The sequence below is a fragment of the Triturus cristatus genome, chromosome 5_1 (assembly GCF_964204655.1).
Source record: "Triturus cristatus chromosome 5_1, aTriCri1.1, whole genome shotgun sequence".
NCBI lineage: Eukaryota > Metazoa > Chordata > Amphibia > Caudata > Salamandridae > Triturus > Triturus cristatus.
Genome location: NC_140587.1, coordinates 978,220,560 through 978,292,648, shown reverse-complemented (window position 1 = coordinate 978,292,648; position 72,089 = coordinate 978,220,560).

Genomic DNA, 72,089 nt, shown 5'->3' with positions numbered 1-72,089 from the left:
AAAACCTCAGATTTAATGAAGGAATCAATACTCTAATTTCTTGAAGAGAAGGAAGCAGATTTAACTATAGCCAGAATCAACAGATTCCCCTTTCAAGAACCCAAAGATGGTACACCACCTCATACAATCAAGTGTTCACCAACGAACACACAACCACCAAAACTAACTTCCACAGCGGAATGAAGGCTGTTGCCACCTGGAGAGAAGACAGCTGCCTCAAGCTCAACTCAGCGAAGACCAAAATACACATCCTTGGCCCCACCCCTTCAACATGGCACAACTCCTTGTGGTGAGCCGCTCTGGGACCCCTTTGCACCCTTATGGACCGCGTGCCCACCCTTGGCATCTGGACTCATCGCTCACAATCAACCGCCAACTCAACGCAGTTTCCTCAGCCTGCTTCTCCACAGAATCAAGTAAGACAGTCACCCATGCTCTCATCACCAGCAGACTCATATACAGCAATGCACTCTACGCCAGCGTCACCTAGAAACAGCTCAAGAAACTACAGAATGTTCAAAACACTGCTTCCAGACTGGTCGTCAACATCACTCGCTGCAGCCATATCACGCAACACCTCTGACAACTCCATTGGCTCCTGGTCAACAAGAGAATCACATTCAAGCTCCTCACACATGCCTACAAAGCTCTCTGCAACTTAGGACCAGAGTACCCTGAACGACCTCTTCACATGCCACGTACCCTCTAGACAAGAAATGCTGCAAACGGTGGTTTTGGGCTTTAGGTAAAGGCGCTACAGGGAAAATTTGCATATAGTTATATGTGCTGAACTTATTAGTTAACGGTGCTACAAGGTGAGAAGTACCACCTGACTTCCCAGAATTATGAGCCTTTGCCTAGTACAATTCGAAAAACAATCCTTAGCACACGTACTTATTTATACAGAATAAAGATGTAACGTGTTTTCACAGTGCAATTCAATTCAGTATACAAAAGAAAAAAATGTAGTCTTTTGCTTCTTGATGGTTCTTTTATTGATTGCCAGTCTTCTTAGTGGTTCGTAACATCCAGCCAACACGTGTTTCGTCGCTACAAGGGAATGTAGTCCCGCGACTTTTTCAAGGCTGTGTTTGCAAAAAAGATTAAAAGAACTAAAGTGTCTATCTTACAGAAAAACATGTTGTACTTAATGCCAATATCACAGCAGCACGGTAGTGGAACTCAAAAACCCAACGGACTGTGGGTGAAAATAAGATCCAATTGGAAAGACAACTTGTACGTTCAAAGTCAATGTCACCATAAATTGTGAATTCATAACATGAGTAGAAATCTATGACTCTAATCACGATGGAGAGAGCTATTTAAGTGCATTTAGTGAAGACGTTCTTTAAAACCTATGCTAGTCCTAATTGTGAACAATACACCCGCGTAGTGAGTCTCCGAAAAAATGAGGTGGGTGTGGTTTAGTGTATACAAGTTCTAGGGAGTGTTAATTAGCGCATATTCATGCGTGTAAAAATTTGTGCTGTGTCTTGGTGCCAGTATTGTGAACAGGTATATATAATACAGTGCATTTGATCATAGCTACCTATTCTTGGCTTGGTATTTACATCTGGAAGGTAAAGTAATATCTATATCACACGGATGTCAAAGCGAAAGTAATCAAATGAATAGAGAAATATATGAAAAAATATATATCAAAAGTGAAAGACCTACTTATTAGGTGGTGATAATTCCAAACCACCTATGGTTTCTGGGGTAAAGGCGTCACTTGTATTTGTGGAATACTGAAATCCTGTTTCCCTTCAGTACTGTGAAAACAAGTTGAGTCCTAATTAACCTATAGTCATGGTCTCCAACCAGTTATGCTATGATGTTTAATAAGTAATGTGATATGTGGTTATAATCTAGTGGAGCATGATATCTATGCAATGATATTATGACATAGTCCCATTATAACAAACTGGGTGGTCGCGTAACAGTATATTACGGGACTAAGCTTGTGACGATATAGAGGCGCCAATGAACATATCGCGTGCGTGAAGTCTGAATCCAAATATCCCCGATTTTAGAGCAGTCTGGTCCTGATCTCAATATGCAATCCCCAAAATACGTGGATCTTAATGTCATAAACGCTAGAGTGACTATGTCTCTACTATGGATATTAGATCCATTCAGAATCACAGGCTACTAAAATATAAAATAATACGGAACTATCGACAAGTAAACTCATTTCCAGGACCTCCCCTATGTTCTGTGCCATTCTGCAAGTCTCCAACTCTATCTGACTAATGGCATAGTCTTGAAATAATCATCATAATTAGTTCTGTATAATGGGAAACTGTCAATATGTAGTACTGAGTTTTGTTAGAAAAAACGGGGACGTGGTTCTCACTCTGTAAAAAATGTAGCCGGCGAAGTAACCTATTACTATCTCTCGTTTGTGCATTCTATACTGTGAACGGCACCGCTTTCGGTAAGGCTTACCTTATTCAACTGAAAAGAGAATCTGACGTGACGCCCGTCCCTGGTATCCCGGTCTCGAGTGCGTACATGCAAGAGGTTTCCCTTCCCTATATTCAAAGTTTAGAAAGCTGGGAAGTGTATTCACGTGTGTGGCTCGGTCTCATCCAAAATCCCGTAACGTGAAAAAAAGAAGGACTAAAGATGTCAGGCTAATACGGCGGCCATTTTAAAACATGTTTGTTTGTGCGTAATTATATGGGTCCCAACATATAGGATGGAAATGGAAATAGTGCAACAACAAACAGGGGGGTGTTATTCTTCTGTCAGGTTACTACTGAGCGCACTATTGATCACGTTATTGTATGAGCCTGAATAAATCTGAAACGGTGCCACAGAAGAGGGAAAATTTACCCCTAAAACCCTCTAATGGAGGACCAAAAGCCCACTCGTACAAACAAAATACAAGCTGTGCACACGTTTAGTGAGTGTATGATGCGTATTAGCATAATAAATCGACAAACATTCAATGAACAGAGTAATTGCAAGAGCGATGGACCACAGTGTGAGAAGTTGGCCTGGTATATGATGTTCACTAGTTAAAGTGACCACCTTGTACCATGCCAAGCAACCCTTATGGTGTGGTTGTAAGTCAACCTTTTCGGACTAGCTGCCCTAGTGGTAGCGTAGGCTAAGCAGTCTTTGAGGCTAAACTCGTGAAACGTGTTAAGCAGGCTGTTTTACCAAATGTAACCCCCTTTTATACCAATGAAAGGACACCACACAGATATATATTCAAAATTTATATGTATTTATTTCTCAAAGTAACCCCTAGTCTCTTTATGAGCACAGGAGCACAAATCGTCAAACAAGATTACATTAGAATACACAGAAGTTGCACTTTATATGGATAGGGCCTGGTGGCCGCTCAAACCATATACTAAAATAGTGGTATAAGTACCACGAACAGAAAAGGGAAAAGGCCTAGGGCCTCTAGAGTCGCTGGGCCTACAAGGAGCTAACTTCAGTTAGTGACCAGGAGGTCCACGGGTTGCGTGTGCAGAGCAAATAGTCACACGCGTGCTCCCATAGGTTTTCAATGGGTGCGTAAAAAGTACAAAGTTACTGCAAAAAGGATCTTCCGGATGAACTAGGAACTCAAGATTGGAAACACAGACACTAGAGATGATACTCTACACTTAGGCACCGGAGTGCCAGCTTTACCTCACCCACAGGAAGCGGGTGCATAGGTCTCGAAGTGCGTCGGGTTTCTTCTATCTGTTCAATGGAGCCTGACGACAAAGATGCTGCAGGCGATCGGTCCGGAAGAGATGCGGTGGATCCAAGAGGGGATCAGTGTTGTAGAAGACCTGTAAGCAGAGGGGACAGTGTTCACAGTCACTAGCCAGTGACCAGCGTGGCACCAGGTGGGTACCAGGTGATGTCGGGTGCAAACAGGAAGAAAGGTGTAGCTTTTCTCTGCAGCCACGTAGTCCCTGAAGGTCGACGACGTCCAGGAGTCAGTTCACGAGCTGTCCCACGCAGGCTCTCGCTGTCGGCGGTGTCGGCGACTTGATCGAAGCAAACAAGCCTTGGCAAAAGCAATTGTTGTGGAAAACAAAATAAGCTGATGGTTCTGACCAGCAAGGTCAGAGGGATTGCTCCCTTGAAGGGGAGCAAGGGCCAGTCTGGAGCAACCAGACCAGTGGTGTAGTTCTTGAAGTTCGTCGCCAAGATGGCCACTAGCCAGCGGGCCAGCAACCGGTTAGGCGCGTCGAGTGGCAAAATGCAGAAGGGCCCCACGCAGATCGTGGAGATGCTGGAGGGCTCACCTTTGGTGCAGATGCTGCTCGGATGTTGGGCTTCTCAGATCCCAAAGCACAACTTGGAGGGAGCCTCGGTTGTTGCGCTTGCAGCTTGTCGTGGTCTTTTCAAGATGGCTGGCTCCACGTGTCTCGGTGCCTCCACGGGTTCCTTCTTTTCAGGGACTGTGGATCGGGCGGTGAGGTCTGGAGGTCCAGGTCTTGTCAGTCTCTGGGCTCGGGCTCCGGCGGGAGGCGGCGGCAAAGCAGACGTTGATTCGCTGGATGGTGCTTGCGTTAGCAAGGTGGTCACTCCCTGACCACAGGGGAGATTGGCTTCAGTCCTCTGTGCGGCAGAGCGTCGAAGTTCCCGTCTTCTTCTTGTAGTTAAGTTGATTCCAGGATGTCTGAAGTCTTAGGACACAGCTCCTACCTTTAAGCGGATTCTAGGGGCCGGACTACCTGCTAGGTCCCTCCCTAAGGGTGGGACCAGGAAGGGGGGTGGTTACACCCCCAATCGTTTGTCCAGCTCGCCCCAGGCCCGGGACTGGTGTGCCCCAGGACCGGTTTGGACTGGCATATGCACCGAGGCTCCTTGTGAGCCTCAGGCATGTCTGGTTTCTTTCAAGCCCTACCTGACCAATACACAAAATCCTGTCTGGGGTGGTGCACGCACCTCCCCTGGCAGGAAACCCTTTGTCCACACCTCCCAAGCTGGAAGGACTCCCAGCAGCAGGAGGGCAGACTTGTGTCTGTGGTGGCAGCATCCATTTTGTGGAGCTGAGGCTATGTCTGATTTTACCCGGGTTTCAGGTACTGTACATGTCGTGTCCCTCTAGAAGGGTGGAATGCTAACCCCGTCGCCAGAATTGGCGAGGGGTTAGTATTCCAATTCGTATGACACCTTACTTGACATGTTTTGATAAAGCCAAACCAAAGATAGCATTTAACCGCGAGGTTCATAATGCACTTAAGAGTATATGGTATGACGATATCTGGAAACAGTAGAAGGAAGGGGTTCCGACCACTGCAGACAGGCTCAGCTCATGCCAGAGCACCATCTCACATGGAACCAAGCACTCTGCCTTCAGGATTGTCAAGGCCTGCTATAGGAGTGACTTATAGGTTAACATGTGTCCCATTTAAGGTTAGGTATAGGTATACTACACCTAAGTAAGAGGTGGTTACACCAACTTACCCCAGCTGAGCGATCAGCCAGTTGTGTCACATTTGTTAGGCCAGTCCAGGGGTGGCATAATACATGCTTCAGCCCCTGGTAGGCCTTAGATACACCAATGCCCTGGGTACCTAGTGTACACTGGTACAGGGGCTCACAGGGTGATCCACTTCCACTTGGTTATGCACCTAGGGTGCATAGTGTGAATTTAATAGAGAGAACAGCAGGCTGGGGGTCTGATTGGCAGGCCCACAGCCTCAATATGTCAAAAACCAGTGAAGCAAAAAGCAAAAATTTGGGGTGACCATAGGATAGCAGACCCTACTCTCCTACACAACCCCCCCCCCCAAACGCAGGGACATTAAACTAGCCTTGACCAGTCTCGTCTTCATGTCCTAAGTGGAAGTACCTGGAGAGACCATCTGCATTCCCATGGTCAGTACCTGGCCGGTGCTCCACTGTAAAGTCCATCCCCTGTAGAGAAATGGACCACCTAAGCAGTTTGGGGTTTTCACCCTTCATCTGATTTAGCCACAAGAGGGGCTTATGGTCGGTCTGAATCTTGAAGTGAGTGCCAAACAAGTATGGCCTCAGCTTCTTCAGGGCCCACACCACAGCAAAGGCCTCCCTTTCAATAGCTGACCACTTCTTCTCTCTGGGGGTCAACCTTCTGCTAATAAAAGCAATGGGTTGGTCTTGACCATCTACATTAAGTTGTGACAGCACAGCTCCCACACCCAACTCAGAAGCATCTGTTTGGACAATAAACTCTTTGGAGTAGTCAGGACTTTTCAGGATAGGTGCAGAGCACATGGCCTCCTTCAGGTCATCAAATGCCTTTTGACAGCTTACTGTCCACTGAACCTTTTTGGGCATCTTCTTGGATGTCAGATCATTAAGAGGAGTCACAATGGACCCATAGTTCTTAACAAACTTCCTGTAGTACCCAGTCAAGCCCAAGAAAGCTCGAACTTGAGTCTGGGTGGTTGGAGGAGACCAGTCCTTGATGGATTGTATCTTACTCTCCAGTGGTTGAACTTGGCCTCCACCTACAAGGTGGCCCAAATACACAACCTTACTCTGCCCTATCTGGCACTTAGTAGCCTTGATAGTGAGGCCTGCCCTTTGCAGAGCCTCAAGAGCCTTCTTCAGGTGGATCAGGTGATCCTCCCAGGTGGAGCTAAAGACAGCAATGTCATCAAGATATGCTGCACAAAAGTCATCCAACCCAGTAAGGTCTTGATTCACCAACCTTTGGAAGGTGGCAGGTGCATTCTTCAGACCAAAGGGCATCACCACAAATTGATAATGCCCACCTGGGGTTGAGAATGCTGTTTTGGCCTTAGACTCCTCAGCTAATCTGATTTGCCAATAGCCAGCTGTCAAGTCAAATGTGCTCAAAAACTTAGCAGAAGCTAGTTTGTCTATGAGCTCATCTGCCCTTGGAATAGGGTGTGCATCTGTCCTGGTGACAGCATTGAGTCCTCTGTAATCCACACAGAACCTCATCTCTCTCTTGCCATCTTTGGTGTGAGGTTTGAGGACCAGAACCACTGGGCTAGCCCAGGGGCTCTCCGAGGGTTCAATGACACCTAATTCCAGCATTTTGTGTACCTCAGCCTTTATACAGTCCCTGACGTGGTCAGGTTGTCTGTAAAGCTTGTTCTTTACAGGCAGACTGTCACCAGTGTCCACCACATGGGTACACCAGTCAGTTTGGCTAGGTAGTAGGGAAAACAGATGTTGAAATGATTGTAGAACTTGTCTACATTCAGTCTGCTGATGGGCAGTGAGGTTGCCTCCAAGGGTCACTCCTTCAACTGAGCCATCTTCAGGGTTCTGAGACAACAGGTCTGGGAGAGGGTCACTCTCTTCCTCCTGTCCCTCATCTGTAGCCATGAGCAAGCCCATGTCTGTCCTGTCAACATATGCTTTTAACCTGTTAACATGGAGTACCCTGTGGGGACTCCTGGGAGTTCCTAGGTCCACCAAGTAGGTGACCTCTCCCTTCTTTTTCAGGATTGTATGGGGTCCAGACCATTTGTCTTGGAGTGCTGCTGGGGCCACTGGCTCCAACACCCATACCTACTGTCCTGGCTGAAACTCAACCAAGACAGCCTTTTGGTCATGCCAAGCTTTCTGTAAGGCCTGGCTTGCCTCAAGGTTTTTGGATGCCTTCTCCATATACTCAGCCATCCTGGAGCGGAGACCAAGTACATAGTCCACTATGTCTTGTTTAGGCTTTTTGAGAGGTAACTCCCATCCTTCCTTCACTAAACACAGTGGGCCTCTCACAGGGTGCCCAAACAACAATTCAAAGGGGCTGTAGCCAACCCCCTTTTGTGGGACCTCTCTGTAAGCAAACAGAAGGCAGGGTAGAAAAATGTCCCATCTTCGCCTGAGCTTTTCAGGTAATCCTTTGATCATACCCTTTAGGGTCTTGTTGAATCTCTCAACAAGCCCATTGCATTGTGGGTGATAAGGGGTGGTGAACTTGTAGTTGACACCACATTCCTTCCACATAGCTGTCAGGTATCCTGACATGAAGTTGGTACCTCTGTCAGAAACCACCTCCTTAGGAAACCCCACTCTGGAGAATACTCCCAGCAGGGCCCTGGCCACAACAGGTGCTGTAGTGGTCCTAAGGGGAATTGCCTCTGGATACCTGGTGGCATGATCCACTACCACCAGTATAAATATGTGCCCAGATGCAGTGGGAGGATCCATGGGACCCACTATATCTATTCCCACTCTTTCAAAGGGGACCCCCACCACAGGTAGTGGTATTAGGGGGGCCTTTGTTGTGCCACCTGATTTGCCACTGGCTTGGCAGGTTACACAGGAGCGACAAAACCCCTTGGTATCTTCATTCATGTGAGGCCAGTGAAAGTGAGGGACAAGCCTGTCCCAAGTCTTGTTCTGGCCTAAGTGTCCTGCTAAAGGAATATCATGGGCCAAGGTAAGAAGGAAGCCCCTAAATTGCAGAGGTATAACCAACCTCCTGGTGGCACCAGGCTTGGGGTCTCTAGCCTCTGAATAAAGGAGCCCTTCATCCCAATACACTTTATGGGTACCTTGAGCATTCCCAGCAGCCCCAGCAGCAGCCAGCTGTCTGAGGGGTTCAAGAGAGGGACAGGATAACTGAGCCTGCCTCAAGTCAGCCCTTGAAGGTCCCCCTGTCCCCAGAAACTCAACCTGATCAGGTTCAAGCTCTTCAGGGACAGTTCCTTCAGGGTTCTCTAGATCAGCTTCCTGGGAAGGTTGATCATCACTCTGAGGCAGGGGGGAAGGCACAGCCTTGACCCTCCTGTTCTTCTTCTTGGTAGGTGCTTGGTCCATTATTCCAGGATCCAAGACCTGAGGTTAAGTAAGGCACTTTTTGGCCTGTGACCTGGTCACATCAAGGACATGTGGTGATATACCTAACATCTCTGCATGTGTCCTGTACTCCACTTCAGACCATAGAGAACTCTCTAGGTCATTGCCCACCAAACATTCTACTGGGAGGTCTGCACTAACCACAACCCTTTTGAGGCCAGTTACCCCTCCCCATGAGAAGTTAACAACTGCCACACTATGTGAAGTAGTGGCATTGCTGGCATTGGTCACCAGGTAATTCTCACCTGGTATGTACTGTCCAGGGTCCACAAAGCCTGGTGTCACCACCATGGTGACACTGGCACATGTGTCCCTGTAGGCTTGAGCCACTTTTTCATTAATTAAAGGAGTCTGTCTGTACTTGCCCAGGTTACTGGGGCTCACAGTCAGGGACAAATCTATGTCCCCATCACAGATCAGGACTGCCTGTGTCAGGGTTCTGTCTAAGTCAGAATCTCCTTCAGTTCCCATAGTGATTCCCACTACACCCTTTGTCTGGGGACCAACACTGCTAACAGTAGTACTGGGAGCAGGTGCCTTAGGGGCAACAGTGTTGGGGGCTCCACCCTTTTTACAATCACTAGTGCAGTGAGTTGTATTCTTGCAAGAGTTGCACCAGGGTTTCTTTTGACCTTCTTTCTTCTTCCCTTTAGGCTGGGACCCACCCTCTTTAGTACTAGTTTGGGGCCCTGTTGAAGACTTCTGGTCTTTAGATTTCTGATCTCCACCCTTTTGGTCTGTTTTCTTCTGATCACCCCCTTGGCCCTGGTTCTGGTTCTTTTGCTTAACCCTGGTTCTGACCCATTTGTCTGCCTTCTTTCCCAATTCTTGGGGAGAGGTCAGATCAGAGTCAACCAAGTGTTGATGCAGTTGCTGGTTTTGACAGTTATTTAAAATCTGTTCTCTCATCATCAAATTGTACAATCCTGTATAATCAGATACCTTACTTCCCAGCAACCAACCCTCCAAAGCCTTAGTGGCACATTCAATGTATTCAGACCAGTCCTGAGTCTGTGTCTTTTGGGTGTCTCTGAACATTATCCTGTACTGTTCAGTGGTTAAGCCTAACCCATCAACTAGGACACTCTTCAGGACTCTGTAATTTCTGACATCCTCTTCTCTAGTAGTGAGGAGTCTGTCTCTGCCTCTTCCTTCAAAGGAGAGCCAGAGGATTGCTGCCCACTGGTCTTCAGGAACCTGCTGCACTTTGCAGGCTCTCTCAAGAGCAGTCATCAATTTGTGGATGTAATCCCCACTTTTGTAGGGGGGCACAACCTTAGACAGGTTCCTATTATCAAAGACCCTATCTTTGTCCTTAGGGACAATGCTGCCACCAGTGGGTATAGACCCACTCTCTTTATGCTGCCTAGCCTTGCTCAGTTTCTCTTCCATCAGAGCTACTTCTAGCTCCTGCTTCCTGATCCTCAGCTGGGCTTCTTGCATTCTGGCCTCCCTCCTCTGAGGGGTGGTCATCCTTCTCCTGGAGTGACCTTGAGAGCCTCTAGAGCCATGAGAAGCATTAGATTCACCTGAGTGATTCCTTTGCCTCCCAAGCCCTGTGTTAATTCCACTGGGGAGATCCAATGGGATGATCCCATTGTCAGTCCCCAATAGCCTTAGGTTAGCTGGGCCACGTATAACACTTGGCACTAGGCTAGTTCTGTATCCCCACCACTTTCCTCCTCTGTAGTATGATTCTCATCTAAGGGATGACCATTGGAAAGGGGTACTTCAGTAGCATCTTCAGAAGGGGGGCCTCCTGTTCCTGTCCCTAAGGGGCCTTACTGGGAGGCTTTCGTGAGAGCTTTCTGATCTTCATCAGCCTGTAAAAGCTCTCTGAGTTCAGCAGAAGTAGGATTCTTGGGCTGTTTAAGGCCCCTGATATTTGCCAACTGCCTGAGCTCATTTTGATTAAGGGTAGCAAAGATGGATGGTGCCCTCTGGGGGTCACTCTCAACAGAGATGGGTACAGTGGACCCCTCTGCCCCAGCCATTGCTCTTAAGTGTGGGTGGATGTGTTGCAATCTACCTACACTTGGGTTTACCTACTAAACCTATCTAGTAGTTGTAGTCAGGGTGTGCTACTCCCTTTGCTCTACAACAACTAAGTTCAGTAGAACTTAAGTATATCTATATTGTTTTATATGTACCTACAGGTACCTATGTGATCTTTCAATTGGTAACCAAGAGATTACAATGGTAAAACACAGCAAGCTCAAATCCAACCGCTGCCCACCAATGTGAGAAGTTGGCCTGGTATATGATGTTCACTAGTTAAAGTGACCACCTTGTACCATGCCAAGCAACCCTTATGGTGTGGTTGTAAGTCAACCTTTTCGGACTAGCTGCCCTAGTGGTAGCGTAGGCTAAGCAGTCTTTGAGGCTAAACTCGTGAAACGTGTTAAGCAGGCTGTTTTACCAAATGTAACCCCCTTTTATACCAATGAAAGGACACCACACAGATACATATTCAAAATATATATGTATTTATTTCTCAAAGTAACCCCTAGTCTCTTTATGAGCACAGGAGCACAAATCGTCAAACAAGATTACATTAGAATACACAGAAGTTGCACTTTATATGGATAGGCCCTGGTGGCCGCTCAAACCATATACTAAAATAGTGGTATAAGTACCACGAACAGAAAAGGGAAAAGGCCTAGGGCCTCTAGAATCGCTGGGCCTACAAGGAGCTAACTTCAGTTAGTGACCAGGAGGTCCACAGGTTGCGTGTGCAGAGCAAATAGTCACACGCGTGCTCCCATAGGTTTTCAATGGGTGCGTAAAAAGTACAAAGTTACTGCAAAAAGGATCTTCCGGATGAACTAGGAACTCAAGATTGGAAACACAGACACTAGAGATGATACTCTACACTTAGGCACCGGAGTGCCAGCTTTACCTCACCCACAGGAAGCGGGTGCATAGGTCTCGAAGTGCGTCGGGTTTCTTCTATCTGTTCAATGGAGCCTGACGACAAAGATGCTGCAGGCGATCGGTCCGGAAGAGATGCGGTGGATCCAAGAGGGGATCAGTGTTGTAGAAGACCTGTAAGCAGAGGGGACAGTGTTCACAGTCACTAGCCAGTGACCAGCGTGGCACCAGGTGGGTACCAGGTGATGTCGGGTGCAAACAGGAAGAAAGGTGTAGCTTTTCTCTGCAGCCACGTAGTCCCTGAAGGTCGACGACGTCCAGGAGTCAGTTCACGAGCTGTCCCACGCAGGCTCTCGCTGTCGGCGGTGTCGGCGACTTGATCGAAGCAAACAAGCCTTGGCAAAAGCAATTGTTGTGGAAAACGAAAAAGGCTGATGGTTCTGACCAGCAAGGTCAGAGGGATTGCTCCCTTGGAGGGGAGCAAGGGCCAGTCTGGAGCAACCAGACCAGTGGTGTAGTTCTTGAAGTTCGTCACCAAGATGGCCACTAGCCAGCGGGCCAGCAACCGGTTAGGCGCGTCGAGTGGCAAAATGCAGAAGGGCCCCACGCAGATCGTGGAGAAGCTGGAGGGCTCACCTTTGGTGCAGATGCTGCTCGGATGTTGGGCTTCTCAGATCCCAAAGCACAACTTGGAGGGAGCCTCGGTTGTTGCGCTTGCAGCTTGTCGTGGTCTTTTCAAGATGGCTGGCTCCACGTGTCTCGGTGCCTCCACGGGTTCCTTCTTTTCAGGAACTGTGGATCGGGCGGTAAGAGGTCTGGAGGTCCAGGTCTTGTCAGTCTCTGGGCTCGGGCTCCGGCGGGAGGCGGCGGCAAAGCAGACGTTGATTCGCTGGATGGTGCTTGCGTTAGCAAGGTGGTCACTCCCTGACCACAGGGGAGATTGGCTTCAGTCCTCTGTGCGGCAGAGCGTCGAAGTTCCCGTCTTCTTCTTGTAGTTAAGTTGATTCCAGGATGTCTGAAGTCTTAGGACACAGCTCCTACCTTTAAGCGGATTCTAGGGGCCGGACTACCTGCTAGGTCCCTCCCTAAGGGTGGGACCAGGAAGGGGGGTGGTTACACCCCCAATCGTTTGTCCAGCTCGCCCCAGGCCCGGGACTGGTGTGCCCCAGGACCGGTTTGGACTGGCATATGCACCGAGGCTCCTTGTGAGCCTCAGGCATGTCTGGTTTCTTTCAAGCCCTACCTGACCAATACACAAAATCCTGTCTGGGGTGGTGCACGCACCTCCCCTGGCAGGAAACCCTTTGTCCACACCTCCCAAGCTGGAAGGACTCCCAGCAGCAGGAGGGCAGACTTGTGTCTGTGGTGGCAGCATCCATTTTGTGGAGCTGAGGCTATGTCTGATTTTACCCGGGTTTCAGGTACTGTACATGTCGTGTCCCTCTAGAAGGGTGGAATGCTAACCCCGTCGCCAGAATTGGCGAGGGGTTAGTATTCCAATTCGTATGACACCTTACTCGACATGTTTTGATAAAGCCAAACCAAAGATAGCATTTAACCGCGAGGTTCATAATGCACTTAAGAGTATATGGTATGACGATATCTGGAAACAGTAGAAGGAAGGGGTTCCGACCACTGCAGACAGGCTCAGCTCATGCCAGAGCACCATCTCACATGGAACCAAGCACTCTGCCTTCAGGATTGTCAAGGCCTGCTATAGGAGTGACTTATAGGTTAACATGTGTCCCATTTAAGGTTAGGTATAGGTATACTACACCTAAGTAAGAGGTGGTTACACCAACTTACCCCAGCTGAGCGATCAGCCAGTTGTGTCACATTTGTTAGGCCAGTCCAGGGGTGGCATAATACATGCTTCAGCCCCTGGTAGGCCTTAGATACACCAATGCCCTGGGTACCTAGTGTACACTGGTACAGGGGCTCACAGGGTGATCCACTTCCACTTGGTTATGCACCTAGGGTGCATAGTGTGAATTTAATAGAGAGAACAGCAGGCTGGGGGTCTGATTGGCAGGCCCACAGCCTCAATATGTCAAAAACCAGTGAAGCAAAAAGCAAAAATTTGGGGTGACCATAGGATAGCAGACCCTACTCTCCTACACACAGGAAACAGGATTGTATTCAGTCTCTCTGTTTATGTAGAGTTAGGAGATCCAACCAGCCAACACGTGTTTCGTCAAGGGGCCACAAAACCCCAGACTTCTTCAGGGCTGGTGAAAAAACATACATAAAGTACGTATCACAACACAAATTCTTTATATAACATTTCAGACATGCCCACTCTTAAATATCCATTTATGGATGATAGGAAAAGGCACCTGTCAAAAAGTGATTGCATCCTGTTAGGGAATCAAAAGTAGTGGGTTGAAGTAAAACCCAGTGAATAGGCACAAAGTGTCTTAGGATAAGATTCGATTCACTTATAAAGGATATCAAGAAACCCGATCTGTGAGCAACAGTATTAAGGTTAGCGTCTGAAAAGCTTGACAAAAGACCGAGAGAGTGTATAGAAATTGACATGCATAAAGTTGCAAAGTTTCAAAATACTATTAAGTGACGGTGTGACAATCAGCAAACAAATATCACGATATGTACGTAAATCCATTGTGAGTCAATTGTGTGTTTAAAAGTAAAACGACAACACCCCATAACAATGTGCATCAGCTGTGTCTATTGAAGTCACGAGATTTGGGGGTACTTATAATGCCCCACATATAAGAGAAAACATGCGAACGGTTTATTAAACCCCTACCTTCTATAAGTGTTGCGGGTGTATCAGACCTATTAGTCAGGAAGAAAATCAATTACCATGAGGGAACTTATAACCTTAAATGTCCCCAAAATGTTGAGTGTGAGACGCATATCTATATCACCTGAAGATAAAACCACAATAAGGCTTACCTCAAAACTGGTGATAATTCCGACCCGGTGGGTCTTAACAAAATATGTGGACCGTCTGCGTCCTCAGAAAAGTAAAAGGCCGTCCAAGTGTTGCCAATTAAAGCGCTTCGAATCTGTGAGGAGCATATAAATATAATAAACCATTCTATTGTGAACTTCGTTCTTGAATTGTATCTATCCAAAATAATGAACAGATCAGTGAAGGCTCCCCCTTACCTAAGACGAGTACATCCCGAACTATCAGCCTACCTATTCTTGGCTTGGTATTTACATCTGGAAGGTAAAGTAATATCTATATCACACGGATGTCAAAGCGAAAGTAATCAAATGAATAGAGAAATATATGAAAAAATATATACCAAAAGTGAAAGACCTACTTATTAGGTGGTGATAATTCCAAACCACCTATGGTTTCTGGGGTAAAGGCGTCACTTGTATTTGTGGAATACTGCAATCCTTGGCGAAATCCTGTTTCCCTTCAGTACTGTGAAAACAAGTTGAGTCCTAATTAACCTATAGTCATGGTCTCCAACCAGTTATGCTATGATGTTTAATAAGTAATATGATATGTGGTTATAATCTAGTGGAGCATGATATCTATGCAATGATATTATGACATAGTCCCATTATAACAAACTGGGTGGTCGCGTAACAGTATATTACGGGACTAAGCTCGTGACGATATAGAGGCGCCAATGAACATATCGCGTGCGTGAAGTCAGAATCCAAATATCCCCGATTTTAGAGCAGTCTGGTCCTGATCTCAATATGCAATCCCCAAAATACGTGGATCTTAATGTCATAAACGCTAGAGTGACTAATAGGCACATGCATCATCATAGGGTTTTGCGATTCCTTAATAGCGATTATTAAGGAATCGCAATTAAGGAATAGCAAAACCCTATGCATGTAGGAATCGCTAAAGAATTAGCGATTCCCACAAATTCCTTAATTGCGATTAGCAAATTGCGATTCGCAATTAAGGAATGTCTTCCCATTCATTCCTATGGGCCTCCAGGCCCATAGGAATGAATTAGAGATTGCGGGAGCAATTTGCGAGTACCAGTAGGTACTCGCAAATTGCTCCCGCAATTTCGATGGTGCAAGGGTGTCAAAATGACACCCTATTGCACCCATGTATGTTCACTCTGCACAAATGTTGCATACACACATGCTCTAAGGGCATGTGTGTGGGCAACATGTAACTTAGAAAAATGCAAAGAAGTGCATTTTTCTAAGTTTTCGCAAATTACCATGAGGGCCAGCCTCATGGTAATTTGCTCACGCTATTAGCGAAATCGCTATTTTTTAAAGTGTAATGCATTGCATTTAAGGAATCTCAATTAGGGATTCCTTAAATGCAATCGCTATTTAAGGAATCCCAATTTAGAGATTCCTTAAATAGCGATTTCTGCATTTGGGATGATGCATCCCAAATGCAAAAATACCGGGAGCAAAGGGTCAGATTCTGAGAATCTGCCCGTTTGCGACCGGTATTTTGCTTGATGCATGTGCCTGTAAGTCTCTACTATGGATATTAGATCCATTCAGAATCACAGGCTACTAAAATATAAAATAATACGGAACTATTGACAAGTAAACTAATTTCCAGGACCTCCCCTATGTTCTGTGCCATTCTGCAAGTCTCCAACTCTATCTGACTAATGGCATAGTCTTGAAATAATCATCATAATTAGTGCTGTATAATGGGAAACTGTCAATATGTAGTACTGAGTTTTGTTAGAAAAAACGGGGACGTGGTTCTCACTCTGTAAAAAATGTAGCCGGAGAAGTAACCTATTACTATCTCTCGTTTGTGCATTCTATACTGTGAAGGGCACCGCGTTCGGTAAGGCTTACCTTATTCAACTGAAAAGAGAATCTGACGTGGCGCCCGTCCCTGGTATCCCGGTCTCGAGTGCGTACATGCAAGAGGTTTCCCTTCCCTATATTCAAAGTTTAGAAAGCCGGGAAGTATATTCACGTGTGTGGCTCGGTCTCATCCAAAATCCCGTAACGTGAAAAAAAAAAGGACTAAAGATGTCAGGCTAATACGGCGGCCATTTTAAAACATGTTTGTTTGTGCGTAATTATATGGGTCCCAACATATAGGGTGGAAATGTAAATAGTGCACCTATCTCGTGCTTGGTGTATATCATCGAATCTTTAAGAGTCTATTGTTCTCTCCATCTATTAGACTCAGTACATATCTTTTCAACGGTGTAACGTGAAATTCAAAAACCAATATTTCTTTGGTGAAGAATAAAAGAAAAACAGAACAAATGTCACACATGTACAAATTACAAAACCACGTATTAAACAACTGAGAATTGAGACGAAGGTTGCTCATTGGAAAGACGGTCATATCTAATGAATTCATTGGCGTAAAGCCTATTCGAATCTATCATTGGTATTTACCACAATTAAATTATTTTAATAAGAATTTACATGAAGTAATGTTATGCTCGGTATGTATAATTCATTTTAGCCCTCTGTCAGAATGGAAATGGACAATAAAGAACTTGCATATTAATCAATCTGATAAAGTCCCACAAAACTGACAGTGGGGGTCTTAATTGCCCAGAAAGTAGTGTAATTCGTGATCAATATTAAGACCCTGTTCCACACTGTGCATTCTTAAAATCCAGTGTGCCTCTTTTTGTCTTAGTGTGAGTTCCCTGTTACCCCCCCTTGGATTTCTTGGGACATGTTCAATTCCGTAAAATTTAAACGTGCGATTGGGTGACTGGGCAGGGCAGATTGACATATGTGCTGCCAACGGGTATCTCATGTCCCCCTGTTTAACTGCCCTGGTGTGTTCTCCTATGCGTTCACGCAATGGTCTAATTGTGCTACCAATGTATTGTTTTTTACATTTGCACTCAATTATGTACACCACAAATTTTGTTAGGCAGTTGATGTTAGAGTATATTTTGTATCTTCTGTCTCCTGGTCCTGCGAAGTCTGTCTTGCGGTCATCAGCCCATTTGCAAGAACTGCAGTGACCACATATGTAAAAGCCCTGTGAGTGTTGGCTTAGCCAATTTGTTATGGTTAATGGTTTTGGGTAGCTTGGACTGAGTAGGTTCCTCAGTGAGACCCCCCTCCTGAATGTGATGTTAGGTTTGTCTGTAATAAACTCACTGAGAGTATTATCTGCCTTGAGTAGATGCCAGTGCCTGTTAAGGCTCTTTCTCAGGATTACTGCCCAGTTGTTATAGCCAGTGATAAGTCTGATGTTTTGGTCTTGTTCTTTATGCTTGGGTTTGTCCCTTAGGGTTTCACTCTGGGTAACTTTGTCTATTCTCTCTTCAGCTCTGGTCAATAAAGACTTGCTGTAACCTCTCTTTTTAAATCTGGTCAATACTCCTTTTTTGTGAGTCCGAAATTCATCATCCCTGCTGCAGTTGCGTCTAGTTCTAATTAGCTCTCCAAATGGAATTGAGCGTATTTGGTGAAAGGGATGTGCACTACTTGCATGCAACAGAGAATTGCATGCTGTTGCCTTGCGGTACAGTCTACTTTCTATTTTGTTGTTGTGTATGTAGAGTTCTACGTCTAGAAATGAGATGTTAGTTTTGCTGTGTTCCATGGTAAATCTGATGTTGCATTCGTTATCATTGAGAAATTCGAAAAAGCTTAAAAGTTTCGAATGGGTGCCTGTCCAAATCATGATGCAATCATCTATGTATCGACCCCAAAACAGTATTGAGTCGTTCCATTTGGCGCCAAGTGAGCCCCAGATTCTCATCTCCTCGAACCAACCCATAAACAGGTTGGCATACGAGGGAGAAAATCTGGAGCCCATTGCTACTCCCTGTGTTTGTCTATACCACTGTTCCTTGAAAAGGAACACATTATTGTCAAGTATTAGTTCTACCATCTCAATTAACATCTCTGTGTGGTTCCAGGAGCTGGCAGCCCTTCTGTTTAGCATCTGCTTCACTGCTCTTATACCAATGTCCCTTTTGATACTGGTATAGAGAGCTGTTACATCCAATGTGACCATAGTCATGTTGTCATCCCAGTTTAAATCAGCTACAGTACTCAGAATGTGTTTCGTGTCCCTTATATATGAAGCTAGGTTGGTTACTAGTGGCTTCAAAAAGATATCCACATATTCTGATATCCTTTCTGTGGGACCACCTATCCCGGATATGATAGGCCTACCAGGCGGAAAGGTAAAGTTTTTATGTACCTTTGGTACGGTGTAAATGCAGGGATATCTCGGTCGATCTACCTTCAGATAGGTGACCTCATTTTCATCAAGTAGTCCCTGTTCCTGCCATCGTTTGAGTTGGACGTTAATATATTTAGTCAGTGTCCAGATTGGGTTGCCTGTTATGATCTCGCACGTTTAAATTCTACGGAATTGAACATGTCCCAAGAAATCCAAGGGGGGGTAACAGGGAACTCACACTAAGACAAAAAGAGGCACACTGGATTTTAAGAATGCACAGTGTGGAACAGGGTCTTAATATTGATCACGAATTACACTACTTTCTGGGCAATTAAGACCCCCACTGTCAGTTTTGTGGGACTTTATCAGATTGATTAATATGCAAGTTCTTTATTGTCCATTTCCATTCTGACAGAGGGCTAAAATGAATTATACATACCGAGCATAACATTACTTCATGTAAATTCTTATTAAAAGAATTTAATTGTGGTAAATACCAATGATAGATTCGAATAGGCTTTACGCCAATGAATTCATTAGATATGACCGTCTTTCCAATGAGCAACCTTCGTCTCAATTCTCAGTTGTTTAATACGTGGTTTTGTAATTTGTACATGTGTGACATTTGTTCTGTTTTTCTTTTATTCTTCACCAAAGAAATATTGGTTTTTGAATTTCACGTTACACCGTTGAAAAGATATGTACTGAGTCTAATAGATGGAGAGAACAATAGACTCTTAAAGATTCGATGATATACACCAAGCACGAGATAGGTGCACTATTTCCATTTCCACCCTATATGTTGGGACCCATATAATTACGCACAAACAAACATGTTTTAAAATGGCCGCCATATTAGCCTGACATCTTTAGTCCTTCTTTTTTTCACGTTACGGGATTTTGGATGAGACCGAGCCACACACGTGAATACACTTCCCGGCTTTCTAAAATTTGAATATAGGGAAGGGAAACCTCTTGCATGTACGCACTCGAGACCGGGATACCAGGGACGGGCGTCACGTCAGATTCTCTTTTCAGTTGAATAAGGTAAGCCTTACCGAACGCGGTGCCGTTCACAGTATAGAATGCACAAACGAGAGATAGTAATAGGTTACTTCGCCGGCTACATTTTTTACAGAGTGAGAACCACGTCCCCGTTTTTTCTAACAAAACTCAGTACTACATATTGACAGTTTCCCATTATACAGCACTAATTATGATGATTATTTCAAGACTATGCCATTAGTCAGATAGAGTTGGAGACTTGCAGAATGGCACAGAACATAGGGGAGGTCCTGGAAATTAGTTTACTTGTCGATAGTTCCGTATTATTTTATATTTTAGTAGCCTGTGATTCTGAATGGATCTAATATCCATAGTAGAGACATAGTCACTCTAGCGTTTATGACATTAAGATCCACGTATTTTGGGGATTGCATACTGAGATCAGGACCAGACTGCTCTAAAATCGGGGATATTTGGATTCTGACTTCACGCACGCGATATGTTCATTGGCGCCTCTATATCGTCACGAGCTTAGTCCCGTAATATACTGTTACGCGACCACCCAGTTTGTTATAATGGGACTATGTCATAATATCATTGCATAGATATCATGCTCCACTAGATTATAACCACATATCATATTACTTATTAAACATCATAGCATAACTGGTTGGAGACCATGACTATAGGTTAATTAGGACTCAACTTGTTTTCACAGTACTGAAGGGAAACAGGATTTCGCCAAGGATTGCAGTATTCCACAAATACAAGTGACGCCTTTACCCCAGAAACCATAGGTGGTTTGGAATTATCACCACCTAATAAGTAGGTCTTTCACTTTTGATATATATTTTTTCATATATTTCTCTATTCATTTGATTACTTTCGCTTTGACATCCGTGTGATATAGATATTACTTTACCTTCCAGATGTAAATACCAAGCCAAGAATAGGTAGCTATGGTCAAATGCACTGTATTATATATACCTGTTCACAATACTGGCACCAAGACACAGCACGAATTTTTACACGCATGAATATGCGCTAATTAACACTCCCTAGAAATTGTATACACTAAACCACACCCACCTCATTTTTTTGGAGACTCACTACGCGGGTGTATTGTTCACAATTAGGACTAGCATAGGTTTTAAAGAACGTCTTCACTAAATGCACTTAAATAGCTCTCTCCATCGTGATTAGAGTCATAGATTTCTACTCATGTTGTGAATTCACAATTTATGGTGACATTGACTTTGAACGTACAAGTTGTCTTTCCAATTGGATCTTATTTTCACCCACAGTCCGTTGGGTTTTTGAGTTCCACTACCGTATTGCTGTGATATTGGCATTAAGTACAACATGTTTTTCTGTAAGATAGACACTTTAGTTCTTTTAATCTTTTTGCAAACACAGCCTTGAAAAAGTCGCGGGACTACATTCCCTTGTAGCGACAAAACACGTGTTGGCTGGATGTTACGAACCACTAAGAAGACTGGCAATCAATAAAAGAACCATCAAGAAGCAAAAGACTACATTTTTTTCTTTTGTATACTGAATTGAATTGCACTGTGAAAACACGTTACATCTTTATTCTGTATAAATATGTACGTGTTCTAAGGATTGTTTTTCGAATTGTACCCTCTAGACAACTCCGTTCAGCCCAACGCGCCCTATCCTCCGTCCCTACGATCCACAAGACCACTAACTGGAGGAAGTTCACTCCCTCACTGCCCCGCCAAGACCTGGAACTCCCTGCCCCTCCGCCTCAGGCCATCCACGTTTCTGAACCAATTCAAGAAGGACCTCAAGACCTGGCTCCTCGAATGATTCTCCACACCAAAAGTGACCAGCAGCCCCCTCCCTCCAGTGCCTTGAGACCATCACAGGTGAGTAGTCACACTTTATAAACCCCTGATTGAATGATTGAGTGTTCATTTCAGACTAGAGCATAAAAACAAAATATTGGCAAAAGCCAAACGAAGCAGATTCTTTAAATCAATAACTGGCTATATATTTCTAATAATTGCTCATTTGTCGTATAACGTATGTACAATGAACCAGATAAATGAGAGAGTCCATGTCAAAGCTGTAAAAACTTACAAATTCAAGTCAAGTTAGTCAAAACAAAATCAAAGCAGGATATTCATTAATAAAGATGGTTGCTAAATGTCTGGTGATCTCCTTGGTGACGAGTTACCAGACACACTGTTTATTACTAAAACCTGGCTCTCGTGTACGACCAGCCCGGTAATTAAAATGTCCATTCCTATGGGAAATAACATCTATAATCACGATCCCCCAAAACGTAGGGGTGGGGGTATCACCATAGTGTACAAACAGGAATAGAGCTGCTCAGTATTCCCTGCCTGGGACCTGGTAGGGGCTGAGATATTTAGATTTTGCCTCTCACTCAACACTCAACAGTGTGTAGGTGAGGTAATTATCTGCAGACTATCGCGACCAGCAGGCTCCATTCTGAACTCTTTGGGCGATGCTCTGTCTCATCTGGTCTTGAGGTTTTGCCATTTTCTGGCTTTAGGAAATTTTTATATTAATTGTTCTGCCAGTCCAAAAAAGAGGCTTGCACTTTCCTAGATACAATGTTGTCCTTGGACCTTGCTCAATTTATCTCCAAGCGTACCCAGCAGGCAGTCCATATGATTGACCTTCTGTTCTGTAATGAAAAGCTGCAAATGTTGGATCCCCACCCTTTATCTTGGATAGACCACTTCCTAATAAAGTGTAGATGGTCCACCACTTTATGGGCTGGCAAACAGCCCAGACAAGCAATTCATGCATTTAGACCCTACAATAATGTCAATAACAATGAGCTTTTAAGATCCCTGAAAGAATCTGCACCTATACTCTCCAGATCTGAGGAGGCAGATGCCATTAAAGTCAAAAGCTGGTTCTGAAATACAGTTGAAATACTGGCCCCTGTTTCAGTCCATAAACATTGCAGTAATAGACCCTCAGGACCTTAATTTACGGAAAGCATGAAACTGGAGAAAAAACCTTAAGAACGTTGAGAGAAGATGGCGCAAAGATTATAAAGAGTAGGAGAAAGCCATTTATAGGGCCACCCTAAAGAAATAACAGGCCTCGGTTAAAATAGCAAAACAATGAAGGTATGATAGCTATAGGTGATAATAAACCCAGGGAAGCTTTTGAAGTAGTGAAAAATGTTATCTCACCAAAGGCTTGTGTTGAAGGTTCGAAGTCTTTTGCTGAAAGGTGCAAGCAATTGGCCTCTTACTTCGTTAACAAAATTCATGATATTCAAGCTAGCCCGGACATGACACCGCTGCATCACTCAAGCCGTACTATCTATATCAAACCAACCAAAGTAGTTGCAGACTCATTACTATCCTTCGACCCCAATATGTTGGATGACACCATGTCAGCCATTGTCAGCCTTAAATCAGGATCTCCCTCTAATCCCTGTCCCCCTAACCTTCTAGCTTTGGGGGTTGAAGTGATCAACCCCCAGGAGCCAGGATCCCTGCCTCCCTGATACCTAAAACTATAATAAAGGATAGGCTTTATTACTCTACTGCATCTTTTGTGACACTAGTAATAATTTCTAAGATCCTGCCAGACTTTAGCATTTAAGGCCCCCGTTAGTTCCTCATCTTCTTTATCTTCATTGAGTGTGTTCAATTTAGCTCTCCAACTAACTCTTTGTCATTCTTTCCTTCAGTGGCGCTAGCAGGGTCCTCAACAACAGCGTCCCAGGGTTCATTCTCTGGTATTTATTGTACTATTAGGTCGCTATCAAAGCATGGAAATGAAGTCTGGGATCTTTTGAATTCTATTTTCCCTCCTTACTATTTCTCCTGTTTTCTTATGGAAAGCTGGCTAAATGCTGCTGTTCTTCCCTGCATTCTTCTTGCCTTGTTGGACAACTACCAACTGGTCAGACTGGACAGAGAATTCCGACCTGGCAGTGGAATCGCTATTGCATTTCATAATTCTGTTAAGGTTCAAATTATTGAATCTCTTTTTGAGGAGTGGGTTGAAATGTGTATTTTCAAGCTTGAGCTAGCAACTGGTCTTCATTTAAAGGGAACACTAACTTATCAATCCCCAGGATACAGGAAAGATTTTAGCTATCTCCTGACTGAGGGTATTGCTATCTAGGTACTTTCTAATAACGTTCTCCTGCTGGGAGATTTTAACTTCCACAGAGAGGATGTTTTAAGACCAGAGATGGCTGGTCTTTTTGAAGACTTAGAAACACAGAACGATCACCAATCTATTGCTGGCCCCACGGATAGAGAAGGTCACACACTAAATCTGCTTTTTACTAACTCTCCACTCTTGGTTAGTGAAAACCCTCTTCCCCTTAATTGACAGATCAGTATATGATAAAGTTTCAGTTTGCTATGACTGACATAAGAATGCACTTGGCTGCAACAGAAAATAAGACCTATGGTGCGTGGAATAACATCTCACTAGAAACAAATCTACAAGGCTGTGTCATGGGGAGCGGTGACCCATGATGTGGATATTAATGTTGTTTTTAAACAACTACCATTGTGCCCTGTCTACCGCATTTGATAAAATTCTTCCAGGCCACAGGCGTCCTGGGTTTCTAGTTTGCTGAAGGCAGTTCCGATTCTGCCAACTGTGCCTCCGGATCCCTTTGCCCAGGGGTCTTGCGAGCATTAAATTGCAATTTGGTTTGTACTTTGTCCGTTTTGCCCATGATTGTTGACTTTACTGGTTGGTCTTTTGAGAATTGATGCATTCACCTTGTTTAATATCTAAGAGCCACACTGCTCGCCGTGCAGTAAAATGATCAAAGGGAGCCAAGGTCCCTGGTGCACCCCCCCTTGTCAGCTCAGTTCCAAGCTTCCCTGCTGGTCTTATCCAATTGAGTTCCTCGCCAGTGATCCATAAAGGGTACTCCTGTGTAGGGACCCAGACCAGGTATCATAAATGACGCTGATGGGTACTTTCTTAGGGGTCTCCTCTATCCCAGAGCCACAGTGCAGTTGAGACTTGCAGTGATCAGGCATCTCTCCAGGCACAGTTCTATCGCTTTGTGGGCAGCACTCCTGTTGATCTCTTCAATGTTAGTGGCAATAACATGCCCAATGTTAGGGAGTAGGCCCCAACTACGAATATCTGCCCAACCTCACAGTGTCAGTATGTGGCATCCACACGGGGAACACAGCACAGCTCACTATGGACACACTCTCAGTTGTCCTTCTCAATTATATTTAGTGCTGCAGCTTCATTCAGGGGACCAGCCTGTGGGGACTCTCCATTATCAGTAGAATTGTGCTCACCATCAGGCTGTTGGCATTATTCCACAGTGCAAGCAGGGGGGCCAGTTGACTCCCCATGCATCTCAGCCTCTCGGCCAGCCCTCCTCTCCATGCAGTCACTGCAGGCAGGCAAGGAGCGGTCAGATGCTGCAGGCCGCACTTCCAAAAGGATGGAGTAGGCCAAGCAGCCCCTAGCCAGCGGCTTGGGTCCGAGGGTAATCAGTGAGAGTCAGGGCCTAGGTCTGAGTCCAACCCACCACCAGCCTCGGGGGTCTCGGAGCAATCGATCGAAGCAGCAGCTCTCGTGCCGATGCAGAGATCTTGGCCCCAGGTGCCTAGCCGATCCACGCCTCGCCGGGCCACTTCCTTCACCCGGGCCCGCACACGTATAGTGAGAACTCACCTTTACTTCTGCCACTGGACTTCGCTTTCTCAGTAATCAGAAGGTCAGTAGTAACCTCCGAAGGTCTGCAATGGTTACGTTGGTAGAACATTGCGGTTTATGCAGGATTTTGCTGAATTGTTAGCCAGGTTGTGCGGAGCCTCGTTACTATGCGGCCATCTTGGAGTCAGGCATGCTCCCCCCACAATTGAATAAAGGCTTTATCAACAGTTGACTCTCGAAGAATATTGCAAGAACATTACAACCTTTTCTAAACATGTTGGTCTGTTTCGTTACATAAGACTACATTTTATGTCATCGGCTATAGAACTTTTTCAAAACATTATTCGATGTATCCTACAACCTGCCATGAATGCTCTCAATTATAGTGACGACATATTGTTTTTCAGAGCTACACAAAAAGAGCACAATAAATCTCTCACACAAGTATATTGTTTATATGCTGATGCAGATTTGACTTTGAATGCAGATAAGTGTGAATTACATAAGACAAAGCTGAAATTCTTTGGCCATTCTTTTCTGATGGGGTTTTGACATGTAATCCTGCTAAAGTACAAGTGCTATCAAATGCTGATTTCCCACATGATGTTTCTATGGTGCGTTGATTTCTTGGCATGGTTAATAACTGTTCCAGATATATACTAGACGTTGCCATTGTTAATGCTCCATCGAGAGACTTGATGAAAAAGAATGTTACATTTCATTGGTCACATGAGTATGAAAAAAGTCTTAAGAAAATCAAACAAGCCATTGAGGATGTTACTGAAATGTCATACTTCCATCTAAAGCTGCATACAGAGGTTGTTGTTGACGCTAACAATAAAAACAACAATGAAAACATCAGAGGGTCCCTGTACTCAAAAATAACGGGGTAAAGTAGCAGGGAGAACAAAATTAAAAAAAACAAGAGAAGAACCCCTATTAGGAGGATAACCTATCTGACCCACAGAAGAGAAACAGTCTGCTATAACATTCTTTTGTTTTTTATTATAAAAATATAAAGTTGTAAATCAGTTTATCTTTTTTAGTCATTTCATTTTTTGTTCAGAAACATTACAAAAAGCCAGCTATTCATCAGGCTAGGATCGACGAAGCGGAACAAATATTAAATATTACATGAACAATGACAAAATCACATTTAGTCAATACCAATTAGTGCAGTGTATACAAAAGTGAACAATTCAATAGGAACATACACAATAATCAAATACATAAAAGTAAACAATACAGTACAAAGACATAAAAAACACACAAATGCGCCGACGCGCATTTCGGAGTTTTCCTTCCTCAGGGCGTTGATGGCATTTCACAAACGGTGAAAACTCAATACAATTTGATAAGGTAAACCAAAGATAAATAGCATAAGTTTACTTTTATGCCTCGTCAGTCTTATCTGTGGGAAAAGAGATAACTTGGTTATCTTTTTATTGAATGCATCAAGGCTAATAAACAATAAAGACATTAGAAAAACTTCAAAGGTGCTTGGATAAGAGGAGAGCTACCGAACAACCAACCACAGAAAAATAAGGGTAGAAAGTTGAAGTAAAAAAATGGAAAAATGAAAACATCATAAACCATTAGTCAACAGAAAGGAGAAAAGTTCAAACACCTCCAAGTGCACCCACAGATAAATGTAGATATGTGTAAAGTATATTTACATAATACACACTTGTTAGGCCTCAAAAACTTCAGGTCAGATGTAGTCCTGATTTGTCAAAACAAGTCTCGAGATCGAGTTGAGCGGGGGATGGGGAGAAGAAGAAGGATTTCCAAAAATTGTGTACACTCTGGTACAGAATAAAGAAGCTTGATGTCCCAAATCTAATTCCTGTTCAACAATACATCTCAAGAGACTGTAAAGAAGAAGAAACATCAGTAGTCTGGATATAAATAAGCCGTGCCCTTGCTAGATGTGAGGTCTGCCTGGTGGTGTCAATAATATATGCAATGTTAGCTAAATCCACATTAAAAACAAGAAAAAAATATAAATATAAAAATACAAATAAAAAATATATACTAAGAATAAAGGAGAACAATAGTAGTCACCTATACTACAGCCTCCAAAAATTAGAGAAAAAGGCTGTCATGCTAAAAAATTTTATTTTTTTTATATAAGGTAGTGAAACAGCAACGTCCATAATTAGAGCTAGAGGTATGGCCCGATGAAGCTAGTCCATTAATAAAAAACGTCTAGTCAGAGTTAAACATGTACATAGAACTTACTTAGTACAATAGTAATATCATAGTGAGGGTAAGGGCTCATGCTCCCAGTATCAGAATCATTACGGAGCAAGCAATCACAGTCTTGCTATTATGGCCAGAAGTCAGTCTTTATTCAACAGAATCTGTAGAAAAAACGAAAAAGGACTCCTTATAGTGACGAAAAAAGGGGTATAACCTAGACTCAAAAAAGGGAAATAGCTGACAAGAGTAAGGCTTACATTAGACTTAGTGGCATCAACGGACACACAAATAATAGAACTGGGCAACTCACAAATAATACGAAGCATATCAGAAAAAAGTGGGAGACACATACTATAAGAAAACGAACTGTGAATTTGGTTTCTGCGAGATGTATGAAGCTATGACAAAGTGCAAAGATAGAAATAACAACTATAGCCCACCGAGTATTTCTAATCAGGGCTCGTGGTCAGTAGCCCTTTAAGCGCTATATTGAATCTGAAACACAGTTCAGCACTCGAAAAATATGATATAAATAACCCACGGAGTACTTCACTTACTTTATACCTACAAACACTTATATGCAAGGGAATTTAAAGTTAGAGGTAGTCCAGAAAATACCCTAACTAACTTTCAGGGCAGAGGATTCAAAAGAATGGAAACAGCAAAAAGGCTCTAAAACACTTACTTCATCGGAAGAAGTCAACTTGCATATATTAGGTTCTCCAGGAATAGCCTCACGGACTCACCACCGCTGTATTTATCGAGTCACTGGGTTAGACACCGCTTAAATACCAGTGCGTGAAGTTGTAGGGGAGGAAAAAAACCACAAGCCTCACCTGAAAACAATTACAAAGCTCAGAGAAAATTTGATTTCATACCTCGTAAGACGTTAAAAGGCAGCCGCCATCTTAGAACGGGAGATGTAATAATTTTCGCGAAACTAAAAAAGGACAAATGAGAATCAGCCAGACTCCTCTTGGAGGTGGAGAAAATCGTGATAGTCGGAAATAGAGCAAGCCCGCCATATTATAGAGGGTAAAATATCAATCCTCAATACCGACAAAAGGAGAATGAACATAGATAGTAGTCCCGGTCTCAAGGCAGTTAATAGCCTGGGCGGAAGCAAATTCAAACAAACAATAATAATGAAAAAGCGGCAATAAATCCACACAAAAACAATATATAAAGAAACCAAACTAGTATTAGAATATAGTATTATATTGAGAACCAAAGGACAAACATCGGTACATTACAAATAATCAGGGACCTGGCGCACCCCAAAATAAAGGGTGACAACCAAAATTGGAAGAGCATGTCTAGGGAAAATATCAAAGAATGATCAAAAATTACTGTAATGGAGTTTTTGGATGGGAAATCGAGGCGGTCATATACTAGTAAATACTCAGCCTGGATATCAGAGAATCGCATTTTCCCAGGGAAGGGATTCGTTGAGTCCGTTATCGAAAGTCTGAAGAGTGAATATCCAGAACACTTCTCTTTTCTTTCTAAAAGCATCAGTATTGCGATCTTTGGGTATATGTACACGTTCCAAAATCAGCCACTCAAGATCTTTAATAGAATGCTGTTTCTCAAGCCAATGTTTGACTAGAGGAGCTCCTGCACGTTTGTTATTGATGGAAGATTTATGTTCGCCAAAACGAACACGCATCTCTCTGCTAGTCTCCCCCACATAGCCTTTGCCATAAGGGCACAAGATAAGCTAGATCACGTTTGAAGTCCTGCAGTTTGACATTTCTGTAAAAGAAAAAGTCTTTTTCCCCCATTTTAAGGTGGGGGTAATTTTACCAAAGGCACACGCATGGCATCCGCCACATTTATGTGTGCCAAAGATAGGTAGGGCACCAGTGATGGAACGCTGGACCAAAAGATTTTCACTTGGCATTATGGATTTAACCAATACATTTCTAAGGTTTCTATTTCTTCGGAAGGCAAAAATAGGTTTAGGCAGGTCGTTCTGTTGGTTACCTGAATTCAAGATATGCCATGAAGAATTGATCGCTTGGTGAAGTTTGTTATTGAAATTGGAGTGCTTGGTTACACAGACCAATTTCTCCTGGGTGTTTCTGCTCTTAGGTGTCAACAGGGCCTCTCGATTGTAATATTTAGCCCTTTTGTACGGCTCCTTAATTAATCTGTAAGGGTACCCTCTATTCCGCAACTTCATTTTAAGGGTCTCTGCATGATCTTCAAAGGATTGTATACAAGTACAGTTCCTGCGGAGATTCAGGAACTGACTAAAAGGGATGCTGTCTTTTTGACTGAGGGGGTGGAAGCTATGGTATTGAAGAAGGGTATTTCGGGCCGTGGGTTTAGTGTATAGTGATACTTCAATATGCTCTTCAATGGCCTCTATCGAAATATCCAGGAACTCAATTTTTTCTTTGCTCGTTTTAGAGGTGAATTTCCAATCCGGATCACAAAGATTGACCCAAAGAATACATTCAGAGAGTTGTTCCTCCATCCCTCTCCAAATAAAAAAGATGTCATCAATAAACCTGTAATAGTGGGTAATGTTCTCAGAAAAAGGTGCTACCTCATTGTAGATAAACCTCTTCTCAAAAACCCCCATATACAGGTTAGCCACATTTGGAGCACAAGCGGCTCCCATACTGATGCCCAGTGTCTGTTTGTATACAACTCTATCGAATTCAACATAATTTTCATTTAGAACAATAGCCAGGCACTCAAGAATGAAAAGATTGTCCAAATTGTTCATACTTTCAGTTAAAACACTTCTGACGGCTTCCAAAGCCCCAGTCAAGGGTATGTTAGAATATAACACCTCAATGTCCATTGAGACCAGGATGTCCGTAGCAGGGTTGAATTCAATGCCCTTGATTTGTTGACGCTAACCCAGTTACACACCACAGCAGACATCCAAATGCTAAAAGGCATATTATGGCATATGCAAGTAGGAGTTTATCCCAAACAGAACGTGCTTATTCACAACCTGAAAAAGAAGGTTTAGCAGTGGTATGAGCTTGTGAACATTTCCATTCATTCTTGTACGGAAAGCCTTTTTGCTGGTGACTGATCATCAAGATTTACTGACTATATTTGGCAATCCAATGGCCAATATGCCTCCTTGCATTGAACGATGGGGACTACAATTACAAGAGAAGAATTATAACATTGTGCATCATCCCGTGAAGGATCAAAACCCTGCTGACTACTTTTCCATAGTGCCTATACAAGGTCATGGTAATCCATCCAAGACGGCTGAAGCCTATATCAATATAATTGTAAAATCGAATACACCAGCTGCCATTTGGTTAGCCCAGATTATCACTGCCAATAGCCATGATAGTAACATACTAATGTTGAAAGATAACATTACACCTCAGTCATGAAACCAACACCCTTGACCTCTCACCAGTGATGGTGAACATTAAAAATACAAAAATGTTAAACATGAAGTGTCCATATTTCACCAAGTAGTTATACTGCAAGGGTCGAAAATACTGATTCTTGCGAGTCTGCAACAGAAAATAATTGAAGTGGCCCTCAAAGGACATCGTGGAATTGTTGCCATAGACTAAGTCTGGTTTTCTTATCACAATGAGAGGTTTGAAAAAGAATTAAAGGCCTGACATCTTTGCAACAACATTTCTACAAAAGTTACACTATGCACCTTAACCATGTCAGAACTCCAGAAGTATGGTTGAGAGTGAGAAGCCATTGACTTCTTAGATCCACTTGACAATGGAAATCACCTGATGGTAATTGTGGACGAATAGACACAATTTCCACTAATTGAAGATCTCTTATCTGCCACTCAATACAGAGTCATTGAAAAACTTGATGGCATCTTTGCAACATGGAGTATTCCTGCCATATTGAAATCTGACAATTGCCTGTCTTTTACCAGTTGAGAGTTCAAAGATTTCTTAGCACATCTGAATATGAACAATCAGAAGAGCACACCTCTGTGGCTGCAGACCAACAGACTTGTTGAGAGCTTTACAAGCACACTAAAAAGTGGTGCAATTACCTACTCTTGAGGAGCTTGATTTAAAATTGTGCTTAGCTCAAACCTAAGAGCTTATCGTTCAACACCTCACTTGACCTCAGGTGAAAGTCCTGCAACATTGATGTTTGGGTGAGCAAAGACAACACAGTTACCTCAATGGACCAATAGTAGAGAGAAAAACGGGAACGCAACATGTGAGAGGGACTTATTCCAGATGAAAGTGTATGCTGTGAAAGACAACATGCAAAGAACATCGTTTTTAAGAAAGGAAATCGAGCGCTCACAAGGCAAATGTGAAAAAGAAAATCTGATGCTCCATTTGATGCAGAACCTTTTCATGTGGTGTCTACTAGAGGAAACATGGTGACAGCCCAGTGCCCTGGGAAATATATTACCTGAGACTCTTCTCATTTTTTACATTTAACTCATCATTCTTTAGATCTACATGTTGAAAGAGAGACTTGGTCTGAAGCATCAGTGACCACTGTTTCCACTACACCATTTATTTATTTTGAAAAGTTTTATATAACGCTGGCTAGACCCGGAGGTATCAGAGCGCTTTACATAAGGATCCGTGGAATTACAGGTAACGAAAGTTACATCAGTTACAGTTACAAGTAGAGGCAGAGGAGAAAAACATGAGACTACACAATAAAATAAGTTATTAGCGAGTAGCCTCAACCAAGACTCATGTTATATGGGGAAGGAAGGTAGGGTGGGAAGGAAAGACATGGGAGAAGAATAAACATAGTGTCAGGAAGACCAGAGTGGGGAAAGTACTTCAGGGGAAATAAAGCATTGGAAGCAGTCCAAGAGGAAGACAGATAAAAACCGAGAAGAACCGTGAAAAACAATGTCCGATGTCTGACTGGGTAGGTGAAGGCTGAGGGGTGAACCATAGCCAGACTCCTCTATAGCTGCATTGGACAGCTCCACCGGGCAATGATCAAGGGTTGTCAGGTTCTGCGGTAAGTACTGATAGTTTCTGTTTCGGCCCATGCGGCATCATCATAGTTCCATAGAAGGCAACCATCCAGGTGTTACTAGGAAATGCCATCCTCCTCATCCTCCAGCTCGCCCCATGAGAGGAGAGGTGGAAGAGACAGTTCAGATGCCTGTAGATCATCCCCTTGCCCCAGAAGCAGTAGTGGGTGCTGGGCAAATTGTCATGGAACACAGGTCGTATGTGGCGAAGGACATAATACGAACGCCACCGCCTAGAAGGAGGACTCCCGTTCCGGACAGGCAGAACTCCATCATTGGATGGAGGCCCGCAGAACAAGCAGTCCCCAGAGGAAACCAGGGGAGGATGCCAGGCTTCGGGAGCCTGCTTTGTATGGGGAGGTCATGCTGCCTTTTCTCTCCCAGTTTTCCTGTAAAACCTTGAGTGTGCCTTCTCTCCGGTGTACAATCCTCCCCTCGTCACAGCCTCTGAAGCTCGTTATTCTATGGGCGTCCTCTTACTGTCTCGCTGGCTGCCATTTTAAGGTCAAGCGGGCCGCGTTGGAGCCTTGTTGCATGTCGGGGCACTGCGGGAGGCCCCATCCCACAACACCATTCCCTCCCGGTGCGGGTGCTTGCATTTGTTCCCTGACTCACCGGAAAACACTGGTGACCAAGGATTCTTCTCACCGCCGCGTCGTCCCGGTCCCCAGGGTACCACCTCTGTGGCGCTCAGTATGCCGTTTGCAGGCAGTCACTGCCCTGCAGCCACACCGGGTCACTTCTGTGCGCATGGGCTTTGCTTCACTCCTTGCTGCCGCTCCATATGGCTCGCTGTCGTTGGCCCTTCCCCCAGCGTCCCGCCATCCCTCCCCTTGCTGGTCACGACTGTGTTTGGTTGTATCCTGGCTTCCTGGAGTTCTACGAATACCAAATTGGCTTTAGGAGTAGCTACTGATCTCTGGGTGCTGGCACTACTCTTGGCATAATCAATTTTGGCCTCTTACAGCCAAATCTCGCTGATATCTCTACCGGTGGCAGCCAAGCCAAGACATACTACGTCCTCTCCGCCATCTTGGCCACGCCTCCTATCTCCATTGATGTAGATCCTGGACATTGATGGTGACTCTGTAGAGCTGTGACATAAGTGTTATTTTGGAATGCAAGGAAAGCTGGTTTAGAATGTTGAGTTCTCAGTCACACAAACATGAATACTAAGCTCCGTGTGTGGCGTGGTCATTGGCAGTTACCCAGGCTGGGAGGATGCTACACTTAGTCCATGAGATTATATCATTGTAGAGGCAGATATTTATTAAAATTATAGTTTTCAAAACATTTATGCTGTGACCCCCCAAATGGCAATACCATTAGAGAACAAAGACGCAAGTCAGTAGTCATGTAAAGATTAAATGTGGCCTTGATTGTTACTACAGAGAGAGCAAATTTATAGTTTATTAAACTAAACATAAGAGGTGCTTGTACAGGGCACATCTGAACTCAGTTATTAAAAAGTGTGCTCATATGTGATAATAAAGAAAAAGGAGGCTCTGTGAAATACAATATTTGCCTATGATCATATGAGTACACAATTTGAACAAGCAGAAAAGTCAATACTGATTAAGGTTTCACATTTCTAAAATTCAGCCCCCGGATGGGTATCTCTGTCTCTCTCTCTCTCTGATGATGATGATGAGAGATTTGTAAAGCGCAACAAATACCCTGGGGTGTCTAGGCGCTGCATTTGATAAATACTGGTCAGAGTAGAACAAGGGGGTAGAATTATGCTGTAAACAGCCACGTTTTTAGGCCCTTACTAAATTTAAGGAAATTGGATTCTTTCTTCACCAAGGTGGGCAAAGAGTTCCATAGGTTGGCAGTTGTAGCTAAGAAATTCCTTTCTCCCCATCTACACTTGTTAACTCTAGGAACAATTACATTTCCCAGTTCGGCAAATCTAATGGCTCTGGTTGAAATGTATGCTTTAGAAATTTCTTCAGTTGTGTGGGCCTCATATTGTTAAGAGATTTGAACACAATACATAATGATTTAAATTGAATCCTCTTGGCCACAGGTAGCCAGTGGAGTCGGACCAGGGCTGTGGAGACTAAATTAAATTAAGGAATACCCAACAGTATTTTTATTTGCATTCTGGGCCGTTTGAAGTTTATTAGTGCTGCACGTCAGAGCACTCTCTCTCCCATCAAAGGTCACTCTTTTGCCTTTCGTTCCACCGATCACTTTTTTATTTTCCTTAGTGTGAAGCCCTTAGGTACCCTTCGGGTATACCTAAAAGTGGTCCCTTATTTGCTGTGATGCAGGACTCAAGCTGCAGTCAACTGAAGAGTCTGAAATTGCTCTGGATTTGCTTGCATTCCCATTCAGATGGGGCCTGGTCTGGATGTTTGGGCAAGATTATTCCTACTGGAGCAGGTCGAGAGATTAATTTGCATATGGTAGGTGTTTGTCTGAGGTGCAAGGCCGGACTGGCCATACCAGACATGAGGCGTTTCCCATGAGTCTGGAAGGGTGGGTGGCCGCTTTTGTTACTGGGGGCCGGTTTTGTAGAAGTGTAGCAGTTTTAAAAGCACTGCAGAGTTCCTTGAACATCCAACAGTTCCACGATAACTCTGTTAATTAATGTACCTTCTGGAGAGAGATTGGAGTTTTGTCTAGAGAAATTTTGACTCATCTAATTAATCACAGAGGGTTTATATGCCTGCTGCAAAGACTTTGTACTATACAGATAACAGAACAGTGTCTTATGTGCATAGCTCAGTGGATTACTGCCTTTGTCACAGAGATCCTTTTGTTTTTTTAGTTAATCATTTTATTGCGTTTTAAAGTTGACATTGCTGTGTAATGCAATATTGATAATTCAGCATACGTAGTAGTGCTCAAGGGTAATGTCACCATCTAGTTCCAAATAAAAGAGTATAATTCTATTTTTCTCCATGGCATCCATTTTACATTGACAGCAAATAGAATTAAGAGAACAAGGATTGGCGTACATTATACATTGGCGACAAATAAAGTCAAGTAAGGAGAATAAAGGTTACAACCTCTCTCTCATGGTGTTGTTTGTTGCTGTCTGTAATGAGAAAGTGAAGCCATGGAATTCCGAGGATAATAAGCAATGTATAGGTGTTTGGACAGAGTTCACTCTATCCTGGTAGTGTTACTACATTAAATGTACATTGTACATCTTGCACACATGCATTGCACAGTGCAACAGGTATGCCCAAATAAGTGTCCCTTGCTCACTGAATCGCAGGACTCGAGCTGAGCCCTACTAATGAGTCCTAAGTAGCTCAACACTAGTCTAGTGTTTCTGTTCGGAGAAGGTCTAGTGTAGCAGTTTTGGATGGAGAGCTCCTCATGGAACAGGTCTTTGGCTGATTTGCATATGACTATTCTCTCTTTGAAGTGGCATGGAGGGCTAAAGAACAATGGCCTGGAATGTGATTTGGTGTAATTACCATTGGCTGAGATTAATTTAGACATTTCACTTATCAATTTTTTTTCCATGATGTGATGCCCAAAGTGCAACAGGCGCACCCACATGTGAATCCTGTGCTCACTGTATCTCTCAACTCAAGTTTCACCATGCGGAAAAGATCCAAATAGATCAAAACCAGCCTAGGGTTGCTTGTTCTCTAGTTAAGACAGGACCAATCAAGGAAGATGAAGCTGGAGGGCCCCTGTTTCATCAGGACCAAGACTAATTTGCATATGGCTGATAGCTGTCTGAAATAGAGCTAAGACCAATATCTAGCAGGGATACATTCAAACATACGACTCATCACTTTTTTGTTTTCCTTTCCCTTGAATGCCAACATTTTCTCCTTGCCTTTACCTCTCTCCTCCCTCCTCTATCTCCACTGTATACCCTTTAACCAGCACATTTTCCCAAATGTGCCACTTGATCACAGCAAGATGTAAATGTGAGCATTAAACCCCAAGGAAAAGAGAATACCATGTACAATGCTGCCTGGTATATCCTGGTCTGCAGAGTTAATCCCTGGCTGTTCGAATGAGCACCACAAAGCTAGCAGCAACCCCTGCACCTTTAGACCCCCACAGAAATTTGCAGCGTTTTACAAATCTTTGACTAATTTGATTGATTGATTCCCCATTCCCTGGGATTTCACTCATAACTGCTCAATAGTGGTGAGGTGTTGTCACGCAATACCAATAATTATAAGTGTGGAGTTTGCATTCCACCAACATTCTGCACTCATAAGTGGGGTCATAATGGTGAGTTGAGGGATGGCCTTCAGCAATTGTTATGTTGTCAACCTGCCTCTGAGATTGGAAGGGAATAGGGAAAGGGTTTATGTTTTATATTTTTGTAAAACTTGTAAAATGCCAGAGCGGAGTCTCGCAAAACATTATTTTTGCAATGAGAAATGCTCAAAGTGGATACTGATCAAGAAAAATTTTCCCTATACGCCTATTCAGGTGGATGCGGATGCGGAGGGCCGGTACATTATAGCTCAGGGCACACTCTATAATACCCCATTAACTATTGTTAATGTATACGGTCCAAATACGGATGAACCTGGTTTCTTTGACACCATTTGGGGTAAACTTTCCAACATCTCCTGTGGGACCGTTATATGTGGTGGGGACTTTAATGCGGTGCTTGACCCTGCGCTGGATAGAAAAGCAGCGGCGGTCTACCCCTCTCGGAGGGCCCCGGGTGCAATACGGGAGGGGATGAGGTCATTGGGGTTGGTTGATGTCTGGCGGCAGCGGCACCCACAAGCCATGGAAGGAACATGCGTCAGGTCCTCAGATCCTCGGAGACGTACGATGCTATATGGGGTCCACCTCCTGATAGCTCAAAAGGCCTGATTGATAAACACAGACTCTATTGAGTGATCAGGTGAGGGAAGGAAAGGAAGGGGACAGCAGGGAGGGAGATCTGTGAAGACAAAACACATACGGATCAATACCTATAACCAATCTCTTATGTACTCCATACAGTGACTGTCCCTCACAATAACATATACTTGTGCCCCTTTATACCTGTAAAGTAAAAAGAACGTTGTCTTTGAGATTGTGAATAGCCTCTGAGAAGCCACGGGCTTGATCTTGTTCTATAATTGGAAGAGCACAATTAAGTCTTGTTCTATACAGCCATATCGACACTTGTGAGAGCCAGGCAGAAGCATGTAAACAGTTTCTTCACTACCAGGGCGTACCTCGCCTCCACAGCCACCGGTTACTGGGGTAAGGAGCTAACTTCCACGGAGCTCAATCAGACCCTGATATACAAGATGAGAAGTAAACATGACATTAGCTTTACCCTCTGTGGATTTCGAGAACGCCCACTGGCGTGTCAGCCCATCACAGAACCATTCCACTGACACCACGCCGTCAATGGTGTTTCTTGGTTTCTCACTCTCACGGCAAGCATGGGCACCACCCGGTGCTTGTATCCAAATGCAAGGTATATGGCACAAAACGATTCACTGTACGTGTCGTCTGGGGTCAGGCGGCATTGTATTCATACAGCCCTGAACTCCAGCAAACACACCTTTTAGGTAAACCAAGGAATTGTTTCCGCTACAGCGGAGGGGACCTTCCTGGTCCGAAGAATGGGGTAGCGTATGGCAAGCCTGCAAGAGTCGCATACGACTCGTCCAACAGGCCTGCGAGTGGCCTCCTCCAAACCACAACAAAGTACCTTTAGTCCCCTGTTATACCAAGGGCAGAGTCAAGACGTAGAAGGGAGGGGGGTAAGCTCCCTCGTAACAGCAGCGTAACTTAACGGTCAGGTAGCGGGGCTACTATCATCATACGATATACAGGCGCTACCACCGTACACAAAATACCACACAGGACGTTTCCCAAGAGTTATACTGGTGCAACCGCACCCCTACCAGTTCTCGGCGATTCGTCCTTCCGACTAGGAATTAGCAGCGCCGCTCCTCGGGAACCCGGAAGTATTTCTGGAGTCCCCGGCGAGCGTCCTGACGTCAGGGCTGGCGTCCTGTTGGCGGGAATTATGGGAAATGTAGTTTATGGTTGCCGATGCGCTGGGGCTGCGCAAGTCGTCAGTGTTCTACGGCGGCCACGGTGGCTTGTGACAACATGTCACTCGTATGCACAACAGGCTTGGTCCCATATTGATTACCGGCTGGGGACACCGGATGTTTGTAGTTGGGTAGCACAGATCAGGCATTTACCTAGAACACTGTCTGATCATTCCCCAGTGGCGCTGGATATGGAAATGCCCTCTCGGATCCTGCCTCCCTTCCAGTGGCGCTTGCAGTCCTCCTCTCTGCTGGACCCGGTGTTCATGGAGGGGGTTCGAAAGGCTATAACAGACTACTTCGCAGTGAATGCAGGGTCAGTTACGACGATGGGGACACTGTGGGAGGCCTTTAAGGTGACCGTTCGTGGGAAATGTATAGGTCTGAAGGCTGGAGTCTTGAAGTCTCTCCGTCGCACCATGGGGATGCTGGAGAGGGAACTGGGTGATCTGGAACATTCCTATAGTGACAGGCCTAGCCCGGCCGTCCTGGCGCAAATAAAATATTTTTTTTTAGCATATAACGACACTGCAGATCAAGAGGTTAGGCATCTCTCCCGGCGAAGTAGGGCGCGTTATTATGGAGAAGGCGGTGGACCGGGGAGGGCACTGGCTTCCCGCATCCTTGATCCGCATAGCAGGGCACTTGTAGTGCAGGGGATTAGGGCAGACGGGGAGGTCCGGCATGATGCTGACGGTATTCTGCGGGCGTTCACTGAGTATTACACTGCAATGTATGATCGCCGGTCTACGGCTGGCCCAGAGGAACTCGAGCAATATCTAGATGACATCGCGGTGGTGTGGCTGTCGCGCAGACAGCAGGAGTTTTTGATGCACCGCCTAACGCTAGGTGAAATACAAGATGCTATAAAAGCGCTACCGGGTGGTAAGGCGGCAGGAACTGATGGGTTGCCAGCTAAATTTTATAAAGAATACGCTGACCAGTTGGCACCATACCTGTTGCAGCTTTATGAGGAGGCGTACGAGACCCAATGTTTGCCGCCGACCCTTCAGGAGGCGCTGGTGGTCGCCCTTTTGAAACCTGACAAGCCGCCTGAGCAATGTGATTCGTACCGCCCATTGTCCCTAATAAATACTGATGTAAAAATTTTGGCAAAGGTATTAGCCACGAGGCTCCAACTCTTGCTTCCGGATATGGTGCTCCCGGACCAGTCGGGATTTATTCCTGCTCGCTCCACGTCCCATAACCTACGCACCATATTCGCGGTTATGCATGTATTGAAGCCCACGCTTCTGGCAGTGGCAGTGCTACTTGACGCTACAAAAGCGTGCGATTCTATAGCATGGTCCTATATGCTTACAGTCCTTCATCGTATGGGTGTCCCATTTGTGTTCACAAATTGGATTCGGTTGCTGTATACTAAGCCGGAGGCCAGGGCTCGAATTAATGGTCACCTCTCTGACAAATTTGCGATTGACCGGGGTACCCGGCAGGGCTGTCCGCTGTCGCCCCTTCTGTTTGCGCTGATACTGGAGCCCCTGGCTTGTATAATACGGCAGAGGCACGCTGCGTCAGCGTTGCGGTTTTTACAGCGACCGCTTGCTGTTTCCATGTATGCAGATGACATGGAACTGTGTGTGCCCGAGCCGGAGCAGTATCTAGCGCAGATTATCCGTGAATATATTCGATTTGAGCGCTTCTCAGGGCTGGGAATCAATTGGTCCAAGTCCACTATCCTATCTCTCACTGATGGGACCCGGCCTTTTGATAAGGAATACCCGTTGGTGTGGGGGTTGGAGGCAGTTAAATATTTAGGAATCTGGCTGCATAGGGATACGCAGACGGTCATTCAGGCAAATTTTGGCACGGCGGTGGCCAGACTGGAGGAACAGGTGGCCCGCTGGATCAAGCTGCCGTTCTCCTTCGCGGATCGAATCGCCCTGATGAAAATGACAGTGCTTCCGCGCTTTCTATATTATTTTTGCAATGTTCCGGTACGTCTTAGCAAGTCTTTTTTTGGCACTCTGCGCTCCCTCCTGATCACACTGGCGTGGGGAGGGAAGAAGTCCTGCCTTCGCTGGGAAACGCTTACATTACCATATGCCCAGGGTGGATTTGCGGCGCCGGATTTCTATCTCTATTACCTCTGTGCTCAGGCGCAGTACGCCTATTACTGGCAGCATGACCCTGCATTCATCCCACATGTGGCCGTGGAGGCGGGTGCGGTCCATCCTCGGCCCCTCAAAGCGATGATTGTAAACACGTATAGGGTATATGAGAAGGGGGAATTTGACACGGTGCAGACTACCGCGGGCGCCTGGCGGACTCTGGGGCAGCGTGCGGGTAGATTACTGCTCTATGCTCCAAACATGCCGTTGCTCCATCACTCGGATCTCTCGGTGACTCAGGAGACGGGTACGCTGCGAACGCTGGCGGAGATGGGACTCAGCACTATGGCGGACGTGTTCCCTGGAGGTCAGTTTATAGCCCCAGCGGTCCTGGCGGCCTGCGGCGAGGTATCGGCCATGCAGCGCTTTGTATATGCTAGACTGCGGTCTGCCATGCGTGCATTTAATCCGCACTTTCCCTCTGAGCCGCCGACTCTTGGGCCACTTCAGCTTCTTTACACGACCACCTCTAGAGCTCGACTGGTAACCAGGCTCTATAAGGCGTCCCAGAGTGATGGGATCTTAGTGGGAACAAACGGCCCTGGACAATTGGAATATGGTACTCCCGGAGCCCCTCACGTAGAATGAGTGGCTGGATAGCTGCAACTTGACGGGCCGCTTGTCGCCGAATGGCAACCTGCGATTGGTGCACTTCAAGTATCTGCATAAGATGTACTATACACCGGCGCAATTGTGTAAATTTTGGCTCTGTCAGTCTGATGCCTGTAAGCGATGTGGTGCGTCTGTGGCAGGATTTTATCATCTGGCGTGGGAATGTCCGAAGATAATTGCTTATTGGGGCGAAGTGGTGAGAGTGCTTGGTCTGATGATTGAGGAGCCGCTGGACTGCCGTCCACGGCTGTGCCTACTGGGAGTGGGGACTAAGGTGCGCCCTTCTAATAAAAAGCTTGTTTCCATTGCACTGCTCATGGCGAAATGAAGAATTTCTCTCTGTTGGGAGAGCCGCTTGGCTCCTACAGCAAGCGTGTGGCTGCGTGACTTAACGTATTGCCGAGATCAGCTTACCTGCTATGCGGAGGAGCTGCCGACGGCCTCAAGGCCAAGAGACATCTGGGGGCCGCTCACGTCGTACCTGCTGTCGCTTATTAGTAGCTGATGAATGGATTGGGGTTGGTGTGCTGCCCTGCTCATTGTTAAATCTGTGGGTTGTTGCCTGTCTTTTGGGCCCTGTCATTCCGGGACTGCTTGGGACTATGTTATTGCGGCAATGTGAGTTCGCTGTACCACTGTTACTTGTGTCATTCATTGTACTGAAGTCTTGAATCTGCCAGTTTGCATTAATTTGTTCTGTATCTGAAATGCACGAATAAAATTTGAATAAAAAAAAAAAAGAAGTGCTCAAAGTGGCTTCTGCAGGTAATAATTTAAATCTGAATTATCCAGTCAGAGTCTTTGCCATCAACACTCCCCAATTAATTTTCATACCATTCACAAAAGTTTGCTTATTGTGATTTAAGAGACAAAATACATATGAACCACTTTAGGTTTAATTTACATAAATTTAAGAAAAATGGTTTCTGTCAGTAAGTCAAAATCATTTATTTCAGCAATACAGATTTTAAAAGCACATCAATTCCTTTGTACCGACCCTTTGACCAAAGTTTTCGGAACTCCAAAATGAACTAAAATACGAATTTTTCAAGAAAGTCCCATGGCTCCAAGTACTAACAACGCTAACTTCCGACGACCTACTACCTTTTTCACCCCCTCACGGCTCCTTGCCTACAGATGTGTTTACTTTTGAAAAAAGTCATTCTAAAAGAAATGTCCAATCTAGAATCTAGACCAAGCTTTACCCCTTACAATCTTTTACTCAACGAAAAACAAACACTTACTAATCTTAAACATAGCTAAGATCTGATTGTGAAACCAGCTGATAAAGAAGGCGGGATCATGATCCAAGACATAAACTCTTACAAAACAGAGATTCTTAAACAACTGAACAATACCATTCATTATTTGAGGCTAGGACAGACCTCACCGCTGATATTCAGAATGAGGTTCGAGCCATCACAGAAAAAGGCGTATCGGATGGTTATCTGTCACACAATGAATTCCAATTCTTAGACAATAAATCTACCAGAACTCCGGTTATCTACACGCTTCCCAAAATACACAAAAACCTTGACACTCCAGCAGGCTACCCCATTATTTTCGATGTGGCTCTATACTTGAACCTTTTGGTCAATATGTAGACTTTTTCACTAAGGAGTTAATTCCCACAACACGTTGCTACATCAAAGATGCATGGATATGATTACTCAAGCGGAACTTCTCCCTTTTGACCCCAATACTGACATTCTGTTTACCCTAGGCATAGAATCTCTCTACACAAATATCCCACAGACTGAGGGGTTAAGTGTTATTGAAAAAAACCTTGACTCCAGGACTAGACCTCACCCTGTACGACATTGTTTATCCTTACCTTCTCGCTATTCGTTTAAAAAGCAACTTCTTTTCCTTTGATGTGACTTTCTACCAACAGGTCAAAGGCACTTCCAAGGGAGCAGTTTTTGCTCCCAACTTTGCCATTCTACATATGGATGACCTCCGAATCTCTAAGATCTTGGCTCCCCTCAACCCATTTCTCACTAATGTCACCATCTGGAGAAGATTTAGAGATTACGTCTTTATGATCTGGCACGACTCTGAATCAACTTTATTGCTCTTCCTTGATTGGTTGAACATTAACAGCAATGGTCTCAAATTCACACTGACAGACAGTAAGAATGAGATTGCATTTCTAGACTTGTGGATGAAATTAATTGACGGCAGACTCTTTACTACCCTATATCGTAAACCTACAGAGAAGAAAACTCTTCTCTCTTACAATAGTCATCACCCGAGCCTTCCCTCCCTTTTTCACAATTTCTCCACATTCTGAGGAATTGCTCATTCAAACAAGATTATTTCCATGAGGCAAATCCTCTGGCCACAAGACTATACTAAGGGATACCCATGCAAACTTGTTCACAAATCCATTAAGATAGCCTGGTACTGCCCACGTGAAATACTACTCACACCAAAACGTCCATTACCGTATGGTTTGTGTAACCACTTTCTCCCCTATCTCCAACCAAGTCAGAACATTTATTTTAAAACATTGGTCCATACTGAATGCAGGTGATTGTAAGATGGAATGCCCCTTGTTCGCATTTTGCAAGAGCTGGAACATCAGAGACTATCTAGTCAGGACCTGCATTCCCCCTAAAAAGACTACACAGACTTTTACCGACCTATGGGGCTTACCTCCATTAGTGGGACACTCAAAATGCGGGAATGGCACTGTATGTCAATTTACCATAGAGAGTACAGAATTTACGTTTGACAACATCCTTATAACTCTCAATACATTTTCTAATTGTAACACAGCAAATGTTATTTAGGCAATCTTATGCTGTTGTGGGAATACATTGGCCAAACATCACAGAAAATACGCATTTGTATCTGTCAACATCGCAGCCGCATTAGTTGCAAGATAATCAATGCACCACTGGTCGTGCATTTGTCAGAGAAGGGACATACAGAGGACGAAATTTGTTGGCAGGTCATCACCGTGGTTAAACCACAACTGCGAGGAGCTGACATAAGCTCTATTTAGAACAAGGAGGAACTCAAACTGATACTTCGTTGAATCGATTAGAGGACTGGACCTCATTAATTTAATGTCTCTCTCTGAATAATTTTGACTAATTTCTAACACCTCTGCATGTAAATCATATGTGCTACAGTCCTACACATGCTATGTTTTTTGCTGGTTTGTACATTTTGTGCACAAACATGTATTATTGAATTTTAATTACACTCCAACCTTATAACCTTTTATCCTCTTCAATCTTTACCAGGAATCCCCTACTTGGACTGTCACTACTTGATCTCCCCTCTTAATTCACTCTATTTTCTATCTTCCTTTCCCGCTCTAATATGGCCGCCACTACACTTCTTACCCCAATTCACACTCAACATGGCCGCCACGTTTTCCCCACTTCCTTACGGCCCCCACAAGCCTTGTTCTCTGACATCATCTCCGTCAATTGACTCATAACGGAAGGCGCCACCAGCCGTCATTCTTATTATTTTTCCTGGATTAGCTTGGCTCTCATGGAGTTGGCAGTACACCATATTTCTGGTAAGTGCACAGCATTCCACCTGGTCCACTCTGAGCTCCGGAGTTTCCATCAACCTTTTAACTGATTTTGCTCAGCTCCCACAGGTGCCAGTGAATACGCATTCACTGCTACGAACCCGTTCTGGTATTGTCCCTTCTGATGTACCGTGGTCCCCGTCCTCCAATTTGCTGTGCCTCTCTCTCAGCGTCTGCCTGAGGACACCTTATTAGAGGACCCACACCAGCCGCTGTTTATCTGTATTTGTAAATATCTGCATGCACTTCTTATTCCCCATAACACCCATTCCTCAGTTCAATTCCTTGAACATTAATTATTATTCTTCCTCCCCTTGTAGGCAGCTCTGATATGCCAGTTCCTGGTATTCCGCTGGAAATGTTTGGGTTCTCCTAATCCGGAGTATCGGTTTGGAGACAGATTAACGCTCTATTCGATGAAATCATTTGAACCTTTAAGGATGACACCTGACCCCCTCGGGTCCCTACATGTTGCCATTTTCCCTTACAAGGCCAGTTTCTCGCCATAGCTCCTATTCACCATGGCACGCTCATTTACGCCTAATCAATAAACAGATCACAGCACCTGAGGAAATTATTCCCAGTTGAATACCTTCACTTTAGACACCTTCCTGTGTATTCACACCCCTTGGCTCATTTGCAACGTTCGTGCATATGACCTAATGTTTTTGTTTTTGTTTTCCCTTTTCCTTTATCCCCTATCCCTCTCCCCTTATCTTCTCTAAACAGCACGCAAAATCTACCAAAATTGTGATTTTCTCAGGATACACATCCCTTTAGTCCTGATGATGATCCCATTATTTTCTGTGGGATTGAAACGCCGTTGACTTTAGCACCCTGACACTCAATTGTTGTATAATAATGATTCCATATTGGTGTAATGGTGCTTCTAATATGCTGTTTGGCCTAACTATTTGATATGTTTTGGCCACTCTATTTTGTTTTGTTTATGCCTGAGTTTTTTCCTTATCCTAATATTGTAGACACTGTCCCACTTTCCTTGTGTTTTTTATGATGTTAAATTAAATAGTATGTTTTCTTACAAAAGTACATGACACAGTCATTATTATATTTCTGTGCTGATTTGCTCCATGTATAAATTGTTGAAAGGGACCACTGTTTCCTTATAGATTCCACCAACATTCTGCACCCATAAGTGGGGTCAACCCAAGTAGAAAAAGCAACTGCCAGCTATTGTCGCCGAACACCACCCACAGCCAATTCTCCTGCAGACACTGCCAACATTCATTCACCATCCACAGCACCCCTTCGACCTTCGCACCCATGCCAGATGCCTGCACCAACTAAGCTCTGAAATGCATCCTCCTCAACATACGCTCCCTGCACAGACATGCTATAGAGATCTGGGACCTCCTCGACAACCTCTCGCCAGACGTCGCCATCTTCACGGAAACCTGGACTAACACTGCCTCTGCCCCTGACATTGCCACCGCCTTCCCCAAAGGCTGCAAGAGCCAGAGGAAAGAACACACCACCGCCCAGGCGGAGGCCTCACTATCACACACAAGAGCTCCCTCCGACTCTCCACCTCCAGCACGAGGGACCCCTCTCCAACACTGAACACCTCCACTTCCAGATCCAGACCAGCCGCAGAACCATGCTAGGCGGCACCCTTGCCTACAGACCCCCCTGGCCCTGCGCTCCTTTCACCACCGCCATTGCCAACCTCATCGCACCTCAGGCCATCGCCTCCGCGGACTACATACTCATCGAAGACCTGAACTTTTACCTCGACAAACGCAGCGACCCAGACTCGACCGCCCTCTTGAACAACCTTGCCAACCTCGGACTGAAGCAGCTCTTCAACACCCCCACCAACAAGGAAGGGCACATCCTCGACCCATCTTCACAGAAGAGACTAACATCCACTTCAGCCACACCTCGCAGCCCCTCTGGACAGACGACCACTGTGTACACTTTTCTTTCAGCACCACCACCGCACACAAGCCCGCCCTGCACCCACCACAAAGGAACTGGAGCAAGGTCACAGAGGAGGACCTAAACTCTACCCTTGACCATGACCCCCCTTCCACCACGACCGAAGCCAACTCGGCAGCCATGGAACTACACCACTCGATCTCCAGCTGCAGAGACAAGCTAGCTCCCCTCCGCTGCCCCAACAGACAATGCCCTGGGAAGGCCACCTGGTTCACCACCGACCTCCAAGAAGCCTGGCGCTCATGCAGACAGCTCGAGAAACAATGGAAAAAAACAAAAAACAACCGAAGACCAGTCCACCTACAAGCACGCCATGACAGAATATCACCAACTCATAAGAGCCACCAAGAGGACCTTCATCAGGATCAAAATCCTCATCAACATTAGTAAATCAAAGGAACTCTTCAACATCATCCAGCAGTTCACCAAACCCCCCAGCTGAGCCACAGACGTAACACCATCCCAGGGCCTCTGCAACAAACCCAGCTATAACTTTCACCTAAAGATTAAAGCCCTCTACGACAACTTCATTGAACAGACTCCAGAAACCACCCTCCCCCCCAGCAATGACAGCCAGCTCACCATCACCACCAGGACACCGGTCATCAATGAAAAAACCACCGCAACCATAAAAAGCAACCACGCACCCCTACCCACCTTACATCTTCCACAGAGCACACCGGTCATCAATGAAGAAACCACCGCAACCATGAAAAGCAACCACACAACCCTACCCACCTTACATCTTCCACAGAGCTGCCACCGCCATTGCGCCCGAACTACGCCACACCATCAATGCCTCCTTCAAAACCGGCATCTTCCCCGATGACTGGAAGCGGGCTGAGGTCAAGCCCCTCCTTATGAAACCCTTGGCTGACAGACCCAGAAAAACTACCGGCCCATCTCTCTCCTTCCCTTCGCAGCCAAGATCACTGAGAAATTTGACAACGAACAACTGACCACCTTCATCGAAGAGAACACCATACTTGACTCCTCCCACTCTGGATTCAGAAGCAACCACAGCACCGATACCGCCCTCCTCGCCGCCACCAACAACATCAGTATGTTACCCAACCAGGGACACACTGTGGCCCTTATCCTGCTAGATTTCTTCGCTGCCTTCGACACCATCTCACACCGCACTCTTGCAACCAGACTCCATGACGCTGGCATACAAGGACTCGCCCTCGACTGGATGTGCTCCTTTCTCGCTGGCAGAACCTAGTGGATCAGACTCCCACCTTTCCTCTCTGAACCCACAGAGATCAGCTGCGGAGTACCCCAAGGATCATTGCTCAGCTCTATGCTCTTCAACATCTACATTACCCCCACGCCGCCAGCATCAGGCAGCATGGGCTCAGCATAGTATCCAACGCTGACAACACCCAGCTCATCCTCTCCCTCACGAAGAACCCCAAAGACACCAGACTCAGCTTCCAAGAAGGAATGAAAGACATGACAGACTGGATGGGCAACAGCTGCCTAAAACTGAACTCGGAAAAGACAGAGGTCCTCGTCATTGGACCCTCCCCCACCGCATGGAACAGTCTCTGATGGCCCACCGCCCTTGGAAACCCAGCCACCCCGACGGGCCATGCCCAGAACCTCGGCATCATTCTAGACTCCTCTCTCACCATGACTCACCGAGTGAATGCTGTCGCCTCCACCTGTTTCAACTCCCTCTGCATCCTACGCAAGACCTTCAAGTGGATCCCACCCGAAGTCAGAAGAATCGTCACCCATTGGCTCATTACCAGCAGATTGGACTACATAAACGCCCTCTATGCAGGAATCAACAAATCCCTGCTACAGAAACTACAGACCATCCAAAACATTGCAGCCAGACTCGTCCTCGGCACCTCATGGCATGAGCACATGATCCAATACCTGCAAGACCTCCACTGCCTCCCCTTCGAGAAGAGCGTAACCTTCAAGCTACTCACCCATGCCTACAAATCCCTCCACGACATTGGACCCAAATACCTCAAAGAAAGAATCTCTTTCAATGCACCCAAAAGAAATCTTCGCTCTGCCTGCCTCACCCTAGCAATGACCCTACGCATCCGCAGAACCAGAGCTGGGGCAAGAGCCTTCTCTTACGTCACAGCCAAAGCCTGAAATAAACTCCCAGTCAACATCAGATGCTCCTCCACCCTGCGCACCTTCAAGAAGAGCCTCAAAACCTGGCTTTTCGGCTGAGCTAAAGCTGCACCCTCCCCCTCCCCCCCCCCAGCGACTTGAGAACCTCACGGGTGAGTAGCATGCTTTATAAACCCCTGATTGATTGATAATGGTGAGTTGAGGGATGCCCTTCAGCAATTGTTATGTTTTCATCCTGCCTCTGAGAAGGGAATATGGAAAGGTTTTACTTTTTATATTTTTGTACAACTGTAAAATGCCAAAGCAGAGTGTTGCAAAACATGATTTGTGGGTGCATTGAGAAATGCTCAGAATGGCTTCTGCAGGTAATAATTTAAATCTGACTGACCCTGTCAGAGTCTTTGCCATTCAACACTCCCCAATTAATTTTCATACCATTAACAAACAAGAGAGAGAGAGGGTGGGAGAGGATTTGTTGAAAACCCTATCTATATAATCCTCAGTTTCACTCATTGCTCTCAATAGGTTTTCATCCCTTCTATAGCATGTGATCTGCTCAACCACTCTCAGTAACTGTACAGTCATTATTAAACGTCACTTCCCTTCAGTTCTAGTCCTGTTGCAGGCCTGTTCTCACATGATTTCAGGACAATATGCTGAACGTGAGTGTTGTGAAATAGTATGCATCATATTGTAAGGCAACTGTGAAAAATCCATACTGCCATGCATTGCCCTGTACAGTTAGTTGTGCACAGTTAGAGATTGGTGGTGAAATGTGATTGTTTAGTGTTCAGGAAGCACAGACAATCTGTGTACTAGTTCTTTGGAGTCTAGGTATCCAACTCAGTAACAGTTTCCACCTATTTATGAAAGAGTAACTAAAATGCAAACTCATAATTATTTAAAGGTGGCAGAAATGTTTGCATTTGTTCCAGAACATAAGCAGTTTTGTCTAAGCTCAGATACTAAAGACATATTTGGATGCCTGTTTATGCATTATAGGAATTTGAAGATTGCATATGTTCCATTCAGGGTTGTGATTTCAGAGTATCATTGTCAGAATATTGACTAACTATCATCTATATTGATATTGCTTATTAAGAGTTAAACATAGAAAATCGACGCACAATGGGATGGTATTTTTGTAAATGATATTCAGAACACAGTATTTTAGTCAGCCATAAAAGATTCTGACCTACCACCCAGTCAAATGAAATACAGGGATAATGCAAGGTGGCATGCAACAGCTTCAATTGCTTGCACCTCCAGTACTGGAATTTCTCTGCTCATAACTACAAATCTCTTTGTGTCCACAAAATCGTGGGAAGCCTTGATGATCTAGGACTGGAAGCCAACAAATCCTGATCTCATAAGATTGGTTCACAATTATTAGCCAGAACAATACCTTCCATTTTGAACTCATTTCCAATTGAACTAAGTAGTTCAGTGGACATTCAAAACTTCTGAAACTAAATAAAAGCTCACCTGTTTACATTTTACATGAGATAGAACCAATTTCCACTCTACCACCCGGTCGTACTGCTGCCCCATGTACTTCCATTTAACCCCCATTCTTGTTGCCCACTCATCTGTCCCTCTACTTCATAATGTATTTACCATTGTCTCACATCCCTCATCTGTTACATAATCCGCTATCTAGACCGATCTAGCTCCTCCACTCACTTGCCACAATATCTTCTCATCTCCCTTCAGCTATCTTTGGTACTCCTTTCATGACTGCCTCCAACTTACATACTTTTCCCCCTGGTTTATACTTCAAAACATTTGTACAAAGTTAATCCTTCTTTCTGAATTGTTCACTATCGTTTTTATAACTTCATTATGTTACGGTTGTTTGTAAGGCATTGATTTATCTGACTGTTGTTCTCCGCACAGAACACTGATTTATTTTGTTTTAGGTCTTTTTTATAAGAATGCAAAAGAAAATACCCACGGAGTAACTGTTCTCCTACTTTTGCAATACCCACTTTTAATGCCCAAAACCTTAAATGTAAACAAAAAAACTATTACAGAATGGCAGAATTTCCTTATTTTTAGTACACTAAAGAAATGTAAAACATCTGTAAAATGTAACATTTCTGAGAATCTGGATGTATGTTAGCAAGTTTGTTAGTTTCTGCATCTAACCATAAGGGCCTGATTTAGAGTTTGGCAGACCAGTGCTTTTTCACTAATGTGACGGATATCTCTTCCCCCTATTTACAAGTGTAATAGAATATAAAACACTTGTAGTAAGGTGAACGGGTTATCCATTATTTTTGTGACGAGTAATCCGTTCACACTATTTTTTTTTTCTTCTTTCTTTTTTATAAACCTCATACGTTGGAAAAGAGGGGTAATAAGGTGAAGGCTTCCAAAACAGCGTCCCTGCCATTTTACCAAGAGACCTCCTCCTTCATTCGACCGCAGACCCTTCCCCATGTACTTCTACTCACGCAGAAAAGACTACAACCAGCTGAGGCAGGAGAAGGCTTAATCATTGGCAGGATTTTAAAGTTCCCCCACTCATAAACCACACCTAGACACAAAGGGAGTCCAGAATTCATATTTCTTTATCCCCTGATCCAAAATATCCAAATTAGCAATGTAACTCATAGATTTCAACCAACCATCCATCGTTGGGGTCGCTGGAGATACCCATAATTTACATATCTCCCTACGCGCTAGGAGCATAGCATAAAATACCAATTTTGCGCTGTCTTTAGTAACAGTAAAGTGCAGTTCCAATCCTTGAAAAATATCAATGCAGCGCTTACCTTAATCTGCAGGTTTAAAACACTGGACAGGCATTTACTCACAGCCTCCCAAAAGAGCTGAATCTTCGGACAGCATAGGAACATGTGTAAATCATCTGCTTTCTGACTGCTGCATTTAGGAGACGCCACCATTCCTTCTGACCCAAATTTGGAAAGCCTTCGTGGAGTCCAGTACGCCCTATGCATAGAAAAAAGATGGTTCTTCCTCAGATACGCAGGTTTAACTATTTTGTAAAGCATAGCCATTGATACTTGCCATTGGTCTTCCAGCGTGGTCCCTGGCAAGCATCCTCCCCACAGATCCACTGGCAGAGTAAACACGCCATCTTCCATCTCAAGGATCATCCAGTACCATAATGATATTTCCTTTTTGAATACAACAGCGGACAGGAGTTTTTCCTCAAGTTCATTACGAACTCCTAATTTTCCACCCAACGCCAAGAACCAACTTTGGATTTGGAGGAATTTAAACCTTGAAAGCATTGGACTTACCACCTGCTCGCACCAGCCCCACAAAATCAACTGACCATCTGACAATAACTGCTTCCACCTTAAAATACCCACAACTTTCAAGGGTAGAGCCAGAATGTCCTTTGTCCATTCCGGAGAACCTGGTGCGTTCCAGATCGGGGCCAACTGACTGAAATAAGGTATTTTTAAGGCCTTTCTAACTTTGTACCATAGTTCAGCCATGTCCTTTAAAAACTTTAACCTGACCTTCTTAAAGTATTTTGGATCAGCATATTTATACATAGACCGCACGTCTGCTCCCTTTTCCTTTGTCAGCATTGCTCTAAACATCCTCCCTATCTCTGAATTTGTGGGGATGTCCAATAACATTCTACCATTTTTTAGTATAAACGCCCAGGAATAAAACACTAGATCGGGCAGTGCTAAACGCCCCTTCGCCAACCTCCTCCTAAGTTTTCGCCATGCAATTCGCAGCCCTTTAGATGCCCAGATAAAAGAACTTATATTGCGCTGTAATTTCATAAACCACTCTTTTCTAAAAGTTAAGGGGATTGTTTCAAACAGAAAAGTTAATTTCGGAAGAACAACCATCTTTAATGTTTGTGGGAGATGCATCCAACCCTGCATACTAGCACAGATCTCCTTTTTGACCCTATCAAAATTTGCCTTAGTGAGGTCTGCAATATTCTGAGTAATCCTTACTCCTAGATATCTCATTTCTCTCTTACAGTCGAACCCTTCTGCACCCATATTCCAACTCATAACTTCCGTTTTATCCTTGGCTAACGGCTTGATATAAAGGTCAAGCAAAAGAGGGGACAGGGGGCAACCCTGTCCAGTGCCCCGCATAATCTTCACTGGCTGAGTCATTGCCCCATTGACTAACACTCTAGCTTCCGGGGCAGAATATATACCTCTCAATAATCTACAGAAATTAGTAATCTAAATTAAAATGTTTGGCCACAATCTGCAAATAAGCCCAGTTAACGCGATCAAAAACTTTGGCTGCGTCTAACGCAATGACTGCCAAGGGAAGACCATAAGCAGTGGCCATAACTATAGAGCCAATCAATGAATACGCCAACTGTTTCAAGGCTCTCCCTCTTATAAACCCCTTTTGATCTTTGTTTACCAAGTGCGGCATTAACCATTTAGCCTCCCCGCCATAACCTTTGCAAAAAACTCATAGTCGCAGGTTAAAAGGGAAATAGGCCTATAAGAATCGACTCTTTTTGAAGACTCCCCAGGCTTAGGAACTAGAGTTATAATTGCCTCCTTCCAAGATTCAGGCAGAGAAAAATCTGACAAAAATATTACATTAAAGAGCTGCCTCAAAATAGGAATTATAGTGCTAGCCAGAGCTTTGTATACCTCAAGTGGAAGGCCATCTGGCCCCGGAGCCTTATCCCTCTTACCGCCCCCAATGACCTCTTCAAGCTCCACCAGCATGATTTCCTCGTTCAATTCCTCCATTGCCTTGTCAGATAAGGGTTCTATGTGATACAGCCAAGTCAACACGTCATCCTCAGTTATAACCAGACCTTCTTTATAAACTTTGCCAAAATGTCTGTAGAACGCTAGACGGATCCCCCGACTGTCACTCAGAACCACTCCTGAGTCTGCACACCTTGGGGCTCATTAGGATAACGGGCGGATCGCCACCGCACATATGGCGGTGGCGATCCGCCCGCCAAAAACTTCCGCCCGCTGCAAATTTCCCCCCTGCCACATTACCATGGCGGGGGGGGGACTCCGGCGGGCCGGTAGCCAATCCGCCCAATTGCCTACCTGCCGGAAAAGCAGTTTATATGGTGGCGGTGTCTGGTAGACACCGCCATCCATATTACTATGCAGGCGGGGGCGTGCCTTTCCGTGGCGGCAACGCCGCTACAGAAAGGCAGGCAGTTTTTGCCATTGGGGGCCCGTAGTGGGCCCCCAGGGATTCTGGGGCGTGGGGGGTGCACATGGGGGGCATCTATGGTACCCCCCTGCAGTTCCATGCACAACATGGCAGGCACCGCGCGGTGCCTGCCATGTTGTGCATGGAAGTGCACGACATACCTTCTTGGCATTGTGGCGGGCGGTGCTGAGAGCACCGCCTGCCGCAATGTCAAGTATGCAGGATACGCCCGCCAGTGTGGCGGGCGCATCCTAATACCACCAACGGGACCCCTGCACTGATGGCGGGCGGTCCCATCCTAATGACCCCCCTAATCTCTTTAATCAGATTTCTGACTTGATCACTTTTAGCCTTTCACGCTAGTAATTTACTACAGCCTTCACCGTACTCAAAATGTGCCAACTGGCTGGACTCCCACTTCTTCCTAACTCTGTCGCTTATAACTCCCGATAGACTTGCTTTCAATTTAGTAATTTCGGCCAGCTCCTCTTCGCCTCCATCCGAACTTCCTAAATTGCTCAAAACCCCTTCCAAATTTAGAATCTGCTCTTCTATTTGTTTTAATAATATGCTTGCCTTTTCCCTGCCGCTAGAGCTCCTAGTCTACCCCTTAAATAAGCCTTATATGCATCCCAGACGGTCCCATTCATAGCTCAGCCTTGATTTCTCTCAAAGAATTCCTTGGTTTCTTCTCTTAGAATCTCAACAGTCTCAGATTCCAATAAAATTGTGCGATCTAGCATCCACCTTGAACTTATATTTCCTTCTCCTAATCTCATATGAAGGAGGATAGCTGAATTATCTGACAGGTGTACACCTATATGTTTAACTTCCACCACAAAATCCTTTAAAACTCTGTCAATCAAAAAGCAGTCAAACCGAGATTTATGTTTATATTTTTGTTATGGTAAGTAAAACCTGATTGCGGTCCAGCTCCATATATCACAGAGACCCCACTGGGTCATCAACAGTGGCACCCTATCCCACATTTTAGGATTAACTGCTGCTCTGCTGTTCAAGGATCTATCCAATTTATGGTCCAAAACTGTGTTAAAATCTCCTGCCATCATAATCTGATCCGGGAAGCCCAAAAGCTCATTAACTAGTTCATCCAGAGGACCTGTATCATCCTGGTTTGGACTGTAATAACCCACCAAAGTAAAGTTCTGACCAACATTTGTTAACTTTGCTAAAAGCCACCTTCCTGCAATATTTGAAACACTACCTTCCGTTGAAATATTTGTGCCTTGTTTAACCAGTAGTGCTACCCCCTTTGTGACTATTGTCTGCTTCGTATAGATTACATGCAAAACCCACCTCTGTGTTTTGAAAAACATCCTACTTTCCCTTTCCATAAGATGTGTCTCTTGCAAAATAATAATTTGTGCAGGGCAATCTTTCAAATACTGCATTATCTTATCTCCCTTTACCCGGAGTCCATTCATGTTCCACGCTAAAACTTTTATCTCATTTACTCTATTCATATTCATCCCCTAAAAAGCTAGCATTGCCCACTAAATTGGCAAATAACAAGACATTTGAGGTATTTTATTTATATTTTTCTCCCTTAAGCTCCCCATCCTGTGCTGCCTACACCCCAGCCCCCCCCCACCCTTGGAAAACCCTTACCAACTTCCCATGGCAAAGCCCTATGGGAGAACCTCAAGGCATGCAACGGAGGTAGCAAAACATAACAAGTGCATAATAAAGCATCTAAGTGGGACCTTATTAGTGAGCCCCCAATTGGAGCTCCTCAATAAATGTATCAACTTCCTCAGCAAAACGGAAAGAGTGCATTTTATTGTTTAACATCACTTTAAGTAGGGCTGGAAATTTTAACTGAACCGAAGCACCTGACTTTCTTAGAGGCTCAATTCTTTTCCAAAGCTCCCATTGCATGTTAGATGTTACTACTGATAGATCAGATCTTATTTCAATTCTTGCTCCGTCCAGTTCTAATTTTTTATTCTTCAGCGCCTTAGCTAAAATCTTTTCTATTAAAGTATAAGATAGGAAATTAACTAAGATTCTCCTAGGTTTAGATCTATTAGTGTTTAACCTGAACGGGTCTCTATGGATCCTTTGAATGTCTCTGGCAATTTCATCTTCCGTTTCCTCCAACTGAAGCTCTTTTTTAAACATCTGAACCACCAAGCTTTTAATATCACTACCTTCCTTAACCTCGTGAAGTTTTTGAATTTTCAAGGTATTTCTCCTCTGAAAATTCTCCAGCCGTTCCACTGTTCCATCTTGATCTCTATCCCTTACTCTGAGACCCTATATCTCTTTCCTGTTAACCTGCGCTACTTCTTTAACGTCTCTAACTTCGGCTTCTAATGCCAGTGTCCTGCCGCTTAGATCATCCATCTTTTTCTCTAAAACCTCACACGGAGACCTGATTTCTCTGTGGTTTAGCTCTGAGGTTTCAAGTCTATTTCGTATCTCTAGACTGAGAGTAGTAAGCAAAATACTAATAGAGGGGTCCCCACTTTCGGGGTCTATGACAGCATTACCCATCTCTTTCTGCGCACCACTGGTGTAATTCCCAGACACTAGCTCATTTTGGCCCCCATTGATGTTTAGGGATCTCCCTTGTGAATCAGGAGGAGACTTGTCCAAAGGTCCTGTACTGGCATTTGGAGAGACTTTCCTCTCCGGAGACTCCGATACATTCCCCATCTCCGAGGCTAACACTTGAAATCGATTTGGGCTCAGATGCGCAGTCCATTCCCCCAAATTTGGAGCACCTCTGGAAATGCTTTCTTTCAACTAAATGGTTTTGTTGGTTATGTTGATTATGTTGGGGCTCACTTGCCGCCATCACAGGGTTACCCCTTAACACCAGGGTTTTTGGTGTTACTTTAAAGTAAGTCCTGAGAGAGGGGGTCACTTTAATCTTATGTTCAGCAATACCCCCTGTTACACTTTTTTTCCGTACTGTGCTCTCCTTACTCAACAGTCCTCCCCTAGACTTTACCTCCTTTATCTCCTTTCTTCTCACCCCACGGTCTTTTTCACTTTTAGAGGACAATCCAGCAGCTCAGGAAATTCCGCCCTACTTCCTCTTTCCACACTCCTCAACGCGTATCTTGAAATTCCTTTTAGACTAGCACCAACATTCACTTCGATACTGCTGCCCCTTTCCACCCTCTCGGTACTTATTTTGCTTTTCACAATCCGTTCTCCCTTACTGTTGATTTCTCGCCACTTTCAACTGCACCTCCCGCTCTCCACCATCCAAACTCCGCTGCACGCCTCTCGGGTCACCTGCCTCTAGCCAGCCGCCATGTCTTTCCAGTGTAGCCCCTCGTTCGCCCAATTCATAATCAGGCCCTCTGTCAGCTATGCAAATTCATTTGCAATTTTAGGCCTCAGGTTCACTGAACTATTATTGGTGGAATATCACATCCACAAAATGGCACTTATTAATGCAGAAATCCCATATGTTTATAGAATGTCCCTGCAAGATTTAGATGCATATTGATAACACGTCAGGTTGTGCTTTTTTACAACTACGTTTCACCTACTCATATTCAATTTCTCACTTTGGTGGAATGCTCCATTGATAAACATTGTGCGGTAGAGTATTAAAGGAAATCCATGACTATTATAGAATTCAGGGAGTATTCTTGTGATCGTCTGTAAATGCTAAAAAGTTCTAAACAGGAATAACCGAACAGGAGCATGTTTTTCTGCTTTTTCATGGTGTAACTCGTGTCCACTGCTTTCTCATTAGCAGAGCACAGCTTTGCTTGTCAGGTTGAGCAAAAATACTTTCAGGGTCTGTCAGGAGAGGCTTGTCAGGAAAAATAAACATTTGTAAACAAGAACTGAAGACTATAATTATGGATAGTGATAGTCCAGAGTAATTATATGTGACCACGACAACTTCAATGAGTGGTTCAGAAAGCTTTCACATGATCTAAGAAAGCAGACAGGCGCCACAGGTATAATTAAATGCCACAAACCTTCTGTGGTAAACTGATCATCTTTCTTTATTCATGGATTTACATGTTATCCTGTAAAAGCACTCGCCATATTGTAAGCTGCTCTGACTTGATCTAATGTATTCATCCGCTGAACGTTTAATGAATGAGAAACCTCAAGCCTTATCTGAGGAAGACTGGCAGAAACTTGGCTCTAGTTTGGCAAAAAGGGATTTAAAAAGCTGCGATGTAAAATTCGAAAAACATAAATGAAATCAGCATGCGGTCTCACGTAATTAGCATCAATCAGAAAGCAATGTTCGCCAAAGGCTAACAACTTTACCATCATAAAATATTCCTGTCACTTCCAAAAATGTGTACTCGCAGTTTGCATTTTAAAAGTGCAGAAAAATAACAAGATGGCCTTATTTGAATGAATAAACTAAAATGTTTTGGAATACAAATGTAAAGTTGTAGATTTTAATAGGGTTGTTGAAATAGCTGTGTTCATGGGGATGGACGTTCTGGTATATGATTTGGTAAACCAAAACAATTTTACAAATCACAATTTTCAGTTACAAGTCTTTAAAAATATGGCCAAGTTCCCTCTACTTTATTATACGGTGCAACGCACCTCGACTCGGAGATCTCCCGATGGAATAGTATAGGAGAAAGTAAAATAGTTTATTAAACTTGGAAACTTTTGAAAAAATGGTTTTATTTTAAATTTTAATGTAAATGTATTCCATATATTTATTTTCAATGTAGAACAGAAGAAAAAATCAATCAATCAATCAATCAGCATTTGTATAGCGTGGCACTGTCACCCCTCAGGGTATCTGGGTGCTTTGGGTTTACATCAAATAAATGGTACAGCAGTATTAACAACATTTTGAAATAATTAATTAATGTAAATACATTAAATTAAATTAAATTATTGTTCTCAATTTTAAGTCACCACGTAATTGAAGAACGAAAGGTTCTCATTATGCATTAATAATTATTAAAAGTAACGCTTACATTTAATTAGAAATACTTAAATTATATTTAATTACATTTTTTGTTACATTACTTTTTAAATGCAAAATGAGTATTAAACAATTTCAAAACTAAATAAAAAATATGTGACATGTTTTTATATTTATATATATCTGTATATGTTTCCCTATTAAGAAATTGTATCTTCACATAATGGCAATTAGAGAGAGGTCATACTGTGTGTCTAGATTAATGTCTTAACGTTCTTTAGACTGTGTCACTTCCACTTCATTCTTACCATCAGAAAATTGGATTATATACAACCAATATATTTTTTAAAAACCAGGGACCATTGAAAATTAAGGGAAAACATACATTGATGGGTCAATGCTTATGCTCATATCAGCTACTGGTAGTTATTCAGCGATGCAATCCGCTACATTGTTTTTTTTTATCTTACTCTGCCACTCAAGACAGAGACCAGCACTATGCACATCAGCCTTGATTCTGCTCCAGTAGAAACAGTCCATCACAAACTAACAAACCAGATCCCATCCACATGGGAACGCAAGTAACCCCACACCAGTTTCAGCATAGTTCATCAGGGAGATGCAGCTTGATTTCTATAGCACATGACCAACATCTGGGAATACTGGTTGCACCTAGGGTGCCAATTTGAGGAAAACAAAAAGTGATGAACGGAATACTTGAATTGTTAATTACTCTAGCCTTCCATGCAGCTCTAGACACAGACCAGTCATTTACAGAACGGACTTGGTCCTGTTCTAATAGGAATAGTCCAACCAAAACTACGAGACAACGTGACCTCCAGGTGGACATATGTTAGGGCCAGTTGAGCTGTCTACATTTGAGCAGCACCAAGACTGATTTGCATATGTTTGGCCTAAGTCTAAAGTATCATGGTGGGCAAATATATTGCTGGACTGCAGCCAAAAGTAATTTCCAGTTGATGAGATGTGTTGATACATTTCACACAGAACCTTTGTCCACTTTTAGGTGGCACAGAGTTTGTATGTCTCCAAGAGAAATTCCTTAACCTTATGCCTATATTCGTAATATAGAACCGGTACATTGTCAAAGGTATTCCCTCATTTGCATGGGCCCAGGCTGTATCCAAAAGAGCAAGCATGCTGTTCTTTGCATGGTGTAAAATGTAAAGGGAGAAACACACTCAAATCTGGCTGGTAGGGGTACACGTTATTTAAAAAATAATGAAACTTTAAAGTGGCTAACGCTATTTTTTATAACATTGGTGTTCATGTAATGACAACTATCAAGGAACAATGGTTCCATACATGAACCAAGAGTAATGATTATGGAAAGCAATCTAAATGCTGTTGGTGTACTACTTGTGCAAATGGTTGCTTGTCCCAATGTCATGCTCGAAAATATTGTAACTTGATCATCGGTACATATATGTAGAAATACATATGGTCAATCTATATTTACCTTATTTGCTTAATTTCACAATCTTCATGTTGTCAATGTTCTGGCTATGATATTTTTGTATAAAATGTTTAAAAAGTTCACCAAGAAACTCAGGTAATGAGAATAGAAAAAACAGTGGTCCATGCAGATAGTTTAAAATTCAATACTTGAGAGGACAATTAATGTCATAATGCTCTAATTGTGACTATATGCTTATTAAAACATATAAACAGACAATCAGTATTCAACGGAAACAATGCAAGGTACTAAAACAATATAAATGTATTATGCACAAATCTAATAATTCAGCGTCAATTTATTAAATTAAAAACAAATGTGGTCGGTACTCAAAAATTGATTCACACACAGTGCAGTGCGTGATTCAGTGTTGCCAGATTGATTATATTTCTGGAGAAAGTTAGTTAGGGTGCCGCTCGCAGGCGCAGACTTTGCAGACTCTGTTGAACCACTCACCTTTTCCAGCTCCCCTTGAATCGCGGAGCAACCGGGACATCGCGCCGAGGGACATCGTATCAAGAGCCTGTTGTTGTTTCGCTGGGACTGCGAGGACCAGGGTGCGTAGCAGCTAGTTTAATCCGGCGCACCTAGTCACTCTTCCCGGCCCTTCCCCCAGCTCACCTGCCTACTAAACGCCTCGCGGCCCCCGCTTCGCGGGGGCCGCTCGCAGGCGCAGACTATGCAGACTCTGTTGAACCACTCACCTTTTCCAGCTCCCCTTGAATCGCGGAGCTACCGGGACATCGCGCCGAGGGACATCGTATCAAGAGCCTGTTGTTGTTTCGCTGGGACTGTGAGGACCAGGGTGCGTAGCTGCTAGTTTAATCCGGCGCACCTGGTCACTCTTCCCGGCCCTTCCCCCAGCTCACCTGCCTACTAAACGCCTCGCGGCCCCCGCTTCGCGGGCGCCGCTTGCAGGTGCAGAATTTGCAGACTCTGTTGAACCACTCACCTTTTCCAGCTCCCCTTGAATCGCGGAGCTACCGGGACATTGCGCCGAGGGACATCGTATCAAGAGCCTGTTGTTGTTTCGCTGGGACTGCGAGGACCAGGGTGCGTAGCTGCTAGTTTAATCCGGCGCACCTGGTCACTCTTCCCGGCCCCTCCCCCCACCTCCTCTTATTACATAACCCTGCTACCTCCCACGCGTAAGCGGGACGCATGCGGGGCGCAGCCCGGGCAAAGGGCGGGCCGTCTGAGGCCGTTAGAGGACGGGAGAGGCTGGGTCTGGGCTAGTACTCTTGGCCCAATCCCGGGATTGCATTCGTGTTTCAAGCCCGACGTGATCGCCACGAGTGATGACGACCAGGGAAACAAGGAGCAAAAGTACATCGCTGGCTGCTGCTGCAACAAAGGGAACATTGGACAATTATTTTGTTAAAGCTGGTTCCCTATTAATAGAGGACATCACGCTACTTGAGAGGCGAATATCTCAGGAATTAGATAGGGTGAGGAGATCGTCTATGGGTCCTTTGGCTCAGGCAAAGTCCCCTGAGGCACGCCCAGAAGCCATTGTGTTGGACACGGGGGCAGCCGGAAAAATTGACCTCTCTGGGCCTTTGAACATTTCGAATTGCACCTCCCATTCAAGTATGAAGGACCTTAGTGATCCTGTAGATCTCAGTATGCTAACTCTCCCGCCTGCTCAACCCCACCCTACAATTATCACTACCCCTAATCATGATTTTGAAACGATTAAGTCCGCAGGCTCTAAATTGAATAAGCGGAAGGGGACTAGAGAAGGAGCAGTTCCGAAAAAGAGAGGAGGAGTGAGGAATCAGGTTGGGCTGAAGCTGTACACTCTAAAATCCCCTTTGCACCCGTCATCAAATAGTCCCTGCTTAAATACGAGGGGAAATTTGCAAACTTCTAGAACTAAGGCTTTTCTTTCAAATTTAATAGGGGAGGGTGGCACCCAAAACAACTTGAGTTCATTTGAGCCCATTGAGGAGGATGCCACCCTTGCTGATATAGGTGTACTCATTGGAAACCTCTTAAGCCCCTTGGAAGAAAGGCTAATTAAAATCGAAGCTAGGCTGGTGGTTATAGAAAAGTCGACAGTGCAACTAGCTGATAGTCTCAAAGCAACTAGTAGTGGTGGGATTAAGGCTCCTGATAGAGAGTCAAAAAAGGGATCTCCCCAGGCTACTAAACAGGACAAAAGTGCATCCCACACAATCCAGATCCCAAAACTTACCCCCCCCACAAGTATTAACACACACACGGAGCCAACCATCTCTAAAAACTCTGCAAACCAGTACAACTACCTTTCCCCTTCTTCAACTAGTGCGAAACATGCCAGGGAGAAAAATCCTGTCCACACCAAACCATCGAACGCTGGAGAACTAACGACCGAGGATGCCAATAAGAGGGAAAAGTTTAGATCAGTACATCTTCCTCCAGAGGCAGCCCCCTATACTGTAGTTCTAGTAGGGATTCCAGAACTGAACGCTGCCTCAAAAGAATCCACCGCCTCACTTAAGAACAAGGTGATTAATTGGCTATCGATACACAGACTGCTTCCGGAAGGCATATTGAGCCCAGTCCTTATGGTACGAAGGGCGCCTTGGCTGGATAGCTCAACTAAATCCATTAATGGAGACTGCATTATAGTTAGCTTTAGAGACCAAAGGACAGTACAGCATATTTGTGGATGGACAGTGGAGGATAAAGGGACTACTATTAAATCCCTACCCCTTTCCTTTTTTTACCCCCCTTTTGCATATGATAGAGAGGATCAGTTTTGGGGGGCTTGGCCACAAACATCGGCCGGTTGGGAAGATAGTAAAAGAAGGGGAGACCTTTACAATCCCAGAAGCCAATACCAAGGCTGCTTTGAAACTAATGCCCAGAGCACTAACCTAGGGAGACTGGGTGGGGGATCGGCAAGGGGATGGAGAGAATTCCCCAACTCTAGAAATCATCAACAAACTCACTACACCACAAATTGGGATGATGAGGGACGGGAAATTTGCCATAAGAGGGGTGGTAACTGGGGCTCTAGAGAGCAAGATTATCACCCCTGGAGGATCTCCCAGCCAGCTTATCTTCCAACACAGAACAGGTATAGCCAACTTGACATGGTAGACTGACTATCTGCATGCATAAGTAAGCAGTGTAAGTCTATATCCTTGGAGGGTGGGGATGGAAATAGTTTAGAGATAATGTCGGCCGATGCCCCAGTACATCGTAGTGACTTGGGCACTCCCATTGGCGAGACACGAAGTATTGTGGGGGGAGAAACAATTTACATCCCAGCACACTCAGAGACCACGGCCAGTCCTAAAGGGATTGTCTCCACCCTCACTACTGTCCCGAACAATGGGCCCCAGCCTCTAAAAATACTCTCATGGAATGTGGCAGGTTTGGGAAACAAGCTCGAATGCCAGGAATGGTTAGAATATATTAACTCTAAAGATCTATGTATGTTCCAAGAAACTTGGGAGAGGGAGGAACATCTAAGGCAGGATTTCGCAGAATTTTCCATTCCCGCAAAATGGGGGGGTAGGCGGCATCCTTCGGGAGGCCTTCAAACCTGGGTTGCAGTACACTTGGGATGTCAGGCCACGCGTGTCCCAGTGGCATCAGAGGAAATACTCGTGGTTCTATTGGAATGGTCCAATTGCCGCAGATTAGTAGCGGTAAATGTATATTCAAGGCCGGTTACCATCACGCAGGAGTCCTCCACCATTGAAGAATTGTCAAGTGCTTTGGATGAACTCCCCAAGGGGACCCCTTTCATAGTGGGCGGGGATCTGAATTCACACTTCGAGCCATTAGCTGGTCTTTTGGATGGGGCTTCATTAGAGGAAGATGCAAGATGGCGTGTACCTTTGATAGTATCTACATCACCTAAAGCTTGGACTCCATTAGCACTCCAGATTACCGCCCTTACTCTGAAACATGGTGTGAGGGCCTGCAATGGGCGTGCTAAATCTGACATCCCGAGCAAACCTACGTTTAACCGGAAGGGCAGAGAGTCAAGATTAGATTACATTCTAGTACAACTACCCCTGTGGTCGCATGTTATGGACTTCAGGGTAACAGACAGAGCAGACAGCGACCATAACGCTCTGGAATTGGACTTTTTCCTTCCAGGACGGGATTATGGGGAACTAGAAACATCAAAGATAAACTCGGATTTAGCCCTAGAAAGTAATAGGAGGAGAATTAAGTGGGAGAAACTAGCTGCAAGTACAGATAAGCTCCCTCGGTTCTACAATAACTTTATCCCCATCTTGGAAAAATGGGCATTCTAATGGACGCACCATGCCCAGACGAGAAAAATAAACAAATTTGGTTAATGCATGAAGAAGTCGTTAAGACCCTGACTGCAGATCTATTCAATAGTGGACCAATGAGGGGAGGTGGAAAGGTCCAGCGCACATGGTTTAATGCAGCGTGCCGTAGGGCAAAGAAGGATCTTTTGTTGAGTATTAAGCATCGCAAAAGTAGGCCTGTGATTCAAGCCAGGAGACGCGAATATAAGCAGTTGGTCTCAAACGCTAAGAGTGAGTGGGACCAAAGTAAATGGGAAGAACTCACCAGTTCCCTAGCCTCAATGGACTCACGGAAGTTTTGGCGAATTGCCAATACGGGTTCTCAAGAACTTGTCCCGGCAATAGAACCGAACATTTCTCCCAGGCTATGGCAGGAGCACTTCCACTCTCTTTATGCAGTGGAAGCAGGGTATGGAGTCTGTAAAACCCCACTTGTACATAACTATCCGGAAGGCGACCCATTTACCGAAAAGGAGGTCCGGGTCGCTATATCGGGCCTATCAACTGGTAAGGCACCTGGCCTGGATGGTCTCTCCGGTGACCTTTTCAAACAGGAACCAGACATATGCGCCCCATACCTCCTGGTATTGTTTAATGCGGTCCTAAAGGGCATGGAGGTGCCCTGTACTTGGCTGGGCGCGGAGGTGGTTCCGATTTTCAAGAAAGGCTCGCCTCTGCTCCCATCCAACTACAGGCCCATCAGCCTGATAGATGTGTCACAAAAACTTTTTGGAAGGCTTATTTTAGATCGCCTACAGAGCTGGATAGAAGAAACCGCCACTATGAGCCCATATCAGGCTGGGTTTAGAAAGAGGGTATCTACTATGGACCAAATTTTTCGCCTAAATCTTATTTATTGGAAGACGGCGCTGGTCGGGGGGGGCAGCTTGTTCACGGTTTTCGTGGACCTGCGTGCCGCCTTCTACCTAGTGCCGAGATCCAAACTTTGGAGTGTCCTTGACGATCTGGGAGTCCCGCCAGATATCCTGGCCATCCTAATCAAATTACACCAGGATAACTACGCGCGGGTCAGGTGTGGCAGGATGGGGGGCTTAACAGAAAGATTCACCGTTGACAGGGGGGTGAGGCAGGGATGCGTGCTCGCACCCACCCTGTTTTGCCTCTTCGTCAACGGGGTAATCGACCACCTGTCCAGGATAGCGGACATTGATGCCCCCAAACTGAATGGCAGCAGAGTGCCCGCCATAATGTTTGCGGACGACACCCTGCTGCTGTCCAAATCCCCTATGGGAATCCAACGGATAGTGGATGGGTTCCTCCAATTTTGTACTGAGAGGGGTCTTGAAATCAACGCCTCCAAGACAAAATATATGATCTTGAACCCTACCCCCTCATCACGTCCCAACCCTATGTTGGGTATAGTATGTCTGGAGAGGGTTTCCACATTCGAATATCTGGGGATCACCCTGAATGAAAAAATGACATGGGGGACACACACTATTAAGGCAAATATGAAGCTATCACAGAAGGTGGGTGCTCTTACAAGAATGGTGGGTAAATCCATATACCGCCCACTGGGTCCTATGATACAGATTTATAAATCCCAAGCTCGGGGCTCAGTTTTATATGGGGGTGAATTATGGGGCCATACTCCTGCTAAAAATCTTGCAAGTACAGAGAATAAATTTTTGAGGCAGCTTTGTGGCTCTTCCTCCTAGTACGCCATTGTTTCCTCTGAGATTGGACCTTGGTCTCAGGCCAATCGCCGAGGAACTGGGCTTAAAACCATTAACTTTTTGGCAACGACTTTGGAGCAGCCAGGATCTTAGTGATTATAGAAATGAGCTGCAGGAATTTCTGGCCCTGTCAAATATCAATAACATCCCTTGGCTAACATACATAAAAAGATCATGCGAAAGCTTAGGCCTAGGGGAATTATGGACCGATCCTGCAAACTCAAGCACGAGGATTCCTCGAAAGGCACTTTCAAAACTTTACTATCAATCAAAGCTGACCACCGCTCTAGATAGTACACGGGAGGGCTCACTGACCAATTCATTTACACAAGTGAAAGATTTTTACTCAATGGAAAGTGTTCTTGATGGTATGGCCCCCGTGATGGCAAGAAAGCTCTACTTACAGTGGAGGTATGGTTGCTTACCCTTGAGGGCCTTTACCAGCTCTTGGTCCCAGCCTCCAACAAGTGAGCAATGCCCAGCATGTGCATACCCACAGGAGAGCGATCTACACGTGGTCCTCTTTTGCAAAGCCTATCGGAGAGCGAGGAAGTACTGGCTTCTTCCCGTTCTCAAAAATATTGGTTTTAGGAAATTCTTGCCTGCGTTTAGAATACTAAAAACTGATATGTCACCTCCGATTGTTTTTGCAGTGGCAATGTTTTTAATGGCCATGTGGCATGCCCGAATCAGCTTTTTAAAAAAGGGGGGGACTGTATAATATTAATTGATTTTAGAGTATCTTTTCCATGTTTCTATTCGTTTTAATTATGAAACTTTTTTGAAAAGTAATTGTTTTTTATGCAAATGTCTAAAACACTGGGAATTTTTATACTCAAATAATTGTAAAGTGTTTATATCTTTGATGATCTAAATAAAGATTATTTGAATAGTTGAATAGATTCACACACAACCATTAAAACTAATTTTAAGAAGTGCGAAAATTACCAAATGGAGATGGTCATTTTGGCCTGAATCTGACATTTTCAGATTATACGGCAAGAATCAACATTTTACATTTTGGTTCATGGAGCAGTATTAACAGAGCTTTGACCTTCAAGGATAAATGCGTCATCATCAGGACTAAAGGATTTGTAAAGCACCTGAGAAAAAAGACAATAAGTAAGTCAATGTCCCCGTATTTTGTCGCATGATCTTTTTTTTAAATACATGTTATTGAGCAAAGAACAAAATTCACTATAATATATTGCATCTGCGAAGATGTGAAATTGTAACCTCAAACAATTAAGTAATAAAGTATTTGTATTCACATTTGAAAAAAGATGAAAAAAGATTAGCTGAACAGATATGGCAATGCAAGGTGAATTCCTGAGTTTTGAATAGAGAAAAGAAAGAGAAGAAGGAAAAAACAGAAGGAGACTAGGAGAAGAAGGAAGGAGAAGCTTCAAAAAATAAATAGAGTGATAGCCTTAGAGATAAAAAGTGAGAAAATCAAGTGTTACAGCATAAAAGAGATACAGATAAACATATTCCATAATGAATTAAGCAGGTAATGCAATATATAGTTAAGAGGGAGGGGAAAATTCAATTACCTTTGCAGTGCGTGACAGATAATTACTGAGTGGCATCCATAGCTGATGACGCTTGAAGGAGACCTTCATCGAATCAAGTCTATGATAGTGACAGACTAAATTCCACCACTTTAAAATAGTAATATCATGTGAAGATTTCAAATGAGATGTTATAAGAGACATTACTATAGAAAGCAAGAGAATTACCAGTTTTCCCAAGCAGTATGTGTGAACTCCAAATTTCATTCAAGCCACACAAAAACAGTAAATCATATGAAAGAGGTAGGGAAATCTGGGTGATAGTTCCAATGCAAGACTATAGAAAGTGGACAGAGTTGGGCAGGAAAACATGTGAAAAACAGTGTCCTGTTGGGTATTGCATTGCCAGCAAATGTTATTTGGTATGAGTTAAAGTACAAAAAGATGAACAGGAGTGTAAAAAAGTTTATCATAAAGAAAAACTAGGCCTGAGTGAGACAGGCTGTACATGCTGTGGAAGGTATCTTTTTCCAAAGTCTGTCCCATAAAGAGGTTCGCCATACAACACTGAGATCTGATTCCCAATGTCTCAGTAAATGTTTTGACCCCACTTGGACAAGACGTTTTTAGAAGTTTATAGCTGAATGCTGCTTTAGGATGGATTGAAGTTGCAATCGTGTAGGAAGAGGAGATAGAATGTGGGGTAACATGTGTTGCAAACTGTTTAAGAGCATCTATAACCAAAGTGGAAAGTATGCGATACTGGAGTAGCAAGGGACAGTGGAGAGTGCGTGTTGATGAAAAAACAGAGAAAGGGATAAGGGAGTCTGATATAATTGTAAAATCATAAGTATACCTTTGGTCATTCAAGCCATCCAACATAAAGTCCTACCATGTTTCCTAAGTAAATTGTTATGCAAGATGGGACTGTTGAAGAAGTGGTTAATGGGGATGAGATGCGAGGTAACATATGGTTTATGTATAGTATAAGCATGACAAACTGTAGTATGTAACCAAAATGTCAGGAAAATTGCATATAAAAATTATGTATGAGAAAAGGGCAAAGTAAATGTTTTGTCAAGAGATAACCTCTACTTGTTTGGAGTATTGGCCATTGTAAACATGTAAGGTTGTAATTGCTTAGTGCCAAAGACCCTGTGGTAGTTTAAACAGTCAGGAAAATGAACTCCACCCAATGATTTGGGAAGTTTTAATTTTGAGAATGAGATTAAAAATGGTTTACCCTGCCATAGAAATCTGGAAAAGATCTTCTCATTTGAACCAAAGAACGACTTGTATATCCTAATGGGAAGCATCATGAGAAAGAAGTTAATGATATGAAGAATCATCATCTTGATAGTGTCTAGGTGACCCCACCAGGAGAGATATACCAGAGACCATTTCTGAGAGAGATTTAAAAGCTTTTCTGATAGAACAACTGAATTAGTCTTAACTGTATCTTTGAGAGTATTGCAGTACCATATACCCAGGCATTTAATTTTGGAAGAATTCCAGGATAATCCTGTGTCTGTGAAGACCGACCAAGTGCAGTGTGCATTAAGTTGTAGAACTCCAGTTTTATCTACAGTGACCTTATTGCCTGATACAGTTGAATATAAATGAAGTTCATGAAAAGGCGGTAAAAGAGAGGTCTGGATTCAATATAATTAAAAGAATATCATCAACATAAGCTTTGAATTTAATGTGTGCTGTTTATTTTAAAACCTGTAAATTCCTCTGAAGTCTTTAGTTAATGATGGAAAGGTTCAAGAGCGAAGACGAATAGAAGAGGAGATAATGGGCAACCCTGGCGAGTACCCCTTTTAAGAAAAAAGAAAGGAGAGCATTTACCATTTGTTATTACTGAGGAATGTGGTGAGAAGTAAAGTATGGATATAAGATGAGGAAAATTAGAGCCAATACCTTACCATTCCAATGCCTTTGATAAGAAACACCAATTAACGCTATCAAAGGGCTTTTCCACATCCGATGATAAGTCTGCCAAGGGAACCTTAATCTTATAAGCTTGGTTTGTTAATGTTATTAAGAAAGGTACGAGAGTTATCTGCAACATTTCTGTTGGGAATAAATCCAGATTGATGTATGCTTATAATATAGGACATATAAGGAAGCAGATGTAAAGCTAAGACTTCAGAAGATATTTTTCAGCCTGTGTTGATTAAGGAAATAGGTCTGTAGTTTTTGCATTGGGTTAGGGCCCTATCCTTTTTAAGAAATAGGCATATAATGGCTTCTGCAAAGGAGCCAGAAGCAGAGTTTGAAGCTGTGAAATTATTAGGTAGTTTAGAAAGTGTGGGAAAGAGGAGCTTAGCAACATTAAGATAATATTAGACAGTAAAGTCATCTGGACCTGGTGCTTTGCCCTTGAGGAGTGACTATATGGCCAGAAAGGTTCTGTGAGCTGAAGCAGTTGGTCTAATGATGAGATTTGTAGTTCTCTTGGATTAAGGTTAAAAAATCAACTATTGAGGGAGTCTTCTGATGGTATGTGTTCTGGAGTGTATAGATTCTTATAATAAGGAGCAAAACATGTTGCAATATCCGCATTTCTGGAAGGCTTTCCACAATTGTTGAGCGTAACGGATTTTATAGTTGTGTTTTTCTTCTGTGTTTTAAATATTGAGCTAAAAGAGATCCCACTCTGGTGTTACCTCCATAGTATCAAGCATTGACTTTGAGAAGCATGCCACAGGCTTGCTCAGTTATATATTGGCTATATTGGAATGTGGCTGTAACCAAAGGCCTCATGGTGCGATTTGCTAGCTTTATAAGTATAATAATCATTTTCGAGGGATCTTATACATGCGGGAATAAAAGAAAATCTTTGCTGACCAGACTTCTTTTTATAACTCTCATAACCTATAATGGATTCCTTGTAGCTGCTTTAACCCCTTCGCTGCTAGGCCTTCCCCCCTGTGCTAAGCCTTTTTTTGACTATTGGGGTAGTGCGCGCTTAGGCCCCTGTAACTTTTTGACCACATAAGGTATCCACGCAACATTTGCATCCTTTTTTTCCAACATCATGGGGATTCTAAAGATACCCAGGGTTTGTGGATTCCCCTGGAGGGCTCCCAGAAATTAGCCAAAATAAAGCAAAAGCTTTTTTTTTTTTTTTAAAAATGGGAAAAACAGGCTGCAAATGAAAGCGTCTGGGCTTTCCCTGCAAATGTTATCAAAAAAGGTTTGTGGGCTGAAATCACCATTTCCCCAGCTTTTAGGGAATGACAGAATTTTGTCAGAAAACCAACATTGTTCACACAGTTTTGGCATTTTTCTGGAACATGGCCTATTTTTACTATCTTTTGTGCTTTCAACCTCCTTCCAGTTAATGGTAGAAATGGGTGTGAAAGTAATAATGGATCCTGGAAAGCTATACATTTCAGAAAAGTAGACAAAATTCTGAATTCAGCAAGGGGTCATTTGTGTAGACCCATCAAGGTTTCTTTAGAGAAACTAACAGTTAAATATAAGAAAAATTGAAAATTAGTTGAAAAAAACAGCCTTTTGTGTCAACGTTTTCACCTGTTTCACAGCTCTGGGAAAGCAATATACCGTTAAATCCGCTGGACCTTCCTGGTTGTGTGGATATATAGGACTTGTAGGTTCACCAAGAACCCGACAAACCCGGAGTCAAAAACTGAGCAGCAATATGCAATGGTTTTTTATTATGTTCCGGTATATAGCAATTGTTGTGAGCAAATGTATAAAAGTAAAAATCGGAATTAAAGATACCTATGTATTTCTGAAATGGGAACAAATTATAGAGTTTAGAAACAGTACATATTTGCACATTTTCGAAATTGGGAATACTCATACTAGCATGAGAATTATCTGTCATTTTTCAAAATGACCTTTTTACACCATGTCTTTCATTTGGAAGGCAGAAATGCATCAAAAATCAAAAGATAATAACAATTGCTTTACAAATCTGAATTAGCCTAAGTCTCCCTATAAAAATGGTACCTCACTTGTGTGGGTAGGCATAGTGCCCACGATAGGAAATGGTTCAAAACCCAACATGAACACACCAGATTTTCACAATGAAAAATGACCCTTTTTTGGCAAAGTGCCTAGCTGTCGTTTTTGAACCATATGTCTGCCGGGACCAAGGGAAACCT